The sequence below is a fragment of the Phascolarctos cinereus genome, unplaced genomic scaffold (genome assembly GCF_003287225.1).
Source record: "Phascolarctos cinereus isolate Bilbo 61053 unplaced genomic scaffold, phaCin_HiC Scaffold_5;HRSCAF=322, whole genome shotgun sequence".
In the NCBI taxonomy this organism is placed as follows: domain Eukaryota; kingdom Metazoa; phylum Chordata; class Mammalia; order Diprotodontia; family Phascolarctidae; genus Phascolarctos; species Phascolarctos cinereus.
The window spans coordinates 393206039-393278127 of record NW_027555958.1 but is presented as its reverse complement, the minus strand read 5'-3'; the positions used below and the strand labels follow the sequence as shown (position 1 = coordinate 393278127).

General features: G+C 34.8%; 1 long non-coding RNA gene and 1 pseudogene across 1 annotated transcript; one reads left to right on the top strand and one right to left on the bottom strand.

The window, feature by feature from the left end:
• The first annotated feature begins 13548 nt into the window (after positions 1 to 13548).
• Positions 13549 to 44237, top strand: LOC110206737 (uncharacterized). The gene is made up of 3 exons (XR_002324006.1): positions 13549 to 13658; positions 23817 to 23960; positions 43925 to 44237. It is a non-coding gene; the product is annotated as an uncharacterized LOC110206737 (long non-coding RNA).
• Positions 44238 to 68958: 24721 nt separating this feature from the next.
• The window catches only part of LOC110206781 (small ribosomal subunit protein eS17 pseudogene), a 10373-nt pseudogene continuing 7242 nt past the window's right edge, over positions 68959 to 72089 (bottom strand).

Sequence of the window (72089 nt, the reverse complement as noted above, 5' to 3'; positions counted from 1 at the left end):
TGTATACTCACAAAAGGGTTTTACTATTCTGGGAATGAAGAGAATTTGGAGCTCAAAGTTTAAAAAAAAAGAATGTTAAAAGTTGTTTTTACATGTAACAGGGGATAAAGAAAATACTAAATAAATTTTTAAAAGAAGTACACACAAATGTATACACAGAATTATAAAATTATATCTAATATTTTATAGTTTGTGAAGTTCTTATATGGTCTTTTAAAACAATTAACCTTACTTATCTAATATATTTCCATGAGTGAAGCAGGCAGGTAGTATTATTTTATTTTTCATCATAGTTGATAAAATTGAGTCTCCAGGAGGGTTAGTGACTGGCACAAGATCATACCCCTTATGAATGACAGAGAAAGGCCTTGAACCTAAATCCAACACTTCTATGTTAAACTAAGCATCATTAGAACAAGAGATACACTTGATAACCTTTCTCTCACATACAGCTAGCTCCCCTTGTCAAGTATTCTTTTCCTAAGGCACATTGTATTTATTTTCTATTTCAAAGAAGAATATCAGCTTCTCTGATGAAATACTCTTCTTTAATTATCTCCAAAGTGGAAAAAAAATATCAAAGAAAATGCTGTTAATGATAAAACACCTACCATCTGCCCATTGAGCGTTTGAAAGTTTCCTAGGGGTGGGGGAAATTTTCATAGAACAGATTTATATGTTTTCGATATAGTCTAAATTTCAGTTTATTTTGTTCAAAAAGAAATACACAGCTCAATGTCAATTTCTACTTAGGTCATTGCTTTAATGAAAAAGAAAAAGAAATCCTGACATCTTTCATTCCAAAGAGATTTTAGCTACTGACTAAATGACTTTATTTTAATGTCCCATAGGGCAAATCAAATGGAAATAGTTTGAATCAAAAAGATCCCAATTGAGTTTTATTTTAAATGCTTTATAGATGAGACAATTTGCAAAAATATGTTTCTTGTTAAACCAATTTCCCTTGAAAATGCATGTATTCTAGTTCTCATCCATGTATATAGTAGTATAAATGCATATATAAGCACATGTGTACACATATATGCATATATATACATACACATACACATACATGCATATATATGTATGTGCATATGTATATATGTGATATATCCTAGTGTAAAGGGGAGAGAATGATTCTGAAAATGTGAAAGATAGCTTGACTCATGGCAGATAACTCAGTTGAATGAAGAGTATTTTGCCTAGATTCCTAGAACTTAAGCCTGAGTCTCATCTCAGTTACCTTCTTTTCTGTATGATTTTGGGCAAATTATTCAATTTTTCTTTGACTCATTTTCCTTCACATGTAAACTATGATAATTCTAGCAGCCTTATCTGCCTCATTAGATTAAGATAGAATCAATAATATTCCATTTTTGTGTTTTTTTCTAAAAATCCCATATCAATACAAATAGAATAGATGCACTTAGCTTCCAAAGTGTTTTTTCTAATTCATACATCTGTGCCATCCTCTCCCTCAGCATCCCCCTCAATAAATTTCAGTGGTATCTCATTAGCTCTGTTATCAAATATAAGTCCTGTCCTTTCCATTCTTTTTACAATTTACATCGAGCAATTTACTGGCCTTGATCACTGACTTCCTTGCTGTTTCTCACACAGGACATTGCACCACTTTGTTTCTTGCCTTCACATATGCTATCCTCATGCCTGGAATATTTGCTTTCTTCACATCCACCATTAGTTTGTATGGCTTTCTTAAAGTCTCATCTCAAGTTCTGCCTTCTGCAGGAGGCTGTTCCTCTCCTTCCTAAATACTAGTTCTTTTCCCTCTACATTGCATTATGTTTATGTATTGTCTCCCCCATTAGAATATAAGTTCCTTGTAGGCAGGGACTTTTTTTTTCTTCAGTGCTTAGCATAGTGCCTGTTACATAGTAAACACTTAATAATTACTTATTGATTGATACATAATATCACTTAGTAATTACTTATTGATTGATTTTTTTTGAGGACAGCAAGCTAAGAGAGTGAGGTTGCTAAATGGCACAGGGAAAAGAAAAAAACAAAAAAAGAGAAAAGAAGCAAATCAAACATATATATATATGCGTATATATTAATTCATATTAATTATGAAGCTTATGATATAGTAAAAAAAAAATTGCCATAAATACTGGAAACAAAGCAAAGCAACATAGACATCAAGGAATCAAAAGTTTTCATCTTGAGCCAAAGTATACTTGTCAATATTCATTCCAGTTTTGAGGTAAATTTTTTTGAGAGTAGCGATATTTTTATTTTAGTTTGTATGCATGTATGTTTTATTTTAATTGTATTTTTTATTTTGTTTACTTTGTTTTTTACTTTGGAATCATTGCCTACTTTCCTGGCAACAGTGGATCATATCACATCATCTTTTGGGAACAGTACTACTGTTTTTAATTGTATTACTTTTAAAACATAAAGATGAAACCATTTTTTCCTAATGGGATCCATCCTTTAGATGACTTGACTTTTGACTTGGATTATAAATCATATAAATTCAGGAATAGAAAGGACCTTCGATATAATCAGTCCCAAACTCAAAATTCCTAATCTGACAGATAAGGAAACAAAGGCTCATGGAAGCTGGGACTAGAGCACAGAATGCTGATATACCCAGACAGTTAATTCCAGAGTCAAAATTAGAACCCTCACTTTCCAGGGGCTAATTCAAAGTATTTTGCACTAAATAACAGTGCCACTTAAACAGAATATGTACTTTTTTGGCTAACTTCAGAAATTCTGGCTGAATGACTGTTATATATTGTTTATCCAGATATGTGGAGAGCTGAAACACATATTTTATCTGACGACTAATCAGCTTAGAGTTATAGTAGTCATCAATTGTCACTTGGACTAGTCTCACAAACATGGAAAACATACATATTTAGTAGCAAACAAGAGCAATTGACTTTGGTAATTTAAATATACCTTTTTCATATACTTGTAAATTATTAATATTTATCTCACAGATACTAGAAATACTGAATCAGTAATTTATACTTTTCAACCTTCCTCCTCATATTCTTGGAAAACCTTAATTGAAGGAATTATTTCAAGAATTTGATGATCAAAAATAAGTATTAATGAGATCCATGGATAGCATGCCAAATTCCTTGGTTAATTGATATGTAGGTTCTATTTAGTGTGTTATAAGTAAAATGGTACAATCATTTTAAAAGCCTTTGTACTTTAACCATCTCTTTATTTTCCTAAGGAAAATAAATACGCTGCTCAAGTTCCTCATTTTCAGTCTCTGACTTTTCAATACAGAAAACTAATTGCATGCCAGCAATTTAAAACTGTGTATGTCTTATTTTCTCAGCTCTCTGTAAGTGAACTCTTCACACCAGTGACAGGTCCACAACAGAAAGAACCTTGGTTGTTCACTTGTTTGGAGTCTAAGAATAATAATTCATTTAACTAGTAAAAGCAGTATCATGTTATGCATCTTGTTTCCAATAATCACGTGTTCTGGACAGTTGCTATTATTCATTTCAAAATGCCATGGCAATACCCAGGTTCGTTGCTTTTGTTAGCTATGAAGAGACTCATTATTTTGGTTATTGTTTTCTTTTATTCAACTGCTTACCTGAGTGAAAGTGGATCCTCTATAACTTTACAAATATCAGTCTTATGTTGTATTATAATGGACAATACTTATTACTTCTTAGATTATTATTCACTTATAAAGAGCTTTTTTTTTAATCCTTACAGACCATAGCTAAAGAGGAGTCAAAAGCTGAACAATCTTTAACTCAGTATGATTCAGTTTAATTAAATAATCACTTACTAAATGTCTACTATTATGCTAGGCACTGAGGGATACACTATACATACCCAATAGACTACTAAGGGCTTGTCATAGTGGCCCCAAACACTCTGTGCCAAGCATTTGATAGGTAAAGAAACTGTTAAAACTCAGTTTTCCACAATGTAGATTGAGCCAATCCCTGGGAGGCAGAGCCAATATGACAGAGTAGAGAAGCACTCAACCTAGCTCTCCCAAATTTTCTTTTGAACAACTCTAAAATAACACCTTAAAATGAATTATAAAGGGGAAGAACCAACAAAGTTTCAGTGAAACAGTTTTCCAGCCCAAAACAACATAGGAGGTTGGCAAGGAAGTTCTTTCTAGTTAGAATGGTGGTCAAGCCTGGAGCACAGCACAAACAGAAGAGTGCACGCCATACCTCAGTACAAGCAGCAGGGCATGGAGGTGGCTGCATGGGTAGCAGTTTCAGGAGTTCTCAGCCAGCTGATGGGGGCAGGGTGAAGCAGGGTTGGACAAATGATTGGAAGGAGATTTCAGAGGACCCTATCCTGAACCTGGATTTAAGATTGTGTTGTACAGCCCATATTTAGTACTAGGTTGCAGTACCAATTTCAAAAGGAATGATAACATTTGTAGCCACAGTGGAGCAAGGGTGTTTGTCACAGTTCCAAGGCAGAGAGGAGTGCTTGTGGTCCATTATAAGGAAATAGGGGCCTTGGTAACAATTCCAGCATAGAGGGGAGCAATAGCAATTGAGAGTACAGGAAAGCAGAGGTACTGGTTAGAATCCCTGGACCAGGAAAAGTGCTAGCACTGGTGGCTAGACTGGAACAAGATATCTTGCTGGAAAAAGCACTGGCTATGAAAGCAGGGACCACACTTCTTCTTAGATAATAACACCTCGGAAGCACCAAAAATCTACAGACCTCTAAATCTAGTTCTGAAAACAACAGCACAAAATGCCTGAAGCTTGAGACAGTCCACCACAGGAGCAGAGCACAACTTTAAAGTAAAGTAAAAAAATCATGAAATAGGCTGGAATGAGCAAAAAACAATCAAGAACTTAATCATGTTGTTGCTGTTCAGTTGTTTTCAGTCAAATCCAAATCTCTGTTACCACATTTGGGGTTTTCTTGGCAGAGATACTGGAGTGGTTTGCCGTTTCCTTCTTCAGATCATTTTACAAATGAGAAAACTGAGGCAAATAGAGTTAAATGACTTGCCTAGGTTGGAGGTAAATATACAATTAGTAATATAACTGCAAAGGTAACTAGGATGAACTCACACATAAAATGGAGGTACACAGAGAGCAATAAGCACTGGCGCAGCATCTATTATACTTCACCTGAAGTTAAAAAAAAAAAAAACAGGGATAGCAATAATGAACTCAGACAAAGCAAAAGAAAAAATAGACCTATTTAAAAGAGGTAAACAGGGAAACTACATTTTGCTAAAAGGCATCATAGAAATGAAGTAATATCATCTAAACATATGTGCTTCAAAAGGCATAGCATTTAAATTCTTAAAAGAAAAGTTAGTTAAATGAATTGCAGGAGGAAATAGATAGCAAAACTATATTAGTGGGGAACCTCAACTTTCCCCTCTCAGAACTAGAATCATCTAACCATAAAAGAAACAAGAAAGAAGATAAGGAGATGAATACAATTTTTGAAAAGTTAGATATCATAGAACTCTGGAGAAAATTGAATAGGAATAGAAAGGAGTATACCTTTTTCTATGCTGTACATTGCACCTTCACAAAAATTGACCATGTGTTAGGGAATAAAACCTTATAGTTAATGCAGAAAAGCAGAAATATTAAATGCATTAGAAGACCAAAGACCACGGAAATGAAAATTAAAAATTAAATGTAAATTGAAAAGTTTTTGCACAAAGACAATGCAACCTAGATTAGAAGGGAAGCAGAAAGCTGGGAAACAATTTTTATAACCAGTGTCTCTGATAAACGACTCATTTCTAAAAATATATAGAGAGAACTGAGTCAAATTTATAAAAATACAAGTCATTCCCCAATTGATAAATGGTCAAAGGATATGAACAAGTAGTTTTCAGATGAAGAAATTAAAGCTATCTATAGACATATGAAAAAATGCTCTAAATCATTATTGATTAGAGATATGCAAATCAAAACAACTCTGAGGTACCACATTATACCTATCAGATTGGCTAACCTAAAAGAACAGAAAAATGATAAATGTTGGAGAAGATGTGGAAAAATTGGAACACTAATGCATTGTTGGTGGAGTTGGAGAGCAATTTGGAACTATGCCCAAAGAGCTATAAAACTGTGCATACCGTTTGACCCAGCAATACCACTTCTAGGTCTCTATCCCCAAAAGATCATAAAAATGGGAAAAGGACCCACATATACAAAAATATTTGTAGGAGCTCTATTTGTGGTGGCAAAAAAAAATAGAAATTAAGGGGATGCCCATCAATTGAGGAATGGCTGAACAAGTTGTGGTATACAAATGTAATGAAATACTATAGTGCTGTAAGAAATGATGAGCAGTGGACCCCATGGGAAACTGAGAAGATTTACATGAGCTGATGCTGAGTAAAGTGAGCAGAACCAGAAGAATGTTGTACATAGTAACAACAACATTGTGCAATGACTAACTCTGATAGACTTACCTCTTCTCATCAATTCAAGGATGTAAAGTAACTCCAAAACACTCATGATGGAAAAATACTATGCACATCCAGAAAAAGGACTATGGAGTCTGAATGCAGATCAGAGCATACTATTTGCTCTCTTTTTGTTTTGTTTTGTTTTATTTCTTCTTTCTTGTGGTTCCTCCCATGGGTTCTAATTCTTCTTTACAATATGACTAATGTGAAAATATGCTTAATATGAATGTATATGTAGACCGTATATTAGATTTCATACCATCTTAGGGAGGTAGGAGGAGAGGAAATGGGAGAAAATTTAGAACCCAAAATCTTATAGAAGTGAATGTTGAAAACTAAAAATTAATTAATTAATTAAAAATAATTGGAAACTAATAATAATCCTAAATAATATGTGAATCAAAGAAATAATCGATAATTTCCTTAAAGAGAATCACAATGAGAAAACATGCTAAAATTAATGAGATGCGGCCAAAGCAGTACTTAAATGGAAAATTCATATTGCTAAATGCTTACATAAATAAAAAATAGGGAAGGAGCAAATCAACCAATTGTGTATGAAGATTAAAAAAAACTAGAAAAAGAACAAATTAAAAATCATCCATTAAATACCAAATTGGAAATCTTAAAAATCAAAGGAAATATTAATAAAACGGAAAGTAAGAAAACTATTGAACTAATAATTAAGAGAAAGAGCTAGTTTTATGGGGTGATAAATCATCGGTTAATTTGATTTTTTTTAAAAAGAAAGAAAACCAAATTACCAGTATCAAAAATTAAAAGAATGAATTAACCACCAAAAACCATGAAATTAAAGTATTTATTACGAGTTATTTCCCCTACTATATGCCCCAAAATCTGACAATTTAAGTGAAATGAATAAATATCTACAAAAATGTAAACTATCCAGATTAACAGAAGAGGAAATAGAATACTTAATAACCCTTCTTAGAAAAAGAAATTGAACAATCCATCAATTAGCTCTCTCAGAAAAAAAATCTCCAAAACCAGATGTAGTAACAGTGAACTCTACTTTTAAAGAATAATAAATTACAATACTTTATAAATTACTTTTAAAAATAGGCAAAAGATCTCTATCAAATTCCTTTTATGACACAAATGTGGTGCTGATACCTAAGACAAAAAAGAATAAAAACAGAAAAAGAAAACTATAGACCAATTTCTCTAATGAATATTGATGCAAAATTTTTTAAATAAAATATTACCAAGGAGATAACAGAAATATATCAGCAACATCATACACTATGATGAGATGGGAATTATACCAAGAAGGCAGCACTGGCTCAATATTGGGAAAACTATAAGCATAACTGATCATATCAATAACAAAACAAATAAAAAGCATATGATTATCTCAAAGATGCAGGTAAAGCTTTTGACAAAACACAATAGACATTCTTATTAAAAACACTGGACAAGATAGGTATAAATTGAGTTTTCCTTAAAATGATAAGTAGTATTTATCTAAAAGCACCAGTAAGACTTATCTGTAACGGGGATAAGCTAGAAGCTTTTCCAATAGGATTAAGGGTGAGCAAGGATGCCCATTATCACCATTATCATTCAATATTCTTCTAGAAATGATAGCTGTAGCAATAAGACAAGAAAAAGAAATTGTAGGAGTCAGAATAGACAACAACAAAACAACTATCACTCATCATAGATGATATGATGGTATACTTAGAGAATCCTAGAGAATCAACTAAAACATTAGTTGAAATATCTAACACCTTCAGCAAAGTTGTGTGATATAAAATAATACACACTCCCACACATATACTTCCAAAAAAGCCTAGCAGAGAGAGAAAATATGTTTAAAATAACTGCAAACAATATAAAATATTTGGGAGTCTACCTGCCAAGATAAACCCTGGAACTATACGAACACAATCAGAAAATAGTTTTTATATAAATAAAGTCAGATCAAAACAGTTTGATAAATAGTAATTACTTATGTGTAGGCCCTCAATATAATTACAATGACAAATCCAACTAAATTAATATACTCATTCAGTGTCATACTAATGAAATTATCAAAAAATTTTATAGAGCTAGAAAAATTAACAAAATTCATCTGTAAGAACAAGAGGTCCAGAATATCAAAGGAATTGATGGAAAAACAAAACATGTGAAAGAAGGTGCCTTAGCAGTATTAGATATCAAACTGAAATAATCATCAAAACAATTTGCTGGCTAAGAAATAGAGTGCTGTATCATTGAAGTAGATTAGGTAAACAATACGCAGGAGTAAATTACCATAGTAATCCAAAGTTTGACAAATGCAAAAATTCAAGATTTTGGGGCAAGAAATTAGTATTTGACAAAAATTCCTAGGGAAACTGAAAAGCAATTTGGCAGAAATCAAATATGGACCAACATTTCATGGCATATAGTGAGATAAGGTTAAAATGGATACATGATTTAGACATTGATGGTCATATCATAAGCAAATTAGGGGAGCATGAAATAGCTTATCTTTCAGATTTATGGGTAAGAGAAGACTTAATAAGTGAGGAATAGAATGCATTGTGAGATGTAAAATGGATAATTTAATTGTTGTTGTTCAGTCACTTTCAGTCATGTCTGACTTTTTGTGACCCATTTGGAGTTTTCTTGACATATATATTGGAATAGTTTGCCATTAACTTCTTTAGTTCATTTTACAAATGAGGAACTCTGGCAAACAGGGTTAGGTGACTCATCCAGGTTCACCCAGCTAGTAAGTTTCTGAGGGTAAATTTGAACTCAGGAAGAACCAGATCCAGTACTCTGTCCACTGTGCTCCTTAGCTGCCTTATATCAAATTAAAGAGATTTATTTTTAAATAAAACAAATAAAGTTAAAATTTGAAAGAAAACAAGAAGCTGAGGTGAAAAATTATGGCAAGTTTCTCTGACAAAGGGGTCCTTTCTCAAACATATAGAGAACTGAGTTAAATTTATGAAAATACAAGTCATTTGCCAATTGAGAAAATTGTCAAAGGATATGAACAGGCAGTTTTCAAAAGAAGTTAAAGCTATTCATAGTAATGTGAATAAAAAATGCTCTAAATCACTGTTGATTAGAAAAATACAAATTAAAAGAGTTCTGAGGTCCCACCTGGCATCTATCAGATTGGTTAAGATGATAGAAATGGAAAATGATAATGTTGGAAGGGATGTGGAAAACTAATGAATTAATGGTGGAGTTGTTAGCTGATCCAATCATTTTGGGGAGCAATTTGAAACTCAAATGACTCTCAAGGAGCTGATACACAAGATAAGTAAGGAAGCAGTAAGAGAACACCTAATCTTAAATGAATTCACCTGGCCCAGTATATACACCCTCAGGGGTTGAAATGGCTGGGAGGTTTGAGTGATGTGTCTCTATTAGTGACATTTGAAAGATCATGAAAAACAAGAGAGGGACCATAAAAATTGAAAAGGGCAAATGTCCCAATTTTAGAAGAAGATGAAGAACAAGAGCAAGAACAAAAACAAGAAGAGGAAGAAGGACAAGGAAGAGAAGAAAAAAGAGGAAAAGTACAAAACGAACAACAAGGGAAAGAAGAAACTGATAATGTCGATGATGATGTTGTTGTTGTTGATGATGATGATGATGATGATGATGATGATGATAGAGTCTAAAAACTGTATATGAGGAAGCTGGACTTCCATTATTGGGAAAATTCTGGAATTAGTCATTTAAAAAAAAAAAGAATATTTGGAAAGATTACCAGTGATTGAAAAGAACAAGCATTGCATAATCAAGAACATCATACCTTACCCTGAGACTAAGTACCCAAGACTATGACCCAGATCCAAGTATAGGCAGTTCAACAGAGTCCTGCTGCTGGTGCCAGCATAGGGATCCTTATAATCTCTTTCTAATCAGTTGTTTGATCCCCTTCATGCCTGTGGGTTGAAAGGTCCACAAATCACCAGTGCTGCCACTGATTCAGTTGCCCTCAAGCCTGCTCCTGGTTTTCTGGGGCCCAGTCTGTCTTGGTATGGCCTGCACTGGACTGCGCTAGCCTGGTGCAACAAATCTTTAGGCTACCTAATTTGTCTTAGGCTGGAAATTTTTTCATTGTCTTTTTGTGGCTTCTGGTGTTGTAGAATTTGTTTTGAGTCATTATTTAAAGATATTTAGAGGAGTTTGAGGGAGAGCTCAAGTGAGTCTCTGCCTTTTGTCTGCCATTTTGGCTCCAGCTCCCAAGTCTAGGAGATATTGAAGGAAAAATAAAAAGTCAATAGGTCAGATTGTCTGGAAAGTGGGAAAGATAAAATGAAATAATGTTCAAAAAAATCCAGGAAAGTAGCCTAACAACATATTGTGAAGGATTTTGACAAATAATAGACTATATATGCACCTAAACTTATTTAGCAGGGGCATTAGATGGTTATAAGATCATAACTCTATATCTGTAAAAGACTTCATTGGTCATTAGTCTTTGACCTAGGCATATGAAGGGTGGGGGAGAGAGAAAAGGGGTGAGAATAGAGTAGATGATCAGTTACAAGGTATTACAGTAACTCCATCAATGATGAGGACTTGAATTCAGCATAATGCCTATGTTACTAAAGAGTACTGAACTTGGAGTCAGGAAAACATAGCTTAAAACTTTGCCATAAACAATTTCCAACTATGTGACCCTGGGATGAGTCACTTGAATTCTCAATTTGTCAAATGGGAATATGGATAGCACTGCCTCAAGGGATTCTGTAAAGATCAAAGGAGATGATACACACACACACACACACACACACACACGTGTGTGTGTGTGTATGTGTATGTGTAGATATATATATATATATATATATATATATATATATATATATATATATATATATATATATATATCTTTATAAAAGTAAGCTGTAATTATTGTAACCATTATTATATCCTTCTCCTAGCTATAGATTTTGCTTTTTTTAAGATATCATTCAATAGTACTAAAGGGCTTCTGTTGGCCAAAATGATTGTTTGATAACCTTATGCAAAATGCAATAAAATTAATATTTAATCAAATGAAGTCAACACCCCCTACCTCTTTTAACAGAACCCAGGGAAAATGCTGCTCTTGAGGCTAATGAGATCACTTATGATTGATGCTATTTCTGAATAAACTTGCTAGACTTGTTCACTTTTCCTGTTCCTTTGAGATTAATTACACATGAGTACTTCAGTGTGAAGGAGTAATTCTGTATAAAGCTAATTAACAGATAAAATTGTGAAACAAGAACTATATTTTAATTGCTTTTGTTTTAGCTTATTGTTATTTGCAAGAAGATGAAAAAGAGATGGATATCAATATATTTCTCTGAAGCTAGATCGATAGACATTTTCCAAACTCCGTCCTTAAAATCCTATTGTCAGTTATTTCCTATCATATTCATATTAGGCTCTACTATAAACTTTTATAGTTATTTATTAATCAGTGTTTTAATAAAGACAATTCAAATGAGGCTAAGTACTGGAGACTAATTTGGCTATTTTTTCCCAAGGATATTCATCTACACATCTACTCACCAATGAATACTGCCAGCTTAAGTAGGTACTCCATCATTGTCATATGAACTACAAGCCACAAAAAGTTCCTGGCATTTTCAAAGCCAGAGATCTTACTTTGTAAAAGAAAACTATCAATCTGACTGTCACAAGAAGGTGTATTATTATTATTAGCAAAAATACAGAGCTGCCATTAAATGGGGAAACAATATTTTTTTAGGTTACTATGTTACTCTGGCCTTTAAGTTGCATTTAATACTATTAAAATGAACACTTTGTTTTATTTTATCTTTCTATTTTATTTTTCGGCCTTTTTGTGTGAGTTAATCTATTCAAGGATTTCTTGGTGTAGACACTTTCTAAAATGATGCATGCAGATTGATAATTCATCTGCTAGAAACACCTAGTGGCACAGCAGAAAGAATGTTGGGTCTGGGATCAGGAAGATGAGTTCAAATCTGACCTCAAACACTTATTAGTTTTGTGGCCCTGGGCAAGTTAAAATTCTCTGAGACTCAGTTTCCTCATCTGTAAAAAATGGGGATAATAATAGCACCTACATTACAGGGTTGTTTCGAGGATTAAATGAGATAATATCTATTTTAAAAATTGCTTAGTGTAGTATCTGGAGAAAAGTAGGTACTATGTAAATACTCATTCACTTCCCATGTGTTACTTATAGTTTTAGAAAACTGCCTGGAGAACTAAGAAATTAAGTGACTTGGTCAAGGTCATACAACCAATATTTGTCAGAAGAATAACATAAACTTCTAGGTCTTTTTGATTCTGTGCCATGATAAAAAAATCTTTTAATTTATTTAATTAATAATTTAATTTATAGTTTTAATTAATGATAATTTTATTTGATTTATTAGCATAGCATAGTAGGAGTAACCAGAAATATTAGCACTTTGCAAGCATTAATGAAGTCCATGACAGATAATACAGAGACATTATTGCAATTTTTCAAAAGGGCATGGTAGAAAGACAAAGTAATTACCTCTTGGTCACACATTAAATCAATGTCAAAGAATAAGAAACATTCACTGACCATTGCAGGCTCTAACACCATTCTTTCTCTTTATCATTAAAAAGTGATGATAGTATAAATATTTATTAGTATATAATTAGGACATGGGAGATCAATCTGCAGGTTTGGTAATTAATTAAAACTCTAATAGTAGTTAAATAATAATTAGGGTTTTAAGATGGATTCTACCTCAAATTGTGAAGAAATCTTAGAAAATTAATTAGTTTTAAGAGAACTGGAAAATAATAATACCAAATTAACTTATTAGTCAAATAGATATTTGAATTTTAATACAATATTAGCAATATACATGTTTTTGGTTTTTAATTATTCTTAAATACAGTATGGCAGATGTGATTATATGAGATCAGAATTACATGGGATCCTGTTGGTTATTCTGTCATATTCCAAAAGTTGCTTATTAAGAACATATTTTTGAAATTATGGTGAATCTCTTAGATTTTTGTGACTGATTCTTGAAAGTATCTTAGTTGCTAGGAAGGGTGGCACATGCCTGTTACAGTGTAATCCCTGTTACTAAGGAGACTGAACGTCATTGGATGACTTCATCTCTGGAGTTCTGAGCTGCAGTAGGAATAAAGCCAATTGGACAACCACACTGAGTCCAGTAGCAGTATGGTTTTCTCACTACCACTACAAGGCCAGGAGGCCTTGGGCAAATTAGCATAGGTTAGAAATTGAACTATATCTATTCTAGCTTTATGTCTCTATCTTCCCCAAACACTATCTATTTAGTAAAGATAGAGATATATAGTGGACATATACATCTACTATATGCCATGATCTTTTGAAAAATATGAATAATCTCTCTGTGTACATATTTACATGTGTAAATACACACATACACATAATTTCAGAAAGATCTCATTAAGAAGTAATCTTCAGAATGTGATAGAATCACCAAAATGAATCAACATTCTTGAATTTCACCTCTGTGATTTCATATAATCACATATCATAATATATTTCACTGTGATTAAAAAAAAGCTTTCAGCTATATAGCTCTATTTACCTTCCAAAAAGAGGATTTTTTGCCAATGTTATACTTAAAAATCAAACCTCTGTCTAATGAATAAGTAATTTTAATTAATTATGTTAAAGTTGGTTAATTACTTTCTGTTAAGTATAACTAAATAAATTTAATTTAATTAGTTAAATTTAATTAATGTTTTATTAACTGTACTTATGCACAGACCTATTTGTGAATTTATTCTATTCATATAATTTGCATACAATACAAATATTATACGTATACGTGTGTTATTGATGACATAATATGGCAGCTAAGATGTGTATATGATGTGTATATATATATATATATGTATGTATATGTGTTTGCATATGTTTTATTCACATACTTTAGCTGCCATATCATATCATTATGACATCCCATTGAACTCTCACACAGATTTGAAATTTTTTCTATATTAGAAGAGTGGCATTATGGGCTTTATAGCTTCTAGTCCATGAAAACCCAGCACTCTACATTTAGGTGGTATTCTTTATGGGTGAGATTGAAAGTTTATATAAAGTATGATTCCAGCTCTCAATAGAGCTTACAATCTATTTAGAGGATATGTTGCATACATAAGTAAATTCAATACAAAGCATAAAAGTGCTAAAAGAGTGGCAAAGAAAGGTTAAGTTAAGAAGTGTATCTAAAACTAGAAGGGGCTTTAGTGATCAAGTTAAACAATCTCACTTGAGGGGCTGAATACATTCATGATGAGATTCAAGATTAGGTGACACAGGTTCACACAGAGTCATAAATAGCAATATGTTCACCTGGGGGGGAGAAGGTTCATGTTGGGTAATGCCTGGGTAGAATGAAACACATTGTTGGTATTCCTGGATATTTTTTCTTGATGGGAATAAGTACACCCCCAAAAAAGGAATTGGCATTGGGCAGGGAGGAAGGGATTCTAGTGGAAGAGGAGATCCAATAGACATAAGACACTACCCAGGTCAGGGCAGAGACAAAAGATACTAAGCAGAAGGGGCTCTTAGCACTCTGTACATTTTCCTCTGGGACAAAGCCCTTCTTAGTTGTAGCCTCTGGTCACTTAAGCATTTAATAATATTTAAACTGAGGTCCCCAGAGTCTGAATCTAATGATCAACCTGTTATATCACACTAGGCTATGTCCTCTCTTCTCTTACATCTTGTTACCTGACCTGGCATTGAAATCCTTACACTAAATGTTTCAACCACTTTCTTACCAGTAGGTGGTAGTAATTTCTTTTCATTTGTGGCTTGAAGAAGCAACGTTAATGGGGAAAAGGGTCCACAAATAGGTGTCCGTGTAAGCCAAATATAATCTTTACCTGCCTAATTTCTTTTCCTAGTGTTACTCTATACACAAACAAATAGATCCTGTGAGCAGAGGAATATTTGTCCTTCAGGGTTAGGTAAGTTTATAGCTTATTGAGAATTTTTTTGAAGATAGTAGAAAAAATGGCTGTTGATTGACAGTTTCAGTTTTCCCCTGAGTGAGAGTGGCTTTGATAACCCTGGCCACATTCTTTGATATTTTAATATACAATTTGATAAAGTCTACTAGCAGACTCTCTTTATATTTTGTTAAATGTAAATTACAGCTTCCCCCCCCATCTGACAGTAAAGGACAGTAAAACATGATTAATTGCCTATTTGTGACATCAATTAGCAAACATTTTCCTTGCCCAAATGTAAATCTCAGCACATGACCTTGAAATACTCATACCCACATAAAAGAGCCACTCTTAGTCAATTTAAGTTTTCCTGAAAACATCAAAAGCGTGTTTGGTATTTTTCCCCCAGTGAACAATAAAACACTTAATATTTTGTCATGAGAATTGAATGCCAAAAGTGGTGTCCTTTACATTGCTCATTTTTTTAAAGCCCCATAAGAAATAAAGTATCGAATGACAGTAAGAGAGATTGCTCACCACAACTTAAAATACACAATGCTACTTTCTGACGAAAAGGAACAACTCACAACTTCCCAGTTTCCCTGGGAAATGTGTGTGATTGAGTAGTACACATTTCAGCAATACTCACATTTGTTGACTTAATGGCAGCATGGGGAGGTGTAGTGGGGGCTAGCCTGCCACAGGGAAAGAATATCAAATTTGGAGTGAGATAGCTGCTCCATTCTGGGATTCTGCTCATCTTGGCAATGTAATATCAGAAAAATCATTCACAGTAGGCCTCCATTTTCTCTTCTATGAAATTTGAATAATATCACTTATAATACCATTCCTGTCGTGCTTTTGAGAAGATAAAAATAGATAAAGTATATGAAACATTTCATAATTGTAAGGCATTGCACAAATTTAAGGGATCATTTTTTTCCCTGCCTAAACACAAAAGTATGATCTTTGCTGGCAAACTACCATGATGCAGTTAAATTTGAAACATCTTTTCTTTCTTTCCTTTTTTTTCTGTGCTTTTCTCCCATTTTTCGTGGGTTGTTCCTCATACCTGGACTGTTGTCCTTCTTTACCTCTGCCTCACAGTATTCCTAGTTTCTCTCAAATCTTATGCTCTGCAAGCAGCCTTTTTTTTGGTCCCAACACCCCACACTCCCTGCTAATGCCTTCTGAGATTACTGACATCTACTCCATAAATATTTTGTTTGTACCTATACCCTTAGCATTTGGTAAGTGTTGTATTTCTTAATTCAATAATCATGAAAGCTGAAATCATTCTGATGAATGATAACAAAAATGATTATAAAATGGATAATGGAAAATCACCTTTAACTAAAGAAAAATGTAATTTCAAAGTAGTGTTTTTCATCCTAAAAGGAGAATATAACATGAAAAAAACCCTAAAGAGTAGAAAAGGGAAGGAAGAAATAACCACTGGGTTCAGTGATAAGATGAAAATAACTGGACCAGAAAGTTTGGTCATCCTGATGCTACACAGTTATGGACGTTTCCTCCCTAATTTATACAAGGAAATGAGAGTAAATGGGATAACATGTATGAAACAAAGTGAAGGAGAGAGGAAGGAATCATTTATTTGAAAAGAAATTTGAAAACTATGAAGCTCTGAATAAATGCACATGAAACAGAATATTCTTCAACAAAAAGGGACTCAACACAAGTTGAGGATCCCTCCACCCACCATGTTAAAATATAACCCCTTTAAGAGGCATGGGGATCATGTCAAATGACTGCTGAATGAAATAACTGAGGCAAAAAAAAAAAACTTTTTTGCAGGGATGAATTGGTGGCATATAGTATGTTGTATTTGAAAGTGATCTGAACTTTAAATCAAATGATGTGGATTTGATTTCCAGCTGTCGTCTACTAATTGTCATATCTCCTATGGTAAGCCTAAGTTTCCTCACACAAAGAATGACTAGATCAGACATTGCCAAACTTTTATTTGGCCTACCACCCCCTTTTCTTAAAAAAAAATTACCCAGTATTCCCCTGGAAATCTATTTTATTAAACCCTTTAATGTTTTTTTTATTGCATCATTTCAAAAAAATATATAAAATGTTTTTTTAAATGACACACTAAAATTTTATAATATATTATAAATTTGTGTTTTTTTCTTGAATTGAAATTTTGATTACACAGTATTGTATCATGTAATTGTATAGTATCACATGTAAAGAAGTCATTACATGAACATATTCCTGCCAATGCATGCTAGACTTCCCCACAATGCATGACACTCTCACCTGCCAACACTTGCTTCTTAAGACCTGTTGGCAGACTTGATCACTGATTGGTTATAATTTGCATTTTGTGTGTTTATTTGGAAAATAATGTAATCAATTACAACTTTAATTCTGTTACACAACAGATGAAACATGTATGAATGGGTTTTTTTCAAAAATTTCTTATATTCTTTTCTTTCTTTATACTTCCACCACTCCCTTGTTTTAATTCAATGTCCCCCAATTGCACCTGAGGCTACTACCACCTCCCTGGATCATTCTAGCACCCCCAGGGTTGTTATTGCCCACTTTCAGAACCTATGAATGATTGCTAAGTTCACTTCCAGTTCTAAACCTATGATCTTAAACTTGTTCTGCTTGATCCTGGCAAATGTATTTAGCATTAGTGGGATGAATTTAGATACAACCAAAAGTTCAATGAACTGTTCAAGACATGACTTCCTTCCTCTAAATAAGTGACTGAATGACTCCTTGTTATATAGCTGTAAAAGGAATGCTTAGTCAGCTACAGACTAGACTAGATGACATCTGAGTTCTCTTCTGTCACTGAGATACTGTGATAATCTGCAGATGTTACATTTTTTGTTGTTTTGTTCAGTTTCTAAAAGAGCAGTTGGCATATATTAGGTTCATAAAACTTTGTACAATTAAATTGGACTCTCTTCACTGATTTATTTGCCCTTACTCAGGTGAAATCTGAGAATTTCTTTCCTGTCACTCCCCAGGTAGCCATAAGCTCCCCTTACAAGTATTTAGTCTCATAAGGTTTAAAATCAGTCAACTAATCAAGTATGTCCTAAACAACTATTAGTTGCTTGACAACATGAAACATTGAATAGTTTTATTCACACAGTAATACTATAGAAAAGACTCACATCTGAATTCCACTTGAGTCTATTCAGCCATCTCCCCACTCAGAGATCTGTACAGTTCTCATGACTAATAGTATGGAAGTGGATGTGCTCCTGTCAAGAAAGAAAGAAAGAAGAAAGAAGAAAGAAAAAAGAAAGGAAGAAAGAAAGAGAGAGAGAGAGAGAGAGAGAGAGAGAGAGAGAGAGAGAGAGAAACAAACAAACAAAGAGGAAGGGAGGGAGGAAGGAAGGAAGGAAGGAAGGAAGGAAGGAAGGAAGGAAGGAAGGAAGGAAGGAAGGAAGGAAGGAAGGAAGAAACTGTCATGTCAAAAACTAAACATCATCTTTCCTCTCAAACCCTCCCCTCTTTTTAATTTGGCCATTGGTATAGACTGCACCAATATCCTCCCAGGCACCCAAGCTCACATTATAGGTGTCATTCCTGACTCCTTACCTTCTCTCACATCAATGTCCAATCTGTTTTTAGGATCTGTAGTGTTTCCTTTGTAACTTCTCTGGCATGTATTCCTCTCCTCTAACACTATAACCATCATGGTGAAGTCCCTCACCACCTCTTTGGCCGAACAGCCTCCTAGTGGGTTTTGCTGCTACAAGTCTCTCCCTACTCCAGGCCATCTTCTAATCTGTTGCCAAAAGGATCTTCTTAAGGCTCAGATCACCTTTTCTACTCAATAAACTCTAGTGGCTCCCTATAACCTCCAGGACAAAATAGAAAATATTTTGTCATCCAAAGCCATTTATTACTTAATCTTCCTCCCCACACACATTTTTTCTACTCTCCTTAAACCTTATTCTTTTTCACATATCTCAATGGCACTGACCTTCTTGCTGTTTCTCGAACAAAGCACTCCATTTCAGACTCTGGGCATTTTTATTTCCTGTCTCTTTGTTTAAAATGCTCTCCCTCCTCATCTCTATCTCCTGGTTTTTCTGGCTTCCTTCAAGTCCCAACCAATATTTCACTTTCTACAGAAAGGCTTTTACGCTTCCCCTTAATTCTAATGCCTCTTGTCTTTTCTATAGTTCCTACTCATGCTATGTATAGCTTGTTTTACATACTTTTTTACATGCGGTCTAACCCATTAGATCATGCACTCCTTGAGAGAAGAGACTGTTTTTGCCTTTCTTTGTTCACAGACACTTAACATATTTTCTGGCATATGTTGTTGTTCAGTTGTTTTGGTCATATCTGGCTCTCGGTGACCCCATTTGGAGTTTTCTTGGCAAAGACACTAAAATAGTTTGCCATTTTCTTCTCCAGCTCATTTTATAGATGAGGAATTGAGGAAAATAGGGTTAAGTGACTTATGCTAGTAAGTGTCTGAAGCCAGATTTGAATTCAGGAAGATGAGTCTTCCTGACTTGAGGCCCAGCACTATATTCATTGTGTGACCTAGCTGTCTTTTTCTGGCAGATAGTAGGGACATAATAAATGTTTATTGACTGGCAATCCAGAATAATCCTCTCTGGCTTTCTTCCACATCATCCCACTTCTCCATGACTACTTTCTTCTATTCCTGGCAACAATCATCATAGATTTTTTTTTTTGGTCACTGTTATCATTTTCAGCTCTTCTTTTCTACTTGGTTCTGTTTCCTTTCTGTCTTGGAAGACTCTTCCAACTCTTGAGCTGCTGAACCAAAATTACACAATTATACAAGAATGCTACGTGGCTTCACCTCCTTAACCTTCTAAGGCCCCCATTATTTAAAAGTTTTAGTCTTCCACACTTGGATCCTATTACCACAAAAAAGAGTTTCTTCAGGTAGCTGTGGGAATTTTCTGATTGCCCTGTTCTATTTCCCACTGCTGGCCAAATTAATATTAATCCAGCTCTTCCTTGAGCTGTTATCTGGCTGGTGTAAACTTCCCTCAGCCAGCACATCTCATATACTCTTCTAGGGTTTTGAAAGACACTCAGGCTCCATCACACACAATATTAATTGGCAGAACAAGCATCTGAGCTGAAGTTTTGGGCTAAGTCTCTATTTACTATGCCATGCTGCCCCTCTCTTTCACCCTAATATGAATCTGGGAGCCAAGAATGAAGACTGGGTATTAGAGTGTATGCAAGCAGTCCATATACACTAAGATATCTCTCTCTGTCTCTGACTCTTTCTGTCTCTCTGGCTCCTCCCTCCCTCCCTCTCCATCTCTGTCTGTCTCTTGCCTATCACACATACACACACACCCCTTAACACAGAATCAATCATACATACATGTACTGAAGTGAAAAAGCAGCCAAGGTAGTAGAAACCTAGGGATAGTGGAAGCTAACAAGAAATCTGATCTAATAAATTATCTCTTTTCTACCCTTCCTCTTTTCTGGGGGTAAGAATTCACTGAGTATCCAATCAATTTTATACTCTATGTCCTAAGAATAGTAAAAATTCTCATTTTTATGCATCTAAATTTGTGGGTTTTTTCACAAAAAAATTATAAAGTACATAGTGCAGATATTTTCATTCTCATCTTACACATGAAGGAAGTGAGGATCAGTGAGATTAAGTAAATTGTCTGTTATCTCTTAGCTAATAAACAGTTGAGGTGGGATTTGAGTCAGTTTCTGATTCCAAGTCAAGCAATCTCCATTTAGTATACTATACTGATTCTCTGGTATGCTAGGATAGTTTCTGGAAATGAAAGATGTAAGGAAGTCTATTCTAAAATTAGGTAAGAAGTCAGATACATCAATACCACTGCTAGGTCTATGTCCAAAAGATATCCAAAAAAAAAATGGAAGGATCTACTTGTACAAAATATTAATAGCAGCTCTTTTTTTTTGTGGTGGCTAAGAATTAAAAATCAAAGGGATGTCCACCAATTGGGGAATATTACTATAATGGAATATTTTTTGTTCTATTAAAAATGACAAGCAGGATGATTTCAGACTTAAGTGAACTGATGCATACTGAAGTGAACAGAGCCAGAACATTGTACAAAGTAATACAATATTGTTTGATGGAGAGCTATGAATGACTTAGCTATTCTCAGCAATACAATGATCCAAGACAATCACAAAGGACTAATAATGAAGCACATTATCCTCCTCTAGAGAAAAAACTGATATTATTGAATACAGACTGAAGCATGCTATTTTTCAATATCTTTCCTTCATTTTTTTTTCTTTTCCTCAAGGCTTCTTTCTGCAAAATGAATAATATGGAAAGGTTTTGCCTAATTGCACATTGTAACCTATATCTGATTGCTTGCCATCTCAGGCACAGAGAAGAGAGGGATAGAATTTGGAACTCAAAACTTTAAATAAATGTTATAAAAAAGATTTTAAAAAATTGAACAGTCATACTAAATAATAATTTACTAATGTTTTTTGTGGAAAAGGCCATTATGTAACTATGATATTCATCAATGCCAAAAAATAACACCATGCTTCCTATGGCACATTTACTCTCCTTTATCCCATTATTTTTCTTTATTGAGGAAGACATTTTCCTTTTAATATTGCAGTTGTTTTAAAATATCAAAACCTTCATGATTGAATAATGAAAGCAGTTGCAATTTCAGGGCCTGGTTTACATAAAAGTTAGATAATAACTAATTTTCCTAAATTAACATGCATAGCTGACTATAGGCATAATATTACTTATGTTTTCCAAAGACACAATATAAATATAATATCTGTAAATTAATTATGAAAAATCCATTAATTCTCATGAATTCAATCATTAGATGCAGATAAAAACTTCATCCTAAGGTACAGAAGGAAATTTCAGTTTTAATTGCTGAGTCTCTGTTTGCTTTTGGTAGAATTTAAGAATTGTTTAGATAATGAGAGGTGACATAGGGCTAAAAATGGTCCAATATCCTGTTTCAAAAAGGGGAAGAAGTTGGGTTCATCTCATGAGGGCCAATCATTAGTTTTAATTCTTCACAAGATGCTCAAGCATATGACTTAAAGGACTGTTTCTGAGCCATAGAAATCTAGTGAATTTTTAAAGAGTCAAATATGAGACTTCAAGCTTCCTTCATATTAAGTGTAATCTTCATACTATTGGCTCATCATTCTAGACCCCTGGGTTATTTTTGTCTATTGACTGTTGTCAGCCAACATGTTACTTCTCCCTTCCAGATTCACCTTCAATAAATTTAGAGATCTGTGATTTTATTAGAGAACCTGCCTTATTCAAGGATTAATGGTCTCTGAATTTTCTTTCAACTTGGAAATTTTATAATTCTGATTCTATTGATATCCCCAATAGTATATTGGATTTATTAAGGACATTAGTAAAATTTAAGACATGTTTTCTGTTTTTGAGGAACTAATACTCTAGTTGTAAAACTCTATAATGTATCCAAATCTTTCAGGAAAAAAAAAATTTTGTTTATTGGTGTGTTTGTTTTCTGAAGCCAATCAGATCTCCCCTAATTATCCCTTACCTTTTCTAAGATTGGAGGTCCATGGCTATGGTATTTTCAGACTTCTTTGATATAGTATTCATTTTTGCTGATTTTTGTCCTCATTCTATTTTTCTTTTTCTTAAGAATATGATTTGTAATATGAAATGGCTCTCTAGGAAGGGGAGAAAAGAAATATTGGAAGAAATTCTTGTGATAGAAAAACCAAAGTATACCAATAATTTTTTTTCAAAAAAAATTACATCTAATATTCTTGCTATGATCAACTAATATCTACAAATGAAATTGTACTTAAGTGGATGATAGTATCACCTACAGAGGAAAAGTACAGGCAGGCAATATGTAGATACAATGGAGATGAGTCTTAAACACATAGCCCAAATGACCATGTTGCCAAAGGACAGATTGCTTAACTGGCACACCATATCAAACAGACAAGTTTCTCTTAAACAAGACTTTCACTCTGCTTCCTGGCAAATCTACAAGTTGTAATCATTTTTATAGCAAAAAAAAAAACCTTGTCTTTTAAAATTTTCTTCATTTTTAGAGTTAGCTACATATTTGAGAAAGATGGGAGTAGAAGAAAATGTTTCTGGCTTTTGTTTGGAAAGAACATTGTTAGTGGTTTTGGGCCTCAAAGAGGAAGTATTAAGTTGTTTATGTCCACTCTTAGGAGCAATCTGAGTCTAAGTCTTGAATATAATCCAAACAAACTTTCCCATATTTTATTGACTTGTTGGAGTAGAAAGAAGAAAAAAAAAATAGAAATGACCATACAAGAAAATGAGAAAATGTGGCAATAAGGATAGATCAGAAGTATTTTTGAGTAGTAGCCAGAGCCTAGGTGAGATTATGTAACATAAATTTGTTATGAATGAACCACTTATATTTCTTTTCCCCAGGTGTGCAGCAGAGAAAATTGACTGTAGTGGCTACTAAGGGGTAAGGAAGGACAGAATGAGAACTATGGAAGATCAGAGGCAGGGATTGATTCTATGACAGGAGCAAGTGAAATATTGAAGAGGCTAACTACAAGTTCAAGGCTGGTAAGTAAAACCAGAGTTTTTGTAAAAAAAAATAGAATTTGTATCAGAATCACTGATTCGCAGAATGGATTGTCAAAATACTTAAGACAATAATATCATGAAAAAGAAATTTAGTATACATGAAAGAGTGGGAGAGATAGAAGAGTAGGAGATTGTAATTTCTGAGGTAATTTCAAAGTTCCAAATTTCCAGATTCTGGAAGTGGCACAATTCTGAGAAATGATGTATGGTGAGCTGCTGTATATTTGAAGTGGTGTGGTAACAAGGGTTGAAGAAGTGGAGTCTAAGTAATTAAGAGGATAGGTTGTTAGAGAAGCTTCAACATGAATACTGAAATATCCAAAAACAATCTGCCTATTTAACTATTCTTAGATCTATCTTAATTGGCAAAAGGCATTTCACTGACATCTATTTATTTGGAATAGAAGGCATAATAACTTGCCCTTCCCCTAGTCTGGTATCAAGAAAGTGGGTAGAAACAAATCAGAGAGAGCTAAGATTATTCTGAGTCCTCTGACTGAATTCTATGTGAATAATATTGTGCCTCTTTGATTCTATATGGATTTTCCTTTAAAAAGAATTTGGGTCCACTTCTAGCCCTTAGATTCATCATAAAGCTTGGGATGTAGCGATCATATTGCCCCCAATCTTCAGAAGCTACTGAGAATTAGGCTGTTAATGGTCTGATAAAGAAGAACTGGACATACCATTCTTCATTTCTTTCCAAGATTCTTCACACTCATTCTTTCTTTCTCTCTCTCTCTCTCTCTCTCTCTCTCTCTCTCTCTCTCTCTCTCTCTCTCTCTCTCTTGGTTTGGATCTGATGAGAACCGTGGGTCTTGCTGGAGTAAATATGTAGGAGCTAGGTAAGTTTCCTTCCATTTAGAGTTCCAACTTGGCAGAAAGTCTTGGACTTTTAGATAATGTACTATATTGGTGAATACGTAAAATAACAGAAGTCTAAGCATAGTCACATATTTGGCTGTTAAAACTTCATTTCTATTAATCAATTCACTCTTATTAGGATTGTGAACTTTCTTACAATTCAAAATGATGCTTAAATAAAGATTAAGTGAGATAACATGGAAAGCATTTTGTAAAATTAAAAGTGTTTTAATGGGGCAGCTAAGTGGTACAGTCAATAGAGCTCCGGCCTTGGAGTCAGGAGGACCTGAGTTCAAATCCCACTTCCCACACATGACACTCACTAGCTGTGTGACCCTGGGCAAGTCACTTAACCCTGACTGCCTCACCAAAAATTTTTTTTAAAGTGCTATAAGAATGCTAGCTATATTCTCTTCCCTTGACCCATCCTAGGTAATCATTCAAAGTGGTGAGGTACTTTCACAACCCAGAGAACTCCCCAAAATCATGCAAGTCAAGGGGATCAAATCTCTGGGTCCGCTTCAAGAACATCCATGAAACAATTCAAGCTATCAAGACATGCATATCCAGAAAGCTACCAAGTATTTGAAAGACATTACATTGAAGAAACAATGTGTTCCCTTCCAGCGATATAATGGTGGAGTTGGCAGGTGTGCTCAAGATAAGCTGGCATTAGACAGAGGGTCATTGGCCCAAAAGACTGCTGAATTCTTGCTGCATATGCTTAAAAATTCAGAGAGCAACGCAGAACTGAAGGACTTGAATGTGGATTCTCTTGTTGTTGAGCATATCCAGGTTAACAAGGCTCTCAAAATGTAACAGCGTACTCACAAGACTCATGGTCAAATCAACCCATGCCTGGGTCCTCCTTTCCATACTGAGATGATACATACTGCAAAGGAACACATTGTTCCTAAACTGGAGGAGGAAGTTGCTCAAAAGAAAAAAGATATCACAAAAGAAACAAAAGGTTATGGCACGGGAGTACAAATAAAAGTGAAATGAATACAAAAACAAACAAAAAAAGAATTCTAGCTATAATCATTATTTGATGAAATGTAATTCAGAGGCATGTCTTGGACAAGACTGAAAACCATTGTTATACTTTATATTGTGGGGAGGGATGGGAGTCAAGCTTGGGCAACTTTGGATCTTTCATTCTTGGAAGAAACTATTTCTGAGGCTTTTAAGTCACATTATTAAAAATAACAAACAAAACGCATATTTTGTTTTCTGCCCACCTACACTATAAATCACACTAGACATCAACCTTCCCCATCCCCCTTCTACTAAAATATTCTAGGATCATACTTTTACAGGATGCTAAAATGCTAAGAGATAAGTTAGGATACTAAAACACTAGCCTTGGTAAGAGCTAAGTAATTAAAACCTAATCTAGGAACTAACTGTGAGTAGAGAAAACGGACAGATGTAAGAGAAATTACTGGTGGCAATACTAACAGTGAATGTGCTCGTGCCTTTAGCCATGTGATATGTCATTAGAATTTAAAAGTATGCCTTTAGGAGAAAAAAAGAAAAAAGTGTTAAAATTATTATTTTTATAGAATTATTGGAGGTCAAAACCACTCCGTAAAAATAAATTTCTGCATGTGAGAAGTTAATGATATATGTCATAGATTTTTGTGTACTAAATATCAGAATTTTAAGTTTCTATTCTATGTTATGATACAAACCTATTATATTTCTTTTAATGTATCAATATATTAATACTCAAAACTCAAAAGTGTATGGAGAGGACTTCTGCTTCTGGAAGCCAAGATGGCTGAGTAAAAAGGTAGTAGATCTCACCCTCCCCTATCATCCCAGTGCCTCCTCAAAAATAAGGTAAGCGGCACTACAAAGGGCCCAGGCAGATAAGCACCCTGCATCATTCCTCTGAAAGGAGCTGAAGAAAGCAACCTAGAGTCTTCCTAAAGTCCTAGCCTCACTGATTCCAACCCAACACCAGGTAGGCTGTCAGAACCCTATAGCCTCCAACTGTCAACCAGGAGGAGATCCTGAAGCCCAGGTGGTAGAGCAGGCAAACACCAACACCTGGACCTCTGAGCGCCTCAGTGAGGGTGGGGGGAACTGGTGGAAACCAGCTCAGAAAACCACTAGGTGCCTTGGCACTCTACTGCAAAGGAATCACCCAGTGCATTAGCAGAAATGAAGAAGGAAGCACTGCAAGGGTCCCCAGGCAGATAAGCACCCTGCAGCACCCATCTAAAAGGAGCTGAAGAAAGCCAAAGGAAAGGAAAAGCAGGCAACCTAGAATTGCCTGAAAGTTCCAGCCTAGCTGATTCCAGCCCAACATGAGGTAAGCTGCCAGAAACCTACAGCCTCCAATTGCCAACATAAGAGGCCCCAGCACACAAAGCCAGTGATCAAGACCTAGGCTCCCAACACAAGAAGCTTGGATCAGTGCCTTCTGTTCCCCAGCAGCAGAGCTCAATCTCTTTAAAGGCCAGGGAATAAAGAATACCATGAGTAGAAAGAAATGTACCATAGATTCATATCATGAGAAGAGTAGAGATCAAGACAGAAATTCTGAAGAGGACAACATTGTCAACAAACCCACATCTGCAACATCAAAAGGGAATATGAACTGGTCTGAAGCCCAAAAAGCCTTCTTAGAAGAGCTCAAGAAGGATTTTAAAAGTCTAATGAGAGAGGTAGACGAGTCCTTAAAAAATACAATTGGCCAATTAGAAAAAAAGTACACTGAAGAAAACAAGTCCCTGAAAAACACAATTGGCAAACTGGAAAAAAAAAAGTACAACTGAAGAAAACAAATCCTTAAAATACAATTGGCCAATTGAAGAAGGAAGTACAAAAATTAACAGAAGAAAACAATCTGTTAAAAACTAGAATTGGACAAATGGAAACTAATGACTCTATGAGAGAGCAATCAGTCAAACAGAAACAAAAAAAATGAAAAAAATGGATGAAAACATAAAATACCTCATTGGTAAAACAACCAACCTGGAAAATCAATCCAGGAGAGACAATTTAAAAATCATTGGACTACCTGAAAATCATGATGAAAAAAAGAGCCTGGACAGTATCTTTCAGGAAATCATAAAGGAAAACTGCCCTGAAGTCCTAGAACCAGAAGGCAAAATAACCATAGAAAGAATACACCACTCACCACCTGAAAGAGATCCCAAATTGACAATGCCAAGGAATATAATAGCAAAATTCCAAAATTACCAGATGAAAGAGAAGGTGCTGCAAGCAGCCAGAAAGAAACAATTTAAATATCATGGAACCACAGTCAGGATTACACAGGACCTTGCAGCTTCTACATTAAAAGACCGCAGGCGTGGAACATGATATTCCATAAGGCAAAGGAGCTTGGATTGCAGCCAAGGATCAACTACCCTGCAAAAATGAGCATGATTTTTCAAGGGAGGAGATGAATATTCAATGAAATAGGGGACTTCCAAACCTTCCTCATAAAAAGACCAGAGCTCAACAAAAAATTTGATCTTCAAGTACAAGATTCAAGAAAGACATAAAAAGGTAAATGGGATAGAAAGATACAAAATGTTGTTAATAAGGGCAGACTGTTTACATACCTACAAGGGAAGGTGACACTTGCAACTCTTGAGAATTGTATTGTTATTATACCATGTTAAAGGAGTATACATAAAGGGGGTGGATATTAGTTGACTTTGATGTAATGATAAAAAAAATCTAATTAAGTTGTTAAACGGATGCAAGTAAGTAGATTAGTCTGATCTTAGAAAATGTACTGAGAAAGAAGGAGGCAGACAAGGGTAAATTACATTACAGGAAAAGACACAAAATCGTATTACAGCAGAGGGAAAGAAGGGAGGGGGGTGAGCATTGTTTGAACCTTGCTCTCATCAGATTTGGCTTAAGAACGGAATAACATAATCATTTAGGTATGGAAATCTAACTTGCCCTATGGACAGTAGGAGGGAAAAAGGGAAGGGAGGGAAGAAGCTGTGGGGGTGAAGCAAAAGAGGGGTGAGTGGGATAATAGAAGGGAGGAGAGACTGAAGGAGGTGGTGGTCAAAAGCAAAGTACTGGTGAGGGGAGGAAGGAGGAGAGAAAGAAAAGCATAAACAGGGGGAAAAAAGGATGGAAAAAAAGACACAGATAGTAATCATAACTGTGAAAGTTGAATCACTATCTTTGTTTTTTTCTCTTCTGTTGAGATTTGTTTCCTCTTTCTGATGGTTGCTCCCATTGGTTTTAATGTTTACTTACAACTTCACTAATGTAAAAATATGTTTAATAGGAATATGAATGTATAGCCTATATCAGATTGTGCACCATCTTGGGGAGGGTTGTGGGGAGGAAGGGGGAGAAAAATTTTAAACTCAAAAGCACATGGAAGTGATTGTTGATAAATCAAAATAAACTAATAAAATTTAAAAAATATATACTAATACTCAATATAGTTTCATTATATTAACATAAATTGCAAAATTTATTTTATGAATGGAACCAGTCATTATTGCATAAAAAGGATATAACTATGAACTAGTAGGTTCTTTTTCTCTAGATAAATTAATTCTTAGAATGATTCTAAAAATAGTATATGGGTGAAAGAAGAAGTTATGAGGAAAGGGAAATTTAGGATAAGGCAACCACTTCATGGCATGGATAGGAATATTATGTATATAATTCTGCTTGCAGAATTAAATATCATCCCAACCAATTTCATTTCTCAATAAAGTACCACATATCTGCAGTCTGAAATGTTAGAAATCCACCTGCAACATTAAAATGACACCCTCTTAGGTGGACATAGCATCCTGTTCACAGTTCTGTTCTCATCTTAGACTACTGCTTTTTGTAACATTTCATTTAAAGTGATATTTTTGCAAAACAAATTAACAACAATAGGTCAACTATGTCTGTATAATATTTAATATATAAGACATTTTGTCTTATAATATGTATTTGTCTGACCTAATAGCTTGTATCATAGTAGAAAAACAATTGGTTGCCAAAAAGAAAAAAAAAAAAGATTCTATGCTGCATTTGTTTGACAAATCTACCCTACAACGGTAAACAAACTCATCATAAAAGTGTATGAAGGCACATTATACAATACTCCCAGATACTCCCATGTTAATATAACATAAAATGGAGCTTAACGAAAGACTAAATACACAGTTCAAGAACATGCCTCCCCTGTCTGCATCACTTTATTTTTTGTATTTATTTATTTATTCTATTCTACTTTAGAGGTACACTTTTATTCTCATTCTATTTAATTTATTCTATTTCTGTGACTTACTTCCTCTTGCGAAGCCTTCTAGACTTTGCCTTTTTGAGACTATCATTCTTAAAGAATATAGTCTCTTGCTTCCTGTCATTCTATTACTTATTTTATAAACCTAGGCCTATACCCTTATCACACATATTTGCCTTACATTTTTTTTACTTTTTCCTTGGTTGATCCTGTAACTATCTCAATTTTTTTTCTGTTCCTTTATGCCGTACTATATACCATCTTTTATCAAATTGTAGGTATGTTTGCATGGAAAGAATACATACACTATGTATGTTACAAGGAAATAGTAATATAGTAGGAGGAATACATACTTATCAAATCAGAACCAATCAGTGGACCTTGGCTCTATTTGGAATTCTACTACTAACTTGGTCTGTTATCTTGAGCAAATAATTTACCCTTTCTGACCTTTAGTTTCTTCACATATAAAATGAGGGGCTTGTGTAGTCTTTGTGAATCCCTTATGTTATTCTCTAGTCCCAATTTCAAGAACAATTTTGTCAAGATTATTCAAATCAATGCATTCCTCCAGCATGGTGGTAACTCTCTTTCCCTTTAGCAGCGTCATTGTGTAACTAAACAATTTGAACAAAGGTAAAATGACCATAATTTCTTATTGGACAATAGATAAATAAGAAGAAACATCCAATTATTTCCTTTAACCTGAACTCCTGGCCTACCCTGGTGGTACCCAGTGAAGGAGCACTGACAGGACCATAATTTCATTTAGAAATGAATGTCTCCTCATTTATAAGAAATAAGTTGCCATATTTATCAAAATCTTTAAAGCAACACTTTTTGTGGTAGCAAAGAACTAGAAACAAAGATATACATTTATCAACTGGGTAGTAGCTAAACAAAGAGAGGTACATGAATGTAATGGGATATTTATGTGCTGTAAGAAATTATTAACATGAAAATTATTAATCATTATTAAAATTAATAATATTAAAGAGAAACTTGGAATGATTCACGTGGACTGATACAGAATGAAGCAAATAAGAGACAAGAAACCAATGGACTCATTCGCTGCAACAATATAAATGGAAAGAAGTACAATCACTGATTAAAAGTGAATGTTATAGAATTACAAAGACAAAGCATGGCCCCAAGTACTAGATGTAAGAAGATACCTCCCTTACTCTTTAGTAGAAGCAGAAGGTATACAGGTATGCAACATTGAGTAGTTTTTGCAGACTTTTTCAAGATAATTATTGGTTTTGTTGATTTTTCTCTTTTTCTTCCCTATTTTTTTTTCTTTAAAAATATTCTTTTTCACGTTAAGTTATCTCTCTGGGGGACAAGAAAGTAAGAAATTCTAGATGAAATTTAAGTTTTGCAGAAATAAAGGATATAAATTAAATATATATTTAAAAGAGATGCCTTCTACCCTGAAACATGTAGATATAATCGCATGTGGAAATATAAAAAAGAGGGGTTTTGTGGGAATTCTCTTTTTTAAACTTTTTTTTAGATTTTAGACTTAAATTCTAAAACTTAAATACACAATAAGGAAAAAAAATAATGTTGAAACTTAAATACAAAATTAGGAAAGAAAAGTGTGTCATGTGCACAGCACAATGAAGAGAGGATTCAAAATATATAGCAATAAATTTTCATTTCAAGAAAGACTATATAATAAATACTATGCATTGTGTTGAGAACTGTTCATTTTTTCTTTGCATCCTGATAACTTTTCTTTTATTCTCTATGTGTACTTTTAACTTTGTTTTCACACACCCCCCAAGAAGGCTAGAATTAAGCATGGATATATTTATATATATAGATATATACACATATACATATACACACAAACATGCATATATAGACATATATTTTCGCTAAAAAATTCTACTCCTGATACTGTTTTTTTTATGTTTGTGCATATCTCTTATTTCCTATCCCTCCTGACTCCTCTACTTTACTTCCACACACTATCTTGCCCTCCTATTACTTAACCTACACACTCCCTCCAAGGATCCCTCCTTTATCCTCCTATTCCCATGAATCAAAACACCCTTCTATACCTTCCCCTTTAACCTATTCTCTCACCCTCCCCTGTAGACATCCCTGCCTTATTCTGTCCCCTCTCCCTATCCTTTTAGCACTTTATTTCTTTCTGAATTCAGAGAACTTTCATACTCATATATACACACATATATACACGTATGTATGTATATGTGTGTATATACACACACATATATACACGTATGTATGTATATGTGTGTGTATACACACATATATACATACAAACATACATATATGTATCTACGCATGCATACATACATATATATGCATATGTATGTGTGTATATATATACATATATATGTGCGTGTATATATATATATGCGTGTATATATATATATATGCGTGTATATATATATATATATATATATACATATATATATACATATATATATATATACATATATATATATAATATATATATATATATACATATCTCCCTCTTTAATCCACTCCTTATGAAAGCAGCTTTCCAGAACTAACAGCCCTCAACCCCCATCCAATTCCTCTGTGTTGGTTCTTCCTCTTGTACTTCATTTGCATAAGAAAATTACTCTTTTTATCTGTTCCTAAATAACTTTACTTTTGAAAGTCATATCATACTCAAATCTACCTCGATCTTTCTTATGAACTACCCAATTACTAATAACAATCTTAGACATACATTTTACATTTTTCATACATAAGAGATAAACAGTCTGTCCTTATTGAGCCCCTTGTAATTAGTTTTTGGCATGAATCTTATATTTTTCTTTGCTCTTGTATGTCAAAACTTCTATTCAGTTCAAATTTTTTTAACAAAGTTTTGAAAGTTTAACAATTAATTAAATGTTCATTTTTTTCATTCAGAATTATGCTTAACTTTGCTGAGTACGATTTTTTGAGAAGAACCCCAGTTCTCTTGATCTTCAATATATAGTGTTCCAAGACCTGTGGTCTTTTAGTATTACCACTGCTACATCTCGTGTGATTCTAATTGTGGCACTGGCATATTAAAATTGTTTTTTTTATTTCTTGTTGCTCTTGCTATTTTATTCTTGAGCTGGGGGGTTTGGAATTTGACTATAATATTCCTGTGGGTTTTCATGGGCTCTCTTTCAGGTGGTGATTGGTGGATTTCTATTTCTACTTTCCCTTGTTCTAATGCTTCAGGACAATTTTCTTTAATTATTTCTTGTGTTACTGTATCAATTTTTTTTATCATAGGTTTCAGGTAACATGATTATTCTTATCTTTTCTCTTCATCTGTTTTTCAGATTGGTTGTTTTTCTTATGAGATGTTTCGCATTCTTTTCTATTTTTTTCATTCTCTATATTTCGTTTTATTATTTCCAAATCTCTTATAACTTCACTGGCTCCCCCTTGCACAATTCTGATTTTCAAAGAGTCATTTTCTTCCTTAAGTTTCTAGATCTCCTTTTCTAATTGGTTGGTTTTGTTTAATAATCTTGTTCTTTTTTTTTTTAATTTTTCCTCATTCTCTCCCATTTGATTTTTAAAGTCTTTTTACAGTTCTTTAATGAATCCTTTTTGGGTATGTAACCATTTCATGTTACTCTTTCAGGTAGAAGAGGGTTTTTTTTTTTGCTTCAGTATCCTCCTCTGAAGACAAATCCCAGTCTTCTCTATTCCCATGGTAACTCTTTATGGTTGGATTCTTTCTCCTTCGCCTGTGTATTTTTTTAAATTTGTAGTAGCTTAGTTTTTGTAATGACCTCCAGTCCTGGGGTATGGGGGATTGTACCTCTGGCCTCACATCCTCCTTCAGTTCTCCCCTCTGGTCTGGAACTGAAACCAAAACCTCAAGCTTCCAGAAAGTGCCCATAGTCAATGGCTCCCCTCCCCACTGCTTCTGCACGCAAGGGACAGGTGCTGGTTCCTTCTCACCCTGGGCTGCATCTCCACAGCACAGCTGGGTCTGGCACTCCTTGTCAGCAGAGGCTCCCTCAGTCTTCCCCAGCTGTCACTTCAGTGTCCTGGGGATAAAGGTTCCTGTGGCTGGGGTTGAGGCAGCCTCCCAACCCAGCTAAACCCAGGGCTTGCCTTTTGTTTAAAAGGAACTATCCAGAACTAGCCTAGAAGTGTTTACTTTCCACAGGGACCAAACCTAGCCTGGGATTTTTCTTCAGATGGTATCTAATTGTCCCCGGAGTACCCCTGTTCTGCCCCTACTCCCAAATATTTTCACCACTCTATGTTCACCCTGAGGCACTATTTTACCTTTTTGTGGGGGAAAATCTTGAGAGCTTGGAATTTTCTGACCTACTCTGCCATCTTCCCAGAATTCTCTCTTCACATTGAGGGAATTCTGAGAATGGTTTCTCATTTATCTCAAATCAACTGAGATGGTGTGTCAGGCTCCATATTGTATCACAAACTGGTAGCAAAAAAATAAATAAATAAAGCTTCAAAGTACTCACAAACTACTTTAATTAACCATTTGAGTCAGGATTAAAAAAATTAACAGACTTGTGTATTGAGGTGAATCTGGTAAAATAAAATTTAATAGAGATTTAAGATAAATGAGGTTCAAAAATCACCTTCAGAAGTACAAGATGGTGGAGACAGATAGTATTTCATCTGAAAAAGAAAAAAAATTGGACTGCAATCCCAATTCAAACTCCAGTGTGATTAGAGGTTAATTAAATTCAATTTCACATTAAAAAAAAAAAAACAACTTGCTATGTGCCAGGAGCTGTTTTAGACATTGTGGATAGAAAAACCTACAGAAGCTTACATTCTACTAGGGGGAAATCAAGATGCACATAGAGAAATAAGTATAAAATATTCCTCAATCTATCCATCTCAGTAAAGGCTTAAATAATCTTAGAGATATCCCGGGACACTCAGAGGTTAAATGACTAGATCGGGATCACATAGAGTTTGTTTGTCAGAGATTTGAACTTAGGTCTTCCTCAATCGGAAGTAAGCTCTCTAAAAGACAAACAGACATGTTACATCTCTATATCTATAGCTATTGCTACCTCTCTCTCAAGTGCTGTGTTACAAGTAAAAAAGTCATCTTTCATACTGAAAAAAAAAATCATTTCTGTACATGAGTTATTACTTAAGCACTTGATCTTTTCCAGATGCCTTACTGGGAATTAGTAAAGAAGCCAAGATAAAGGAAGATCAAGCAGTTGATCTAAAGTCAGATCAGAATCAGATCAGAAAATCCATGGAGGAGTTTTTAGCTTTCAAGCATGAGTTCATTTTGCTGAGCTATGTGCAGCCTCTCACCTTGTACTGAATATCACACCAGTGCTGAGTGACTTCAGGTTAGGAACAGTTCCTTTGGCTCTTTCTGCCCAGCAGGCCACGCTAGAGAGATGTGTCACAAAGAACAGAAAGAAGCTGAATTCCTTCATGTACTATGGATACTAAGATCCTGATCCCTTCTCAGCACATTTAATGCTTCTGCTGAACATTTATATAGGATTATAATGGCCAGAAGATCTCTTGCTCTTGCTGAAACATTGACAAGATTTTTTTTTAAACATTGCTACATAAGAGATGATTTCACCTCTGATAAAATGTTGAAGTTATATGCTAATCGTACCCACAACTTAAGGGCATCTAGGCAGCACAATGGATAGAGTGCTGGGTCTGAATCAGAAAGATTCATCTCCGTAAGTTCAAATCAGGCCTCAGACACTTACTAGCTTCACTTAACTCTGTTTGCCTCAGTTTCCTCATCTGTAAAGTGAGGTGGAGAAGGAAATGGCAAACCACCCCAGCATCTTTGCCAGGAAAACCCCAAATGGGGTTAGACATGACAGAAATGTGATTGAACAACACCTACAACTTAACTCAATGTCAACATTTTATTACATTGGTACTTTAATACTTTTAAGTGTCTTAAAAAAGGTCAAGCAAATTAACAACACTGAAGAGGTGATGTTACTACCCAGTATAAGACTATATTAAAAGATTCTATCCAGTTTTATCCTTTCATGTTAAAATACCTAAAACCAATGAGTTATTATAATAACTTTAGAAGCACTTCATTTACAATAATGGGTACTTTTCAATTCTTTCAATCATCATAAAGGATTTGAATAGTTAATATAATTTTCATTGAAAATTGAATGGTATAATTATACTTGTCATAAAGTTTGTCACAGTTTTTCAAACTAACATCAAGGTTGTTCAAGGTCACTATTTTTTCATCTTACATTCTTTTTCATGTATAATCAATATTTTATCGATATATTTTTGATACATTAGTCACTTCCCAATTAACAATCCTTTATAGACCCTTCCTCTGGAAAAAAATGCAAAATCAGCTAACATAATGACTATAACTTAGACAATGTACAAATTTCCACTCTTATGCTTTACTGCTTTATTTCTTAAGAAAAATAAAGAATCTGTTTTAACCTCAGTAATACAAGTGGCCCTGTGGCTATAGAGATAGATCTGGAGAAGGAACACCTGAGTTCAAATATGGAATTAGATATTTAGTAGCTGTATGAAATAATTTCATGTCTGCCTGCCTCAGTTTTCCCATCTGTAATATAGGGGTAATGATAGTACCCAGTTGCTAGGGTTGTTGAGAGGATAAAATGAGATAGTATTTATAAAGTGCTCTGTAAACTTTAAAACACTGTATAGATGCTACCTATTTTTATTGGCTATTAATAAACTAAAACCAACATTGCTTGTTTTATTTTCATTTGAAATATGTTGCATTTAATGTCTGTATTTACATTTTTCGCAATTATTATGCTTATTGTTCTCTTGAGACTACTTTCTTTTCGGCATTGCTTTATGTAAGTTTTTCTATGAGTCTCTGAATTCTTCAAATTTTTCATTCATTTTACTGCTGCTTCTATTTTTGTCATTTTCCCCAACTTCTTCATTTTATTTGTGAAGCCAGTTTCCATAGGGTAAAGTCACTTTACCTGTACAGGATAGTAAATCTGCATCTTCACAGTCTTAAAGTGTTATGCAGGATCCTTGAGAGAAAGTGGATTGAATGTTCAGTCATTTCATTCATGTCCAACTCTTCATGACCCCACTTGCATTTTTATTGGCAGAGATACTGGGATGGTGTACCATTTCCTTCTCCAGCTCATTTTACAGAAGTGGAAACTGAGGCAAACAAGGTTAAGTGACTTGCCTAGTGTCACACCTAGTGGATCTGAGGCCAGATTTGAACTAAGAAAGTTGAGTCTTCCTGACTTTTGGCCCAAAACTCTATCCACTGCACCACCTAGATGCCCAAGGTCAAACTATATATGTATATATATAAAACATATATCAGAAGCAGGATTTGAATCAGATATTCTGGATTCCAAGGCCAGCTTTTTATCTACTATGCCCAGCAACCACTCCTTTTGTTCTTTTCGAGGTACTAATATTTCTTTCTATCCCAATACCATAATTTGTCAAATTATTCCCCAATTCCTATAGCTGGTATATTTTATTTTATTTTTTAATTAATTTATTTTTAGTTTTCAACAATCACTTCCATAAACTTTTGAGTTTTAAATTTTCTCCCCCTGCCTCCCCCATCTTCCTCACCAAGATGGCATGTAATATGATGTAGACTCTACATATACATTCCTATTAAACATTTTTACATTAAGCATGTTGTAAAGAAGAATTAGAAACACAAGAAATAAGAAACAAAACAAAACAGAAGAAAAAAATAGCAAATAGTATGCTTCAGTCTGCATTCAAACTCCATGGTTCTTCCTTTTTTGTTGTTGTTGACAGTTGCAGTTTCATTGTAGTTAATATCATTAACACATTTACTCCAAATCACTTTGCTCTTTAAACAAATTAAAATTTTTTTTAGGGCAAAATACAAGTATGCTTCAAAGGGAAGGGGTACATTTGGGTGCATTTTTATTATCACATGATCACATGACAATATAAGATAACTAGTAACATCAAGGACATCAAGGACACTCTTGTCTTTTGGACTATGTACTAGTACAACTTGAATGAGATCCTTCCTACAAAAGCATAAGTGAAAAGAGCAAAGTTTTACAACACTTTGGAATGAGTATTTTCTACAACCAGAAAATGCAACATCTCTTTCTAATTCATTTCACAAAACCTTAGCAAGTGTTTACATGATCATTTTGGTCTCAATCTGCTTGAGGCGTGACAACTTCGTAATGTCCAATGTGGCCTTCCTGTTTGAGCTGATCTAATAAATCTTCCTCACTTTTTCTACCTACCACCACATTTCTTTCACAGCCCATTCCATGAGATTTGCTCCTAAGACCATACTTCTGGGCAATTTGATGTGTTTGTTTCTGTTCATCATGGGTAAGCTCTGCAGAAAAAGTTAAGTCAGTATGGCTATCTGACCGTGCATGACATCTGATGATCTGTTCAATATGTTTCTTTGGAAGTGGATAGCATTTTCCATCATGAGACTTTTGGAGATGTCTTATATCTTTGTATGGCTGAGAAGAGCTAAGTCTATTAAAGTTAGTCATCATACAATGTGGCTGTTACTGTGTATAATGTTCTCCTGGTTTTGCTCATTTCACTCAACATCAGTCTATACAAGTCTTTCCAGCTTTTTCTGAAGTCTGCCTGCTCATCATTTCTTATAGAACAATAGTTTTCCATTACATTCGTATACCACAACTTGTTCAACCATTCCCCAATTGATGGGCATCCTCTCAATTTCCAATTCTTCACCACCACAGAAAAAGCTGCTATAAATATTTTATACATGTTGGTTCTGTTCCCACTTTTATGATCTCTTTGGGTTAATAGGCCAATAGCCCTAGAAGTGTTACTGCTGGGTCAAAGGGTATGTGCATTTTTATAGCCCTTTGGGAATAGTTCCAAACTGATCTCCAAAAGTATTGAATCAGTTCACAACTCCACCAACAATGCATTAGTGTTCCAATTTTCCCATGTCTTCTCCAACATTTATCATTTTCCTGTTTGTTTTTTTTTTGTTGGCCCATCTGTTATGTGTGATGTGATGTGACACCTCAGAGTTGTTTCAATTTGCATTTCTCTAATCAATAGTGATTTTGAGCATTTTTTCATATGACTATAGATAGCTTTAATTTCTTCATTTGAAAACTGCCTATTCATATCCTTTGACCATTTCCCAATTGGGGAACGACTTAAATTCTTATAAATTTGACTTAGTTCTCTATATATTTTAGAAATGAGACCCTTATCAGAGACACTGGTTGTAAAAAATTCTTTCCCAGTTTTCTGCTTCCCTCCTAATCTTAGTTGCATTGACTTTGTGCAAAAAATTTTCAATTAAATGTAATCTCAATTATTCATCTTGCATTTCATAATGTTTTCTCTATCCTTCTTTGCTCATAAATTTATCTGTTTTCTATAAATCTGACTGGTAAATTATTCCTTGCTCTCCCAGTTTGCTCATAGTATAAGCTTTTATTTCTAAATCATGAACCCAGTTTGACTTTATTTTGGTATATGCTGTAAGATTTTGGTCTATGCCTAGTTTCTGCCACACTTTTTTCCAGTTTTCCCAACAGTTTTTTGTCAAATAGTGAATTCTTATCCCAGAAGCTGGGGCATTTTGGTTTATCAAACAGCAGATTATTATAGTCATTGACTACTATGTCTTGTGTACCTAATCTATTTCACTTCTTAGCCAGTACCAAGTAGTTTTGATCATTGCTGCTTTAAAATACAATTTATGATCTGGAATGGTAAGACCACCTTCCCTAGCATTTCTTTTCATTACTTCTCTTGACATTCTGACTCTTTTGTTCTTTCAAATGAATCTTATTTTTTATAGCTCTATAAAAATATTTTTGCAAGTTTGATGGCACCAAATAAGTAAATTAACTTAGGTAGAATTGTCATTTTTATTGTATTGGCTTGGTCTACCAACGAGCAACTGATGTTTTTTTCCAATTATTTAAATCTGACTTTATTTGTGTCAAAAATGTTTTGTAATTGCATTCATATAGTTCTTGGGTTTGTTTCTGCAGGTAGACTTCTAAATATACAGTAACTTTCTGTGGAATTTCTCTTTCTATCTCTTGCTATCGGGCTTTTTTGACAATATATAGGAATGCTTATGATTTACATAGGTTTATTTTGTATCCTGCAACTTTGCTAGAGTTATTTATTATTTCAAGTAGTTTTTTTTAGTGATTCTCTAAGTATATAATATCACTTGCAAAGAGTGATAGCTTTGTTTCTTCTTTGCTTCTTCTAATACCTTCAATTTCTTTTTCTTCTCTTATTGCTAAAGCTAACATTTCAAGCACAATATTGAACAGTGGTGATAATGGACATCCTTGTTTCACCCCTGATCTTATTGGAAATGCTTCTAGCTTATCCCCATTACATATCATGCTTGCTGAAGGTTTTAGGTTAGTGCTACTTGTCATTTTAAGGAAGACTCCATTTATTCCTATGCACGCTAGTATTTTTAATAGGAATGGGTGTTATATTTTGTCAGAAGTTTTTCTGCATCTATTGAGATGATCATGTGGTTTCTGTTAGTTTTGTTGTTGACATGATCAATTATGCTGATAGTTTTCCTAATATTGAACCAGCCCTGCATTCCTGGTATAAATACTACCTGCTTGTAGTGTATTGTTCTCATGATACTTTGCTGTAACCTATTTGCTAATGTTTTATTTAAATTTTTTGCATCTATATTCATTGGGGAAATTGGTCTATAATTTTCTTTCTCTGTTTTGACTCTTTCCAGTTTAGGTATCAGCACCATATTTGTATTATAAAAAAAAAATTGGTAAGACTCTTTCTTCACCTATTTTCCCAAATAGTCTATATAGTATTGGAATTACTTGTTCTTTAAATGTTTGATAGAATTCATTTGTAAATCCCTCTGGCCCTGGAGATTTTTTCCTAAGTACTTCATTGATGGTTTACTCAATTTCTTTTTCTGAGATGGGGTTATTTACGTATTTTACTTCCTCTTCTGTTTATCTGGGGAATTTATATTTTTGTAAATTTTCATCCATTTAACTAAGATTGTCAAATTTATTGGTATACAATTGGGCAAAATAGTTTCAAATTATTATTTTAATTTCCTCTTCATTGGTGGTGAATTCACCCTTTTCATTTTTAGTACTGGTAATCTGGTTTTCTTCTTTCTTTGTTTTAAGTTAAATTAACTAAAGATTCATCTATTTTATTGGTTAATTCATGTATTTTAAAGGAAAGTGAGTAGATAATATTGGCATTTTGGCATTTTTTCCCAAAATAAACTTCATATTAAAGAAGGCCATGTCATAAAGATTGAAGGTTGCTTTATATTCCTTTGTGGGATAAGAAAATACCATTCTTTATAATATTTCTTACACATATCCTGAAATATATTTTTACTCTTCATTCTTTCCACGTTTTAGTAGTCTGGCACTATTGACCCAATTAAATTCAGAAAAAAGCAAGTCAGTCTTTATCAGAAGGAATTCCATTAAAAATTACATATATACACACATATACATATCTCTCTCTATATGCATAGATAAATATGTATGTATGTATATGTGTGTGTATTTATGATAAGATCATTTGAAAACCCTTCTCATTGTATTGAAAGAGACAATGGAAATTTCATGAAGAAGCAAAAGTTCTTAGGATTATGAGTCAACTAATACTAGCAGGATGTGTTTAGTAATGTCAATAAAGGGAAAGGCCCAAAGAAACTCAAATGACTTTTTAACCAGTACTTATAATCAATCACCCCTGAATATGTGATCTTGGATTTCTAAATATGTACCTTGAAATTTCCAGAACAGACAAGTTCACTTGCTCCTTAAACTTCTCCCCCACTGCTCTAGCTTTCTGTTGCCACAAGAAATAAAAGATGACAGGACTAGTGCCTCTGTTCTTAGCCCCTAACTGAGTGTCTGGTTCTTCTCCTACATCCAGTTTAACCACATTAGAAAACATCTCATTTGCAACAGTATTAACTAAAAAGTTTAAGTGTTGTTTGGATGCTACATTATATTTAATTCTGGAAGAAATATACTACTTCCCCAAATTACATCCAGAATAATTTTGTTTGCTGGCTTCACATTTCATAAATACATGTTTATCTTTCTTGTGCCATCTTTGCCTCTTCCTCATTCTCCTCATTAAGCATCTCATTTACTGATGTCAAAAAAGAATCAAAAAAAAGATTTGTGTAATAAAAGTGCTTTTTAAATATTATTATTATACAGTATAGTGACATTACTAGCATAAAAAGCAATTTCTGTAACCAATCAAGAGAGGAAAGAAGGCCTGTTGAAACTCCAAAGAGATTAAAAAAAAAAAGAAAATCTATTAAGAGTGAAATTATGTTCAATAATTCTTTTATTCTCTCAGTATTGAAGAAAGTTCATTTTTGAGTGAAGATATTTGTAAAAGAAGATGCCATTTGTCAAATAAAAGTTATATTTATAGAATATCTAAAGAAATAGCTAAAAAAGAAATAAGTAAAAATTCAAAAATCCATCAGATCATTTATTTTGTGTTTAGATAAAAACAAATGTTGTAGACAACTTGATTTAAATGTGAAAAAACAAACAAACATACATTGCAGTCTGGACCACATTTGAGTCATGCAGTACAGTGTAAAGAATTTTGGATTCAGAGTGAGAGGAATTGGGTTCAAATACTGCACCCAATACATACTACCACTGTAATGTTGGGCATGTCACTTAATGTGCCAGAACCTCAGGTTCCTGATCAAAAATAAAGAAGTTAGATTACAGTGCTTCTGATGTCTCTTCTAGCTTTAGATCCATAGTTCTTTGATCCTGTGATAACATAACACTTCTTCGGGTTGAGGGTTAGGAAAGTTTATGAACTGAAACTTAGTAGAAAATTTTGTATCCAGGGCAATCAGCACCTTGGGCCTCAAATCATTTGAATAGGTGTTACAAGAGACCACTAGGCACTTCAAAGCTACTGAACTGTGTTGAATAGGGAAATGGGGATGAGTGTGGAACCAGAATGAGGAGAAAATCACCCCAGCTGTAGCTTCCAGAAGAGGAATAGATTAATCTGGCAATTTCTTTTATTCTATCTAATTAGGTGATAATATTAGTTGTTTCTATGCTGCTTAAGAATTAGAAAGGCTGTCTACACATTTAAATTCCACAGTCTTAGGACCAAGCTTTGATGATCTTGGCCTTGTTAACTGTCTTACTGGTGAAGGACATCTAAAAAGCCCAGTGGAGAGACTCACATGCTCCAGTGATGGCTTCTTTTGCCAAACCCTCTTTTTGATTTCAGGAGCAAAATAAAAATTAAATTATTAGGACTGGGAAAGGAAAATGGAGAGAGAGTAGGGAAGTAGCTATAAGAAAGCTCCTTGGACTGAAAAGAAAATTTGACTTTCAAATACAAGACTCAAGAGAAGCATATTAAAAAAAAAAAGTGGTGGGACCAGTTGCCAAGATCTTAGTTTTTCTGATGTTAGGCTTCAAGCCAGCTTTTATGCTCTTCTCTTTCACCCTCAAGAGGCTTTTTAATTCCTCTTCACTTTATGCCATCACAGTGTTATCATCTGCGTATTTGAGATTGTTGATATTTCTTCCAGCAACTTTAATTTTGGTTTTTGATTCATCCAGCCTGGCACTTTGTCTGATGTAGTCTGCATATAAGTTAAATAAATAAGGTGACCAAAAAAATTTTAAAAAGCAGGTACTCTGCTTCTTTTTTTCTGTCTTGTTTAAGAATAAGTCAACACATCTCCAAATGGTTTCAACATAATATTTCTTTCATTTTCATTAACAGTTAAACTCATGCTATTTTATCCCTGATTCTTTACCTTTTTTCTCATCTGCTCTAGGTCCTTAGAGGGAGTTGGGAAAAAGAGTGAGGAAGAAGACAGGAGTTCCAAAGCATTACTGTTGCTGGATAATTCTTTAGTGAACAACAAAGTTATTCCCTCTGAACCATCAAGAAATGGAATAACTCGCTAAGAGGAAATATCATGCTATTTTCTGGGCATATTGCTGAAAGATGAAATGCACATATGATATTAGAGAAAGTGAGCCTCAACATGGAAATGGAATACAAATCAAAACATAAATAGGAAAAATAAAATTGTATTTGAGAAAGGAGAGCAAAATGAAAGGCATAAAATACAAATGGAATAACTAATGCAGCTCTGAGGGATTGAACTCAAGATCGGATTCTTTGGGAAGTGAATGCTTCATCAAAGTTATAAGACAAATCAACGTATTTTAATAAAGTTTGCAGATGCTGTTGTTGTTGTTCTTCTTGTTGCTGTTGGTGGTGGTGGTGATGTGTTTGTGTTTTTCAGTGGATATTGGTTAAGTGTGTTTATATGGCAGATTAAAGTAAAACTCCAATTGTCAGTCACTTATAACTTTGGCAGGACACTTCATTTGAGGCTAAATCTTGGCAGGAGTGTACTCTCTGTCTGAGACTGCAGTCCATGCCAAGTTTGACAAACATCCAGTTCAGCTGGTTTGGAGTAAGATTTGCATGCCAAAGTAAAGAGTTTTTTTTTTTTTTTTGCATCCAACTCAAAAACACTGTTCATTATAAAAAGCAAAAATGAGTAAATGAGTGTTTATTGTCAAGCTCTTTAATTAATGTCAAACAGTCCTCACAGAAGACAGAAATGCAGTGATTCAGCATGCAAAGCAAGAGTCTGAAACACCCAGAGTAGTGATTTCCAGCTTTGCCAGTGGCTCACTGTTTAACCTTGGAAAAGTGACTTAGCCTTTTTGTGTCTCAGCTTATCCATCTGTAAAATTAGGAAATTAATATGAATTTTTAGAGACAGAATAATAATGAAACTGCCAATAGGACAGTTTTTGTGTCTACATCCCTAAACAATCATTCATAATAGCTTCCCTTTTAAGAAAAGGGGAGTTTATAGAAGTGATTCTTTTAATTGGAGCTAATGCATTTCAGCATGGGTAAAGGAATAATTTGCTAAATCATAAGGAGCGGGCAACAAGGAAATCAGGTGCCTGAATCATGAATACACAAAATATACCTAAAGAAGAAGTTAGGTAGTTTGAGAAGCTATTCATTCTTGTGAGTCATTTGGCTATAATATAGCAAATTAGCATTTAAGTTTATCGTTTTATATGTTTCATTATGTTATCTAGCATTCAAGCGGTATGAAAACTTGAATGCAGCTTGCCAAAAATTAATAACTTAACTTATAAGGAATAGTTGAGACATTTGGGGGTTTCAATGATCAGTAAGTTCAATATGAGTCACTAAAGAATATGGCAGCTCAAAAAAGTTAATGTAATTTTGGATGGCAATGAGACATATAGATTTATGAAGAGGTGGGCAGTAGGCTATCAGTTCTCTGAATGACAAGATTATATTTGGAGTAAGGCATTCAATTAGAGATAGCACATTTTAGGAAGGACATTTATCCATTGGAGAACATCCAGAGAAAGGCAATCAGACCAATGAAACACTTTGAGATCATACAATACAATCACTTAAAGGAAACAGAGAAAAGAAAAGGGCTTAGACAAAAGAGGACTTGGGAGAAGGGGGGGGTGTGAAATGTTATAGTTGCCACTCAAATGTTTAAGAGACTAGACTTTTTTTGTTGTTTTTCCCTAGAGTTTTTACCCTCTAAGAACAATTGATGGAAGAAACTGAAAGGCAGATTTTGTTTGTCATATGGAAATAAAAGACCACCACAACATTATGGCTGTCCAACCATTCAATGACCTTCCTCAGAAGGTAGAGGGTTACCTCTCACTGGTGATTTTCAAATACAGGTTGGATGACCGTTTGGTATATTATATAAAAGGTTCTTTTACAGGAAAAGGTGGGGCTTTAAAGGTCCTGAGATCTCCTTCAACTCTGAAATCCTCTGACGCTCTAATATACGCTGTGAGTCTCTCATATAAAATAGTGCAAGAAATTTTTAAAATGTGTCTGTATGTAACCACTAAAGTAATATTTTTTTTTGGTGAATTAGTTGTTTGGGGTCATCTTAACTGGCACAACAAGTTTGATTGTCCATTTTTCAATCTAAATTGGCTTGACACATATTGACACAAGATAAACTAATTTTTGACCAAATATTTTTACATTGTGAATATTGTATTAAACACAAAATTAGTGAATTATGAACTGTATGTGTAAGCTCTATAGTTATGACAGAGAATTAATGTCACAGACTTTTGGTCTGTTTGATTTTTGTTATTCTAAAATACATTCAGGACAAATCTAAAAATATATACATATATACATACATACTATATATAGTTATGTATGTATGAAAATTCTTAATCTGGGGCTGAATCATCATAGTACTCTTCTATCTTCTCCCTAAGAAATACTTTAGTGTGTAACCACTTCGGTCAGCACCCTCTACTCCCTGCCCCTCTCTTTTATCAAATAAAAGAATAGAGATTCAATATGTCCTCCTTGTTTCAATTAGTTACATTTAGCCAGAGGGAAATATAATATTCCTCAGGTCCACACAATTTCTCTGCTATTTTATGAAGTTTTTAGCAGATTAAAATATTATTAATAAAATTATAATAACTCAGAGCCCCTAGTTTGGAAAATTCTAATATTTGGACAGAGGTTTGACTACCTGCCATAATTTAAAATGTATATATTTCTATGTAACTCCTAACTTCCTCCATTCATCTTTTTATTGCTAGAAACTAAGTAAACAATATGACTCTTCCTGATCAAAACCTGGGTTTCTTTATATGAAGCAAAATCAGAATACAGGAAATAGTTTAAATAAAAATAGAAGAGCATATTTCCAAACTGACATGGGAAGACCTTTTAGAACTTCTCTCAGTCCTTGCAAAGGCAATCACAACAAGGAACTTTCAGTTCAATTTCTTCATTCCAAGATACCTGTAGCAATCTAATGGATAAATATAATTTGTCTCCTCTGTTTTGAAGCTTAATCCTTCTCACTCTCTATCACATCACACATTACTCTTCAGCTCATCTAAGAGAGAAAGAGGGAGTATTGGATTTCACCCAAGGGGAAACTCCCCAAAGTCTCTAGTGTAGCAAATTGGGAATAGGAACACAATGGAAAATGCCAGCCCCTTTCATGTCTTCCTAGGTTTTTCTTTTTTTGGTGTTTTTTTTGGGGGGGGTTGGCCTCATTCATCTTTTTTTAAATTGATTTATCTTGAATTATCAACAATCGCTTCCATAAGCTTTTGATTTCTAAATATTTCTCCCCCTCCCTTCCCACCTCCCTCCCCAAGATGGCGCATAATCTGATATAGGCTATACATATACATTCCTATTAAACATATTTTCACATTAGTGATGTTGTAAGTAAGAATTAGAACCAATAGAAGGAACCACCAGAAAGATAAAACAAAACACAACAGAAGAAAAAAAATAGTATGCTTTGATCTGCATTCAAATCCCATAGTTCTTTGTGGATAGCATTTTCCATCATGAGGCCTTTGGAGATGTCTTAGATCCTTGTATTGCTGGGAAGGGTTAAGTTTATCAGTGTTAGTTATCACACAACATGGCTGTTATTGTGTACAACATTCTCCTGGTTCTGCTCACTTCACTCAGCATCAGATCATACAAGTCTTTCCAGGTTTTTCTGAAGTCAGCCTGTTCATCATTTCTTATAGCACAATAGTATTCCATTACATTCATATACCAGAACTTGCTCAGCCATTCCCCAATTGATGGGCATCCTCTCAATTTCCAATTCTTGGCCACCACAAAAAGAGTTGCTATAAATATTGTTGTACATATGGGTCCTTTTCTCATCTCTATGATGTCTCTGGTATACAAGCCTAAAAGTGCTATTACTGAGTCAAAGGGTATACACATTTTTGTAGCCTTTTGGGCATAGTTCCCTCTTGCTGGGCTGAAGGGCACCAGTACAAAAAAGGAGGCATTGCAGCAAGCCAGTGGCAAGCCTTATCTCAGCAAACCAGTAACCAGGCTCCTAGTCCCAAGCATAAGAAGGCCAAGACAGTGGACTTTGTAACGCAGAAGCAGAAATCAACTTTAAAAGCCAGGAAAAATGCAGACAACATGAGAAAGAAGCAACATAGAAAAACAATGACCATAGAAAAGTATCTTGGTAACAGGGAAGATCAAAACACAAAATCAGAGGAGGATAACATTATCAATATACCCACATCTGAAAACTCAGTGGGGAATATGAAGTGGTCTCAAGCCCAGAAAGCCTTCTTGGAAGATCTCAAGAAGGACTTTTAAAGTCAAATAAGGGAGGAGGAGTTAAAAATCAAATAATTACTTTAAAAATACAATTGACACAGTGGGGGAAAAAAGTACACTGAAGAAAGCAACTTCCTAAAAAGTAACATGGGCCAAATGGAAAAGGAGATACAAAAGCTAACTGAAGAGAATAATTTATTAAAAATTAAAATTGGTCAATTGGAAGCTAATAACTCTATGAAACATCAATAATCAATAAAACAAAATCAAAAGAATGAAAAATAGAAGAAAATGTAAAATATCTCAATGGAAAAACAAGTAACCTGGAAAATATATCCAGGAGAGATAACTTTAGAATTTTTAATCTACCTTAAAACCATGATTTAAAAAAAAAAAAGGTCCTGAACAGCATCTTTCAATAAATCATCATGGAAAACTGTCCTGAGGTCCTAGAACCAGAGGGTAAAATAGTCATCAAAAGAATCCACCAATTGCCTCCTGAAAGAGATCCTAAATGGAAAACACCAAGGAATAGTGTAGCCAAATTCCAGAATTATCAAGTCAAGGAGAAAATACTGCAAGCAGCCAGAAAGAAACAATGCAAATATTGTGGAATCATAGAGTTATTGAGGACCTTGCAGCTTCTACATTAAAAGATCAGGAGGCTTGGAATGTGATATTCAGCAAGGCAAAAGAGCTTGAATTACAGCCAAGGATCAACTACCTAACAAAACTGAGCATAATCTTTGAGGGGAGGAGTGGATATTCAATGAATTAAGGGACTTTCAGAATTTACTGATGGAAAGACCAGAGATCAATGGGAAATTTGATTTTCAAAAACAAGACTTGAGAGACATAAAAAGGTAAATAGGGAAGGGGGTGGCATGTTATTCAATAAGGGTAAACTGTTTGCATTCCTACATGGGAAGATGATACTTATAACTTTTGAGAATTGTATCTTTATTATGACATTTAGAAGAGATTACATAGACAGAGGGGTGGGTTTAAGTTGACTTTGATGTGATGATAAAAAACCTAATGAAGTGGTAAAAAGGAACTATAATGGGAGAAGAGGAAATGAGGAAGAAGAAATGGGTAAATTACATAAAATGAAGAGGCACAAAGACATATTTCAAAAGAGATAGAGAAGGATGGGAGATGAGCACTGTATGAATTTTACTCCCATTTGATTTGTGTCAAGGAGGGAATAGCATACTCAGTTAGGTATAGAAATCTAACTTGCCATATAGGCAGTAGGAGGGGAAAGGGGAAAGAAAAGGGAAGGAGGAATAGAAGAGAGGGAAGAAATGGTAAGGGAAAAAGCAAATAAAAGGGAGGGGCCTGATAAAAGAGAGGATAGATTGAGGGAGACAGTGGTCAAAAGCAAAATTCTAGTGAGTAGGGAAAGGAAGAAAAGGAGAAAGGAAAGCATAAATGGGGGAGGAGGGAACAGGATGGTGAGAAAGACACAGATAGTAATCATAACTGTGAATGTGAATGGGATGAACTCTCCCATAAAATGGAAATGGAAAGCAGAATGGAATAAAAACCGTAATCCTACGATATGTTGTTTACAAGGAACACATTTGAAACAGAGGGATACACACACGGTAAAGGTAAAAGGCTAGAGTAGAACATATTATGCTTCAGCTGAAGTACAAAAAAAAGGGGGGGGGTGTAGCAATCCTGATCTCAGAAAAAGCAAAAGCAAAAATAGATCTTATTAAAAGAGAAAAGGAAGGAAACGACATCCTGCTAAAAGGTACCATAGACAATGAAGTAATATCATCACTAAACATATATGCACCAAGTGGTATAGCATCCAAATTCTTGGAGAAATTAAGGGAGTTACAGGGAGAAATAGAAAGCAAAACTATACTAGTGGGGGACCTCAACCTCCCCCTCTCTGAACTAGATAAATCTAACCACAAAATAATGTAATTAATGAAGAAAAAAAGGAAAAGAAAATGAAGTAGCAAAACTGTTTGGGAAGATTTGGGCTATTCAAGGTCTAGATGCAAAGTACTTATTTATTGATGTACAGCCCTTAATCAGTAGCCAGGATTTATGATCGTTTCCAGATCTAAATCTATCTAAATCCAGATATAAATAAGATCCTATCATTCCTTGGGAATTCCTTGGGAAGCCAGGTGGCATAATGCTGGCTCTGGATTCAGGAAGACTCATCTTCTTAAGTTCAAATCCAGCCTGAAACATTTATTAGCTATGTGACCCTCAGCACATCACTTAACCCTGTTTGACTCAGTTTCCTCATCTGTAAAGTTAACTGGGTGGAAATGACAAACCATTCCAGTATCTTTGCCAAGAAAACCCTACATGGGGTCATGAAGAGTTAAATGTGACTGAAAAATGACTGAACAACAATAATAACTAGTAGCATGACAGTAGTTTAATGCTGCCATTTTATTCAATAAGCCAAAGTTGTATGCTATTTGTAGATAATGGGTATTGATTAGATTGATGTACTAGAACGAAATGAATTAAAAAAAAAACTAATGAATTCAAACATGCAAGTATATCTCCAAAATACAAAATAAAAATAATTTATTAATGGTCATGTTTAGGTTCAAGGTGTGCTGTGGGGTCATCTTAAAAGAATTAATAAACTCAGACCATCTCCAACCCAAGCAAAAGCATTTACTGAACTATGCCTCTCAGAAAGTGATCTGGGCTCCAAGAAGGAACCAGCAACTTAGCAAAGCAGAGCAGAAAGCACCATCAAATATTTTGGGTCTGATCCAAATATCTTGAATTAGATTCAAGCCACAGTCCCCTGGTTACAGAAACATACACAAAGGCAAAGTAGAACTGTGCATTCTGCTACCCAAAGTACATATATAAAAACCCACTGGGGAGGATTAATATGATATGATATTATAATAAAACTCTCTACATCATAAGTTCACCTAAAAATCTTTGCTATTACTGTGCAGATAGATTTCTACTTTGTGAAAGTCCCTGTTATAATTTAGTGGCCAACATCCTATCTCAATAGTGTATTCATTAGTTAAGACATATTTACCTTGGGCGGGGGGGGAGGTCGTTTGTCTAGCAACTATTGCTGACAAAATTGTTTTGTTGCTAACACTGCTACCCCCATCAGTCATAAGTAAAGTGGTAAGCTAGGTGGTATAGTGTATACAGTGAGGGGCTGGAATCAGGAAGACCTAAGTTCACATCTGGCCTCAACACACTAGCTGTGTGACCTTGGACAAATCACTTAACCCTGCTTACCTTACTTTCTTCATCTGATAAATGAGTTGGAGAAGGAAATGGTAAACCATTTGTTTTTGCCAAGGAAACCCCAAGTAGGGTCATAAAGAATTGGACCTGACTGAAATGACTAAACAAATAAAGGAAGCAGAATTTGTTATTTGATAAATAAATAATTGCCTTTGTATATAAAAGTTTATTTCTGTCTCCTTGTCCCCAAATTTAGAGGCAGCTACATGTTGCAGTAGATTGAACACTGGTCATGGCAAGGAATACTTGAGCACAAAACCTACCTCAGACACTTATTGGCCATGTTGCTTTGCTGGGGCAAGTCATTTACCTCTGCCTTCCTTAATGTTCTCATCTCTGAAAAGGGAACCATGATAGGAGTTACTTCCCAAGGTTGTTGTGTGGACAAAACGAGATTTCTATTTGTAAAGTGATTTGTAGACTTTAAATCACTATACAAATTTTACCTATCATCATCAACATTAGAAATTTAAAAGGAAACATGATTAAAGTGCTTGCTAATTGTTGCTTCCTATCAAAAGTATTAGGTAACATTAGGCCATTATTCCTAAAGTTCATTTTTAAAGTGCATCATCATGCTTCTCAAGTGTTATAGGAAATGCAAATTGTCGTATATAAGACATATGGAATTCATTAACATTTATATTATCAAACTGCAATAAGAAGTTAAATCTACACAATCTAAATTTAAATGAATAAAATGTGACCATGTACACTAATCAGATAATTAGCTAAATTCCTAGAGCTGGTAATCCAGAATCGATGCAGTTTTTGCACATTCATGTACTTCTTTCTGCTTCACCAACTCAGTCAGCACCTTAAAACAATTAAGAAACCCTTAAACAAATCTTTCAGATTTTCATGTCATATGCTTCGGATTCAGGATACGGTGCTGCCAGGCTTGCTGTTTATCTTTTAATTCTTTATTGTTTAATAATCTTTCTACACAGATGGTAATATATAAATTATATTTGTCTAATGCAAATAGTGCTTGAAATGCAAATTTGAACTTGAATTAATTAGATTTATGTGAGGTGGCAATGACAACATATGAAAAGCACACATGGAAGGGCCAAAGAAACTTCAGGTTCAATCCACCTCTTACGGCTTTCTGATTCTGAAGCAGGTGGGAAAATCATTCAAGCAGATTGTATCTCAGTATTAACTCAATCTCATCAAATGTTATTATTCAATTAGGAGTGGGTCCTTGTCAGAATAGAGAATTATTTTAAGATGCCTAAGGCTGCATTCTGGTGAGTTGGAAAGTAAAACTTTCAGTAAGAACACAAAGGGTACTGAATACAACTAGCTAGTCTGTTTTAATTACAACTTTTTTTAAACTTTTTTTTTTTGTGAGACAATTGAGGTTAAGTGACTTGTCCAGAGTCACACAGCTAGTAAGTGTCATGTGTCTAAATCCGGATTTGAACTCAGGTCCTCTTGACTCCAGGGCCGGTGCTCTATCCACTGTTCCACCTAGCTAACACTCATTACAACTTCTCATTCAAAATAGAAAGATGTTATAAAGGATAGCTCTCTCACCATATATCTAACTATAACTATACACTCTAAATCGAACTTCATATATCTATATCCATCTATCCACTCTATATCTAACTCTTTAAAATCAAAGAACATTCATATGTAGTTATTATACCAGTGTAATTAATTTTAGGCATTCACTGAGATGTCCTAATTCTACGTTTCTAATTTAACAGTGAGTCAATAAGCATTTACTAAGTTTGTACTATGTGCTGTGAATTGTGCTAAGTGTTAGAGATATAGAGAAAAGCAAAAACTATCCATGCTTTTGAGGAGTTCACATTCTAACACGTAAAAGTTAGACAATAAGTAAGAGAGTATTATCTAAAGCAAGCTTTGAGATTACATTTTGCAGCACTATTAAAATGACCTACTGTGAGTAATTTTAAAATTAGTCTAAAAACTAGAATTGGCACTTGCTTCCCTCTTTCCATTCAATTGATTGCTGCCATATGGATTTGATTTAATGAGTATTGTCAGGTAAACTTAAGGGTTCTTTAGCCCAGGGCAAGAAAACAGAAGCATGGAAACTATTTTTCTTCCTCCCGGAAGAAGCATCAGTAAAATCCCTATCATCATTTCTCCTATAACCCTGGGATTTTGTGGTTGAGTGGAAGAAGGTGAATATGTCTAGGACAGGAGTGTAGATTAGGAAAGTAACGATGATTTCTTGGAGGGTATATAGGATGTGGACCCTTAGGACCACCATTGTCATGCATTTTAGCAATCCTCTGAAAGGAGAACGTAATATCTGCCACTTACATTAGTCCCTAGAAAAGGCCTAGTTTCTGTTAATTCTGTGACATAAAAATAAAAAAACTTACATTACCTATCTATTGAAACAATTACAAATTGATATGTGGAGGTTAATATTTTTTGGGAGATCCTGCTAAATAAATACCTAAATACTGATATTCTTAAATGTTTCATTTTTGTTGTAGTTGTTTTTGTTGTTATTTTTCTTATGGTAGCTTTCAAGAACATAAGCTGGGTTAGAGAGACATATTGTGAGGGTGAAAGAAGGTCAATGGTGAGGGAGGTAAATTTATTGCTTAAGACTTAGGAAGGATAAAATATATGATTGGCAAAATGACCTTTGAAAATAGTATTATGTTCTTTCTTATTCAATATAGTTATAAGTAAGATTCCTTAAAAGTTCAGCCTTTACTGTAATGTGAGGAAAACTTAGCAAAAAAGCAGGAAAAAATCCTTCCTGTGGTATGTAGCCTTCTTTGTGTGGGTGGATGAAAACAGGATATGACAGCCGTCACTACACTGCAAGTTAAAGTAGGGAAACTACTAGTAAAGATGGGTGGAAATTACATTAAAATGAAACTTGGGATAGACTGTACAGAAATAAGAAAAAGTAGGACTGAATTTGGACTAATATATCACCCTATCCATGTGACCTGCAGATCTGGATGCCCTCTTTTCTATAAGTCATACACATCAGTACACAATATAGTTTTGTTTTGTTTTGTTGAGGACTGGAGGAGGGATTATTGAATTTAATTGGTTTTCAATTTATCTAATCAAATGAATTTCTTTGAAGATCTGTGTAGATGTAAGCAAAAATGCTAATTTTCAGACAATGTTATATCCTAGCAGTAGCTGTGAAAAGTGCACACAAGGAGCACCTCTAGTTAGCAGCATTCCCAAGCACAAAGCACAATGAAATGAAAAGACAATCATTCTGTTCAATTTGAATGTCTGTCTGATCCAAGTCCCAGCAATCACAGCGATATATCTTGATTACATTCCAGATTCTTCTTGATGCGTGATTCAAAGCCAAATGTATTTCAATTTTAGCTGGAAGAAGAGAAAATCTCCAGCTCCCTTTGATTTGATTCTGCTCCAGTGAAACTCAACAGGTATATCCGGATTATGTAAAAAGAAAAAAAAAAACAAAGGGGGTGGCAAACAGTTTTCTAGACGTCACCTTGCACATGTTTTCAGAAGGAGAGTTCTATACAGAAATTTTAAAATCGTATCCAATCACTTTAATTGGAAAGAAAATAAAATTTGGTACTATTTAAATCTAGTAGTAAGATTGATAGTATTAAGGAAATAATATTTTAGTTTTATGACAGCAACAATTTAGCAGATTGCTATAAAGTTGACTTTAAAACGAAACTAAATATTACAAAAAGAGGGGAATATTTTAGACAATCTCTTAACTACTTCATTGATATAACTCCAGATGGCCATATGCCTACATCCAGGGTAAAGAAAGCATAGGTATACTACCACATCATTTATATGTTTTATCTACAGAATAGACATTTGGTGTTAGGAGAGGACAAATTTAGTGGGGAAAGAATTGCACTGTAAATTACAGAATCATCGAATAACAATTAAACAGGACCTCCAAATTCATCAACAAATATCTGAACAAAAATCCCTTGTACAATATTGCTATCAAATAATCATCTGTTTTCTGCTTGAAGACTTCTAGAAAATGGGAACTCACTGATACCTGAACATCTGAGATAGCATGTTTTAGATAGTTCTGATTGCATAAAACCAAAATCTTCCTTTCTCAAATTGTCACCTGTGATTTCTACTTCTCTGCTCTAGGGCTAAGAAGAGCACCTTTAATTACCTTACCATGTAATAATCCTTCAAATAATATCTCACATATGACCTCACTGGTGCAGAGGAAAAGGATATTACCATTTCCTTTGTTTTGCATACTCTATTTCTATTACTGTTTATTGATCTTGAACTCATCATTGGGTCATTGTCTCAAAATCAGCCACAGATTTGTCTGAAATAGATGCTAGATAATGTTCTTCTAGATATAGTCTTAAATGTTTGCCAGGTCTTATGGAATTCAAGGCCCTTTCTTGAAGCTGCCTCCTACTGTTGTCTCTGAGTACAGGCTCCCTGGTTGAATGAAACACTATCCTAGGCCTAAAAATTCCTTCCCTAAATTTCTGGTTATACTTGAATTATAAGATACACAGAATTCCCCTAAAATGTTACAGAGACACAGGAAAAGGAAAATAAGTTGAACTGAGAACTGATAAAATGTCAAAGCCTATGGGCCCCATCACAGAATGATCTTTTTAAAAACAGTAAATGCATAAATATATAGGATTATGAAGAAAGTCATATTGAAAACAACTGATATTTAAATACAATGATCAACTTTAAAAAATAAGTTCATAGACACCAAGTTAAGCACTCTTATCTAGTGTCACCCAAATTAGATCCACAATTGCTCAAGGATTAGTTTGAACCATACACAGTGGAAAAAATATATTGATGAAGAATGTCTTTTGTCCAAGTGATAATAGACAAACTATGCAGCCTAATCATTAGCACTATACATTTGACAGATGTTCCGCACGGATTTAAGCTGGGCCCTGCATTAAATAGGAAGAAGAGAGTAAGCTAGATGCTCTTTGGGAGACTGCATAACTCTCTCAATAGTTCTAAACTTCTCCATGAAATAAAGGACCTTCTTTCTAACAACATTCTTCAGTTGATGTTTGGGTATAAATTTAAACATTAGCCAGAATAATTGCTGAACTTTGGAAAAAGCCAAATAATATACTTCCTCTCATCCTAGCAGTCACTTGTTGGACCAGCTTCACTCTTCTATCTGCCCCATCAAGTCCCACTGTGTTCCAGGGTTTTCTGTCTCTCCTCAACAAGGTAGTCTTCTACACTCTCTGTAGTCTGGGGCTTCTCTCTGCATTATCCACGCCTTCCCCTGGTCAACTGAATCTGTCTCTAAAAGTTGATTTCAATGTGCCTTCTTGCTACTTGCGCCAAGTGTGTTTAATGGGCTTACTTTGGGCATCAGATTACTAGCTAGACCTCTGCAGATACAGGGCAGAAAATAAGGATTTCTGAAGGCAGGAACCACAATACTGAACAGTAACTGCAGTGATAACATCACCATCTACTGGGAGTTGTGTTAAATTGCAAGGGGAACAAGAAGCCAGGTTCCCATGTGACCTAAGCAAGTGCAGAGAGATATACTAAAGGTGCCATGGAAAGTCATCCTCGTTAATGTCGATTGAACATTGAGTTGCATTCATTTCCACCATTATGATGAATTGAGCTTTCAGGATCTAAGTGATCTTGGCACCCAGCTAACATCACTTATATCTTATGAATACGAAAGCCACTTTTATGATGAAAATGTCATATGCAAAAAGGACTATGTATATTCCTGTGTGTGTAATTCATGCTCCACATAATTATAGCTTAGAGAGCAATTTTTTAAAAAATTACTTCTTTGGATAAATGGGTTTCTGATATGACAGGTTTTAACTAGGAATTCACTGCAAATAAACTAGCCATTGGCCAATAGTACCTATCAGTTATGCTTTGAAATCTGAAAACAAGCTATACACCATAGTATGTAAGGAGGGAAATGTGCCCTACATCTAAATGACTCTTCAAGAATAATATGAATATAGGGAAGCCAACTAAACTGCCCCCCCTAAAGCTGCCTGTAGTACAGAAAAAGACAGCATTTTAGTAAGACATATGTCTCAACATTTTTGTTTCATAAAAAAGTGTCAAGGTAGAAAAAATGGACAATAAATCACTTGTCATGTGGTCTGAAAACAGGGCTTTATTTTGTGAATATACTGATAAAAAAATAAATTGCAGCTAAATTGCTTGCTTCTATATGTAATTTTGATTTTCTATAATTTTGTAAAGCTCTCTCAATGGTAAGTATCTTTTTAACATCCATTCTGCATTGTAGGCCAAAGTATTCTTGTGATCCATGTTCTTGTCCCTAAACCCAGAATAATGAAAGCTTTTATTTTTTTGTTTGTTTCTTTGTTTTTCAGTATCTGCCTGAAAGTCAACAGAGATCTAGATGTTTGTTTACCAAAGGTGGTTCTCATTGAAAAGGAAGACTGATAGGGATCAGCTAGGTGGCACAGTAGATACAGCACTGGCTTTGGACTCAGGAGTTCAAATCTGTCCTCAGACACAAAACACTCACTAGCTGTGTGACCCTGGTCAAGTCACTTAAGCCCAATGCCTAGCTTAAAAAAAAGAGAAGAATGAAAGAAAAAAAAGAAAAATAAAAGGAAGACTGAGTACACAGATCAATGGAAATGGAATTCTACACTGTCCAGCCAAATTCACCCATTCTTTTTTCTTGTGGCCTTTTTACTCATTCCATACTCCTGGAGAGCAATAGAAATTACTTCCTCAATTTTACAAAAGAGAAAAGATCTTAAGATCTTTGGGGAATACACAGAGTCTTTCATAGACAAAACTGTACTCAGTTGGAGGTGGTGGTACAAAATAATAATTATTATTATTATTAATAATATCTAGAATACTTGTAACACCTACTATATACCAGGGACTGTCCTAATCACTTTACAAATATTATGTCATTTACTTTTTACAACAACCCTGGGAGGTAGGTGCTATTACTATTCCAATTTTACATTTTGAGGAACTGAGACAGAGACAAACAAGTGAATTGCCCAAATTCAAAAGCTAGCTGTATCTGAGACAGGATTTGAACTCAGGTGTTCATGACTTCAGACACTTAGCTATATTAGTGTGGATGTTAGTCTCACTGAATAAGGGTATGACTAAAAAAATCCCCAAAAGTCTCCCAAAAAGTCCCACAAAGCAAAACAAGGTGAGGAGGGAGACCTAGTGAACTTTCAGATAAGGTACACTATAGCCCTCCACATTGGTGCCTTGGAAGAATCTGAGGTTATGATGACTCAGAATATTTTTAAAAAATATTTCATTGTCAATTTATGGGAAAAAAACAAGATTTCCATAACATAGCATAATAAAAAAGATGATTGCACATGAAACTGCAAATCTGCTATGTATGACTTGCTATTCATTTTAAATATACAACAAATTCTACACTATCTTGAAAGGTCAGAAGTCTCCTTCATCTACTTCTACTGTCTGGGCTTCCTAAGTGTGCGTTTCTAACTGACTAATTAGCAGAATACAAATGTTGGACACCATGGAATGTCATTAGATGTTATTCAAATTGGGAAAAGATAGGAAAACACCCTGATAGATCATATTTCTATTTGAAAAGTGAAACAGACTAGATAGAGAAATTTTTCTAATTATCTTTGCAACAAATGCTTTGATTTTTTCCTGAAATACTTTTGTAATTAGTGAATGAACATTTTTTCCCACCAAAAGTTTATGCATACTCGTTACTCCTTCCTTGACCATCCTGACTGACATCTCCTAAACAAAAGGCACCTCTCCCTATCTCCAAAGACTAAATAGCTCAAAGATGTTCATGCCTAAAGATAATGCCAACTCACAGCCCCACCAAAAGCCTGAATATTCGTCAAAACCCTTTAACTCTCTTTTAGTTTTATAGCCCTTCATGCATCCTTCAAAGTATTAACACATCCTCATTTCTCCCCTATTTCCTTTGATTCCATTCTTGCCATTTCTTTCTTTTCAGCTGGGGAAAGAAAGAGCAAAAGAATTTCCCTATCAGTCATTTTTCCAAAGATAATTATTTCAACTTTCCTTAGTGTTTCACTTTCCCTAATGGGTTTTTTTTTCCTCCTGATCTGTTCACTCAGGTGGTGTTTCTCAAATGTTTCCTCATACCTTCCTCCATTGTATGTTCTTGATGTTTTCCAAATGCCTTTCCTGAGGAGATAGAGTGATAGGTAAGATGATCAAGCTACAAATAGTTAAAATATATAGCTTTGATTTTCTTTTTATATATGTTTTTCTTCCCATTTTACATGTGTGTGTGTTTTCCTTTTCAACAGCAACTTGAAACAATACTCTCTGTAAAATGTCCATTGAAGTAGTCCCCACAACTACAAAATAACTTATTCATGAAATATGGAAGTATCTACCTGATTAAGGCCACAACACCTTTGGGATGGGGGGCCGGCAAGGAATTTTCTGGATAACTGCTTCACGTGTTTCCTTTACTTTGTTATGAGAAAGCCTTTGTCACTAAAGTGCTTATAAGAGGGCCCATAAAAAATTGAGGTCACCATGATCTTACATTTTCTGAATATTTTACAATGCTGGTTGAGGTTAAAGAGTTACAGAGCTAGCATCTCACTTAACTTGTCTTCAATTCTGTTATCAGGGCTTGTCTATATCTCTTTTTTCTTCCCCCATGTATTATATATGTAATATTGATTTATCAATACGCACTTCTATAAGCTTTTGAGTTTTAAATTTTTCTCCCCCTCCCTCCCCCCTCCCTCCCCAATACAGCACACAATCTGATATAGGCTATACATATATATTCCTATTAAACATATTTTCATATTAGTGATGTTGTAAGTAAGAATCAGAACCAATAGGAAGAACCACCAGAAAGAGGAAACAAAACACAACAGAAGAGAAAAAAAGTAAGTAATATGCTTCGATTTGTATTCAAACTCCACAGTCCTCTCCCTGGATGTAGACAGCACTCTCTATCATGAGGGCTTTGGAGATGTCTTAGATCCTTGTATTGCTGAGAATGGTTAAGTCTATCAATATGAGTCATCACACAACTGTTACTGTGCACAATGCTCTGCTGGCTCTGCTTACCTCACTCAGCATCAACCCATATAAGTCTTTCCAGGTTGTTCTGAAGTCTGCCTGTTCATCAGTTCCCATAGCACAATAATAAACCATCACATTCATATATCACATTCACAGTTATGATTACTATCTGTGTCTTTCCCTCCATCCTTTCCCCCGCTCCGTTTATGCATTTGTTTCTCCTTTCTCCTTTTCCCTCTTCCCTAATATTTTGCTTTTGACCACCACCTCCCTTAGTTCCATCTCCCTTCTATTAGCCCCCTCCCTTTTCTTTCCCCTTTTCTCTCCCACTGCCTATAGGTCATATTAGATTTCTATATCTAACTGATTATGTTATTCCCTTCTTGAGCCAAATCTAATGAGAGTAAGGTTCAAACAACACTCATCTCCCTCCCTTCTTTCCCTCTGCTGTAACAAGTTTTTGTGCCTTTTCCTGTAATGTAATTTACCCATGTCTGCCTCCTCCTTTCCTTTTCTCTCAGTACATTTTCTTAGTTAGATCAGATTAATCCATTTACTTGAATCCATTTAACTCACTTGATTAACTTTTTTTTTATCATTACATCAAAGTCAATTTATACCCACCCCCTTTATGTATACCTCTTACACATGGTGTAATAACAATACAGTTCTAAAGGGTTACAAGTGTCATCTTCCCTTGTAGGGATGTAAACAGTTTGCCTTTATTAATAACATGTTGTTTCTCTTTATCCTATTTACCTTTTTATGTGCCTCTTGAGTCTTGTATTTGAAGATCAAATTTTCTGTTGAGCTCTGGTCTTTTTATCAGGAATGCATGGAAATTTCTGATTTCGTTGAATATCCATCTCCCACCCTGAAAGATTATGTTCATTTCTCTGGGTAGTTGATCCTTGGTTGTAATCCAAGCTCCTTTGCCTTATGGAATATCATATTCCATGACCTACAGTCTTGTAATGTAGCAGCTACAAGGTCCTTCATAATCATGGCTGTGGTTCCATGATATTTAAATTGTTTCTTGCTGGCTGCTTGCAGTATTTTCTCTTTGACCTGGTAATTTTGGAATTTGGCTACTATATTCCTTGGTGTTTTCAATTTGAGATCTCTTTCAGTGGGTGGTCAGTGGATTCTTTCTATGGCTATTTTACCCTCTGGTTCCAGGACCTCAGGGAAGTTTTCCTTTATGATTTCCTGAAAGAAGCTGTCCAGGCTCTTTTTTTCATCGTGATTTTTAGGTAGACCAATAATTTTTAAATTGTCTCTCCTAGATCAGTTTTCCAGGTCAGTTGTTTTACCAATGAGGTAGTTTATATTTTGATCTGTTTTTTTCATTCTTTTGTTTTTGTTTGATGGATTCTTGCTCTCTCATAGAGTCATTAGATTCCATTTGCCCAATTCTAATTTTTAACAAATTGTTTTCTCGTATTAGATTTTGTACCTCCTTCCCCATTTGGCCAATTATGTTTTTTAGGGATTTGTTTTCTTCAGTGTACTTTTTTTTTTTCATTTGGGCAATTGTATTTTTTAAGGACTTATTTTCTTCAGTGTACTTTTTTTTTTTTCCAGTTGGCCAATTGTATTTTTAAGGACTTGTTTTCTACAGTTAATTTGTAAAAATTGTACTTCCTTTTCCAAGCTGTTAACTCTCTCTTACATACCCATCATTTCTTTTCCCATTTTTTCTTCTACATCTCTTATTTGACTTTTAAAATCCATCTTGAGCTCTTCTAAGAAGGCTTTTTGGGCTTCAGACCAGTTCATATTCACTTTTGAGGTTCCAGATGTGGGTTTGTTGAAAATGTTGTCCTCCTCAGAATTTTGGCCTGATCTTCACTCTTCCCATAATATGAATCTATGGTATGTTTCTTTTTGCTCATGGTGTTTGCTTATTTCCTGGCCTTTAAAAAGATTGAGCTCTCCTGCTGGGGAGCAGAGGGCACTGACCCAAGCTTCTTGTGTTGGGAGCCTAGGGCCTGGTCACTAGCTTTGTGAAAAGACCTCCAATGCTGGCAGTTGGAGGCTGTAGGGTTCTGGCAGTTTACCTGGTATTGGGCTAGAATCAGAAACACTGGAACTCTAGGGGTAGGATTGAGTCGTGTGGCTCCTGGAGATTTCCTACTCACCTGAGCCTTTACTTCATTTTGCTTTCTTCAGCTTCTTTCAGATGGATGTTTAGGGTGTTTATCCACCTGGGGCCCCTTGGAGCACTGCTTCCCTTAGTTTTGCTGAGGCACTGGGAGAGCTGGTTGCTGTAGAATGCCCAGGCACCTGGTGATTTTCCAAGCAGGTTTCTACTGGTTCCCCTGCCCTCAGTGAGGCACTTGGGGGTCCAGGTGTTGGTGCTCACCTGTTGCACTACCTGGCTTCAGGATCTCCTCCTGGTATGCTGAGGTGGGGCTTTCTACTAGCTTGCTGGGATGCTTCCTATTCTGTACCGCTCTCCCTTCCCCAGAGCAAGAGGGGACCCTCCTGTCAATTCCTCAAGCTACCTGGGCCACTGGACTGCTGCACCCCATCTTTCTTCTGATTCAGCTATTCCAGGGTTTTTCCTAGGGTAATATTTTCTGGGGTTTCAGAGGTTAATAAGGGAGGGAAGAGAAACTCACCTCTTACTCTGCCATCTTGGTTCCCATCTATCACCTCTTAATCAATAGACTCTAATCCTCATAAACTAATCAATCAACAACATTCTGCTCTAATCAAAAAGCATTAATTTTTAATTCTTTTGCATTAGATAAATTTGTCTAGCATCCAGGATGATTTTGAACTTCCTAAAAATAGCAGTACAAAAGTATCAAAGTCAGGGCAGCTAGATGTCACAGTGGATAGTGCACTGACCCTGGATTCAGGAAGACCTGAGTTCAAATCTGGCCTCAGACACTTGACACTTACTAGCTGTGTGACCCTGGGCAAGTCACTTGACCCCATTGCTTCTCCAAAAAAAGAAAAAAAAAAAGAAGAGGACACAAAGAGGACATTTTGGGGCAGCTAGGTGGTGTAGTGGATAGAGCTCCAGCTTTGGAGTCAGGAGGACCTGAGTTCAAATGTGACCATAGATACTTGACACTTACTGGCTGTTTGATCCTGGGCAAATCACTTAACCCCAATTGCCTAATCAAAACAAAAAAAAAAAGTATTAAAGTCACTTCAGAAAAGAGGACATATTTTCCGCTTCTGGTAATATGCAGGAGAGGACATATTTTCAGGGCACATTCCATAAAATCATTTTGATTACAGAATGGTATCCTTCCCTAGTTAATTGTCACTTTAAGCAGTTCTCTGGAATTAGTGATAGTGACTAAGAAATTACATCATAAAGAAAATTAGGTAAACTACAGCACCTTAATTGCTAAATATTTTCAAACATAGGTCTGTTTTTAAAAACAAGCACTAATTTAAAAACAAATTACATGCAACAGAAAAATTTTAAAAACAATATTACAAATTTAAATGTTAATAAATAGCCACTTCTTTCTCTGTACATTAACTGCTTTTTGTATCCCAGTTTGCTGCTTTCACAGTTTATCTTTTATCTTTCATCTGTGTCAAATGTAGATTTATTTCCATACCACAACATTGGCATGAACACTTTAACCCTTGTATCTAAAATAACCCACAGAGCTACAAAGAATCATCATTTCAAACTCTATTACACTCTTAATATTGATTCTTAAACAGAATCCATAAAATAGTCCCCTTCCATATTCTGGGTGTTATGCAGAAGACACAACAGTTGTCTCTAACACATGGATTCAAGATGTTAATTTACTAAACGTTAGCCTGGGGAATATTGGGAATGGCTTCAGGAGAAGAATGACTGACAACATAATGCCATTACCATTTCAGACTTTGGTAAAAGAGCTCCTCATTAAGCAACACATACACAGCATGTTTTAGATTCAAACACCCCTTCCTTCTTCCACTCCCATCTTTGCTAAAATGGAGCTGTAGAGTTCATATTTAAAACTAATTCCAAAAATGCCTCTTCAAACTCTCCAGCATAATGCATTTTCAGGCTTGGGCAAGGTTTAAGCAATTTGCACCCAAAAGAATAAAAGTAGTCAATGAAAAGAATTAACTAAGTGAAAACAGAGGCCTGTTAATTGCAGCATCTGTGTACCAAGTAGGGTGTTCACTGCTGTAAACACCATAAACCAGTACATAAACAGTACATAAACAGAATTAGTTCCTCTCAGTTAACTCCATGGGCATAAAAATAATAGACATATCAATAATAACAAATCATGAACTATATGTACTATGCCCATTTAAGATCCGTCAGGGTATCATAAGGGTGAAGGTAGCTTCAGAGAAGTGAAATTCTCTTAGGAAAATAAAAAGGCCATGAAAATATAAATTTCTGAAGAAATTAATCACTTCCTTGACATATGTTGCTGGCATCTTTAAACATACTGATAACTAGCATGGCTGCTTTAATCCTAGAGTAGAGTTCTAAAAATAGTTGACATTTTACTGTTTCTATAGTAACAAAGAAAATGGCATCCTACAATACTTCCATTCCAGCTGAGCTCAATGCTTTTTCAGGATTGCCTATATATATCTCAGCTATGTTATTGTCAATTGAATAACCTCTTCTGCTTTCTCCACGGTTTGGGGTATGTAATCACAACAAATTGACTGTCACTGTGTCACTATGAGTCCTTACTAAGCATGAGCAGGAAAACCAAAGTTAATGAGTTTATGGTAGATATTTATTTCAAATTGTGAGGAACAAAGACAAGGCCATTGTTATCTACAAGCATAGTAGGAGGTTTCCTACATCAAAGGTTTCAAACACAATTTCCACTGCTGTCAACACTGCCCCAACCAGATTGAAATGTAATTGAGAAATATTTAGCAAAATACATAAAAATACAATGAAAATAACTAAATCAACACACAGCCCACAAGGATCTTTATTTGTCTATTAGTGTCCATCTTTTTTTTTTAATTTGAATTTGATACCACTGCCCTACATCATGTAATTTCAGGTTAACTGGGAAGGCTTTTCTGCTAAGAAAGCATCTCTTCTTCACCTGACAACTACAAGGCTTGATATTCTTCCATAGGAGTTTCATTTCCCTGGGAAGCTATCACCTACCTTGCCATGCACTTTCAATATGCAAATAGCCTTGGAAAAGATAATACAGTAAACTGAGCTCAGTCATTAATGTTTTCTTGTGAATTACTTTATCAGCTAAATTTTCCCTAATCAAAATATTCAGAATGGAGATTAGAGGAACAGAGAAATTGGGTTTTTAAGACCTTACTCTGAGCTCAAGAGAAGGAAAGAAGTGATCTTCAGATTTCCATAAAAGTTATGAATCAAATCATTATTTTTAGATCTAAAAGGTATGTTGGAGCTCACTTAGAACTTCTATTTTGCAAAATGACACCAAGAGAGGTAAAACAACTTGTCTAAGGCAACAAATATAATGTTAGCAGTCTAATGACTTTATTGAAAACATACATGAATATGAAAATACGTTTGACTTTTTTAAACTCTTCTTATTGGACAAATTTCCCTGTATTGCATGTAAATTTTTGCCAATTTGGAAGAATTTCCAATGTTGCAGGCTGGCAATTTCCATGGCCAAACCATGAAGGTCATAATTTCAAACACAGTATCAAATCATAGTATCTTAGAACTGAAAGAATCCTTAGAGATCACCTAGCCCAGCTGTTACCAACCGCAAGTTAATGAATTTGTTCTTATAACTGTTTTTAATATAATTTGTTTGTTTTGCATGTTATTTGTTTTTGCATTTAAAGATTTACTAGGCTCACAAAAGGGGCCTATGATACAAAAAAGAAACACGTTAAGAATCTCTGATATAGGCCAAACTTCTCATTTTGCCGATAAGGAAAATTAAGTGAAGAGGATTTAGACGAGTTGTTCAAGGTCACAGAACTATTTGGTGGCTATGACAGCATTAGAGCCCAAGTTTCTCGAATCCTGGTTCAAGATTCTATGTACTATTTTATACCACAGAGTTTTAAATGATTGGTAAAAAAAGTTAATGCTGTGAATTCATGTGGAAGAATCAAAGGGTCTCTTTTGTATTCTGTTTTAACATCACATGTCCTACACAAAAATATGATCTATGATTTTTTCAGTATATGGAGCTCTCGGTATGGGAACTGCTTCCAGCAATGTAAATGGACAATCCTTCTTGAATGAATAGTTAGTTCTAAGGGTTTGCCTGAAACACACAGACACAGCCCAAGTTCACTTAGGTCATACTTAGGTCACTTAGGTCACACTTAGGTCAATAAAAATATATTCTGTTCAGTTCCTTCTGACTCCAAGTCCAGTACTCTAAGATGCCACTCTGCTCAGGCACACCCATATATCCTCACACTGGACAGTCAGTAGCCAACAAAAATTTTAAATATTTATGGTATGCCACGCACCACTAAGTGCTGAGAATACAAACACAAGCTGAAAGATAGACTTTGCCTCCATAGAGCTTACATTATAATGGGGAATTGTTTGTTGTTGTTTAGTTATTTTTCAGTTTTATCTGACCCTCCATGACCGTTTTTGGGGTGGTTTTATTGGCAGACATTTTGGAGTGGTTTGCCATTTCCTTCTCTAGTTCATTTTACAGATGAGAATACTGAGGCAACATGGCTAAATGACTTGCACAGCATCACATAGCTAGTAAGTGGCTGAGGCTGCATTTGAACTCAGATCTTCCTGACTCCAGGCCCAGCACTCTATTCACTTGTGACACATAGCTGTCCATCAATAGGGAGAGACAATACTGAAAAAGAAGCTGAAAAGCAGAGGTGAGTGGAAACCTTCATCTAGAAAAAGGTAGTTAAAATCTGGAGAACAGCCTAAGGGTATGAGAACACTGGTTCAATATGACTTGACAAAACAAATTTCATTGTTTTGTCTGCTTGCTAATGATTATCTATTTAGGTTTTTAAATATTACAAATATTTGTATTGTGGACTAGAAAATCTTCAGCCAACATGAAGATTTATATATTCAGTGCAGATGTATATGAAACTAAATCTTCTATAGCACATACAACATATGCTTTCCAGTAATTTTATGTGGTACCAACAATGATCTATTTACCGTGTCCCCTCTCCTATGAAAATCCCCATTTTATTTTCCTGCTGTACTTTTAAATGTTTAATTGACACACCCTTCTTCCTTTCACTTCCCCATTTTTGTCCCAGTTTCCCCAACACACACATTTTCCATCCCCCATATATGAGCCCATCTTTTTAAGAAAAGTATACTCAAAACAAATTTGTGTTGTAATGATTTCATCTGCTAATGTGCATCTTATATTGCACAGTTCATCACTTATTCTCACATTGCCTTTCTAACAATTGTAATTTTCCTCATTTCATCCTTGCTGAAAGTTTCTAATTTCTTTATTTCCTTTTAAAGTCAGCATATCAAAAGTCTTTATTAAGCACTTACTATATGCCAGGCACTGTGCTAAGCACTGGCAGTAACATGAATGGCAAAAAAACCCAAAAAAACAAAAAAACATTCTTCCTTTGAGCAGCTCACATTATAATTCACATTTGTTGTTCTTTTTCATTTAAAAAAAATACTGGCAGCTTGGGTTTTTTCTTGCTATGTCTCTGTTTTTGTAACTCTACTCTTCTGAACTTCCCTTTCTCTCTTTCTGTTAGATTAGCTCCAAAATTAAATTTAATTAATTTAAAAGGATAAGAAAAGTGTGGTGAATTGTTTTAAATAAGTAGAAAGGCTCTTTTACAAATCTGAAGCTACCCAAGAAGACAAAGACCTGTATTTTTTCTGGTGTTTTCTTATGTAACATCACTCTCAAGTTCTGAAGAACTAAGGATTAATATAACACAGAGGGCAATGAAAGATAAATGACGAAATGAGAACTTGCGATACAAAGCTAATGAACTCTGCAAAGAAGAACAGAAGCAGAGAATGTCAAGGACTTCTTTGGAAAAAAGGGAGGATGAACAGGTCACATGACAAGAATGAAGGATGACAGGTGAATGTGTAGAGAGGTCCATTGGCATGTTCACATTGTTGGAAGAAAAGGAAGAAGGCAACTGGTACCCTGCTCCAAATGTGCTTTTTTTTTTTTGACAAAATTTAAGAACACCACTGAAAGTTGCACAAAATAAATAGGCATTGATGGATTATGAACTGTATCAATGTGGGGAACTCCTGAGTCAGTGAGCTCATCTATATCCCTGTGGAGAGGATAGCAATTACTTGTATATTCCTTTTGTTTTTAAAACTCCTTATTTTATCATTTCAATTTCACATCACTTCTTTGACTTTCAAAATTTCTATTTTTTTTTGCCTAATTCTTTCTATTTTTTGGGGGAAGTAAAAAAAATCAAACTATTTTTTAATCAAACCACTAGGAAAATATAACACAGCCTTGAAACACTGAACATGAAGGCTATGTTATCTTGCAGATATTCTCCCGCTCCAGCCCTTTCACCATGGCGTCCACTGCCTCCTGCAACCGCAGCTGCTGCAACTCCACTATGGCGCACCCCGCCCACCCCCAGCCCCGGACCCTGCCCTGCTTGGCCCTGGCGCTCTAGTCCCGCATCCCCATGAAGACCCAGAGGGGCCCCCTTTTCTATTTTTTTTTAAATTGCAAAACCAATCCGTTACCTCTTTGTGTGTGTGTGTGTGTGTGTGTGTGTGTGTGTGTACATTTTCCTCTAAATATTGCTGTAGGTACATCCTGAATGTCCTGTTATAATGGCTAATGATTGTTATTTTCCTTAATGTTTTTCCTTTGGTTCATCAATTCCTTATGATTACATTATTGAGTCTATTTTTAACTTGGGGCAGTTAGGTGGCATAGTGAATAGAGCTCCAGACATGGAGTCAGAAAGGCCTGAGTTCAAATTTGGTTGGTCTCAGACATTTACTGGCAGTGTGACTCTGGGCAAGTCACTGACCCCTGTTTGCCTCAGTTTCCTCATCTGTAAAATGAGCTGGAGAAGGAAGTGGCAAACCACTCCAGTAACTTGGCCAAGAAAACCTGAAATGGGGTCACAAAGAGTCAGAAATGACTGAACAAGTATTTTTAATCCTTTGACTACTTTTTGTTCCCAATAAACCTTTTAATCTTTTCATCAGAGGCCTTTTAAAATTATAAGCATATATATCCACATCCATTTGCATACACACATACATAGCCATATGCACATATTTATGCAATTTGTTTGCATACATATGGATATGGATATGGATGTATATACATATACATATATACACATATGAATGCAAACATGCATATGGACATGCATATATATGCCTGTCCATATACTCGCACACATGCATACATGCACGTGCACACGTACCATGTATAGGCATGTACACATTCCATACTTACACGTTACATGTATTGACATGCATGTGCAAATGCATTTATAATACATGCATGCATATGTATATTTACTCAGCAGAGATTACTCAAGTAAAAGTGCAGTGTGAAGTAGCACAAAGGAAGGTTAATGCCGAATTTTGCTGACTTGCTCAGCCCTCTGGGCTTAGATAATATGAATTCCATTTCTAGGCAGTGAAAAGGTATGTGTGTGTGTGTGTGTTGAAAGATAAAATGATCACTTGACTGCTTTCTAAATGCTTCTTTCCATTTCTTCATATAAGAAGTTTTTTCTTGTCTCCCAGCTAAAAAGGCTTAACTTTTTACCCTTTAAAGAAAGGTGTTATGATTGAAACACTGAACTTTACTGTAGAAGTCCTTAGAAGCAATGAATGGTCTATTTAGACTTTGTAGAATCATAGAATCTCTCATTCCTTTCAAGGTTCACCTGAAGCATCACCTTCAACATGAAACCTTTCCTTAGCTCTGTAATTGCTAGTGCCTTTCCTCCCCAAATGCCTTTTGTTTATCTGCCTTTTATTTATTATTTGTTTCTACATATGGATACTCTATATACTTACTCAGTCTCTATATACATATTATGCATATACTTATATATGTAGATATTGTGTCTCCTGAAAGTATGTAAGCCTCTTTACAATAGGGATATTTTCATTTTGACTTTTTGTCCCTAGGCCCTAACAAACATGCCTTTAACATATCAGACACTTAATAAATGTTTATTGATTGAATGAATGATGATGATTTTCCATACTATTCAATGAAGATCTTAATGGCCTTATAGTATGGCCTGAAAATACAAAACCAATGAAGAATTCTCTTAAGTCATTTTTCAACCCTCTTCCTCAAAGGAATGAAAAGTGACAGCTTTTGCAATTAGTCTAGGATCTTAGCTACTAGAGAAGACAATTAAATCCCAACAATGGCCTCACTCCAGTTTCCAATGGAATAGGTGCCCATCATAGAAATTGCAGTTGAATTAATTGGTTCATTGGCTGACAGTTATCAGCTGAGAGGCCAAGGGCTGAGCCACCCACTTATTGCTTGAAATGCTGTATCCTAACCAAGCTGGCTAGCTTGAGTGAGAGAGCTGAGTTCCCCTAGGGTTTACATAATGTACATAATGCATAAATTGAAGACTTTAGTATCCAGGGATGTCAATCTGACACCTTTCATAGGCATCAAGTTTGTTCAAAATATTAAAAATATATAAATATGGATTGTGGATATTTAATAAACATTAGATGATGAGATGTTGCAGAAAAATGTGCAACAAGAAATCAACCTGATTAATGGAGAGAGAGAAGGAGAAGAATGTTATTGAATGAATACAATTTTGCTTATTTTTTGTGAAATACTTCTCGTTTAAAGACACTATTAGAACATACATTTTAACATCCAAACTGAAATTCAACATATACATTCACATACATCTGTATGTTTTTATTTATGTGTATGTGCGTATATGTATGCATGTATGTGTATGTATACACACATTTAATATTCATCTGACTTGAAATCCTTTACTCCCACTTAATGGATATCAACTTTTCAGGCTTCCTTCCACTGCCCCCCCCAAAAAAAGCACTTTTTAAATATTCCATTTTGGCTTTTCTTGTAAAAAATAGTCTCCTTTTTTTCTGTTTCTGGGAGGACTTTTCATTAGAAAAAACAAATGTCTTAGATTAGTTATTTTTAAATATGGCTACATTCCATTAGAAAGGCATAGGTAGAGTCAACGATCAATGATAACTTCACTTCAAAATCACAAAATAGTAACTATAAGAATTTTCTTTTCAAATATTCAGTCATTCTGAACAAATTGAAACAAGGTTCTGAGAAAATTCAAGGTAAAATGGAAATTGTTATAGCTAAACCAAAGGATTTGTGAAGATTAAAGAAACAGAACACATCAGAAAGGAACATTTTCTAACGGAAGCATCTAAGTGGCTCAGTGGATAGAATGCTGTGCCTTGAGTCAGGAAAACCTGAATTCAGATTTGACCTCAGATGCTTCCTAGCTATGTGACTCTAGGCATGTCACTTAACTTCTGTTTGCCTTAATGCTCTGGAGAAGGAAACGGCAAACCAGTCCAGTATCTTTGCCAAGCATAGTGT